At 38.1% G+C, this 72,089-nt stretch overlaps 1 protein-coding gene and 1 pseudogene across 1 annotated transcript; one reads left to right on the top strand and one right to left on the bottom strand.

Annotated features, from left to right (window-relative positions):
- Positions 1-35,220: 35,220 nt before the first annotated feature.
- LOC119506924 (nuclear fragile X mental retardation-interacting protein 1-like) lies at positions 35,221-48,331 on the bottom strand. Its single transcript, XM_037799931.1, has 4 exons — positions 47,860-48,331; positions 44,277-44,373; positions 42,141-42,217; positions 35,221-35,326 (listed from the first exon to the last, which is right to left on the bottom strand). Exons 1-2 carry the CDS (start codon positions 48,329-48,331, stop codon positions 44,339-44,341), a joined length of 507 nt encoding a protein of 168 aa, XP_037655859.1. The 3' UTR covers positions 35,221-35,326; positions 42,141-42,217; positions 44,277-44,338.
- A 63-nt stretch (positions 48,332-48,394) lies between these two features.
- On the top strand, positions 48,395-68,924 carry LOC119507267 (annotated as a pseudogene).
- Positions 68,925-72,089: the final 3,165 nt, after the last annotated feature.

The raw sequence follows: 72,089 nt of genomic DNA, 5'->3' as shown, positions 1-72,089 counted from the left end.
GTTTTCATTGTTCTGAAGAGACTAACAGATGGACACACCCACACCAAAGAGAAAACCCAATTTACCCCGAGTATCAGTGTGGTACTAGTGTGCTACTCCTTGTTTAATATGGTCCATAGCATGCAGTCAATAGTTTTTCCCATACACCACTCTATTATTAACTCTTCATACCAAGTGTCATACCTTTGAAGTAGTTCATGCAAGTACTTATTTATTTTTGTAGTGCTAATCGGTGAGAAATGTGGCTTTAAACAACCCCTTTCAAACGTACTCACCTTCAGTGTGGCACTATTACCTGTAATCCGACTAAAGAACCGCCATCACGTCTATTCATTCGCATACATTTGCTTTCAACCTCATTAACAACTCTGAACCTATTAGGTGACTGCTCCCCCTTATCTAGCTTTTATCTCTGGGTCCCCTATATGCTTCATTTTAAGACTCTGTGTTTACATTTTTTAGGGGGTTCATATTAGTTTTGTGTAAGTAATATGACCACTCTATTTTACAATCTAGAATTAACACTTAAAAACTACATTTTTGGGGGGTTCATATTACTTTTCTGCCTGGCTTATTTCACTTAACATTTTGTCCTCAAATTTCATCTGTGTTCTGACATGCTTCAGGGCCTCATTCCTTCTTACTGATGGATAATATTCCTTTGTATGTATAGACCACATTTTGTTTATCCGCTTGTCTGTTGATGGACACTTAGATTGTTTCCATCTTTCGGCAGTTGTGATTCTACCGCTATGAACACCAGTGTGCAAATACATGTTCATGTCACTTTTTTAAGTTCTTCTGTGTGTATACTGAGTAGTGGAATTGCCAGGTCATAGGGCAACTTGGTAATTAATTTTCTGAGGAATCACCAAAAGGTCTTCCACACTAGCTGTATCATCGTACATTCCCACCAGCAGTGAATAAGTGTCCCACTTCCTCCACATCCTCTTCAACGTTTGTAGTTTCCTGCTTGTATAATGGCAGCCCTTCTTATGAGTGTGAGATGATATCTTATTGTGTTGTTGATTTGCATTTCCCTAATAGTTAATGAAGGTGAACATCTTTTCATGTGCATTTTAGCCATTTGTCTTTTATCTTTGGAAAAATGTCGATCCATATCTTTTGTCCATTTTATAACTGGGTTGTTTGTTCTTTTGTTGTTGAGTTGAAGGTTTTCTTTATATATACTGGATATAAAAGCATTATCAAATATATGGTTTCCAAATATTTTCTCCCATTGTACTGGCTGCCTGTTCACATTCACCTTTTGACTAATTCCTTTGAGGCAGAGAAACATTTTATTTTGAGGGGTTGCCATTTATCTATTTTTTCTTTCATCTATCTATTTTTTTTATCTATTTCATTTATCTATTTTTTCTTTCATTGCTTGTGTTTTGGGTCTAAGATTTAAGGTATCTCCTATTACTAGGTCTTGAAGATGTTTCCCTATATTTCCCTATATTGTCTTCTAGGAGTTTTATTGTAATGCCCCTGATCAAGTCTTTTTTTTTTTTTTAAATCATTTTTATTGAGATATATTCAGATACCTTGCAGTCATACAAAACAAAGCATATATTCAATTGTTTACAGTACCATTATATAGTTGAGCATTCATCACCAAAATTAATTTTTGACATTTTCATTACCACACACCCGAAAATAGTAGAAATAAAAATTAAAGTGAAAAAGAACAATTAAAGCAAAAAAGAACACTTGGTGCCTTTTTATTTTCTTCCCCCATTTTTCTACTCATCCCTCCATAAATTGTACAAAGGGGAGTGTGGTCCATATGGCTTACCCAATCCCATTGTCACCCCTCATAAGCTACACTTTTATGCAGTCATGTTCAGGATTCATGGGTTCTGGGTTGTAGTTTGATAGTTGCAGGTATTTACTGCTAGCTATTCCAATTCATTAGAACCTAAAATGCGTTGTCTGTATTGTGCATTAACAGTGCCCACCAGAGTCACCTCTCGGCTCCTTTTGCAATCTCTCTGCCACTGAAGCTTATTTCATTTCCTTTCACATCCCCCTTTTGGTCAAGAAGATGTTCTCCATCCTACAATGCTGGGTCTAGTTTCCTACCCAGGAGTCATATCCCACATTGCCAGGGAGATTTACTCCCCTGGGTGTCATATCCATGTAGCAGGGAGAGCAGTGATTTCACCTGCCAAGTTGGCTTAGCTAGAGAGAGAGGGCCACATCTGAGCAACAAAGAGGCATTCGGGAGGAGGCTCTTGGGCACAGTTACAGGCAGACCTAGCCTCTCCTTTGCAGCAACAATCTTACCAAGGGAAAGTCCCCTGGTAGAGGGCTTGGCCCATCAAACCAAGTCCCCTGTGTCCAGACCAAGTCTTTGATTGATGTTAACTTTTTTGGGGGTTGTGAAGTAGGAGTCCTCTTTCATTCTTTTGGTATGGATATCTGTTTCTCCCAACTCTTGTTGAAAAGACTGTTCTGTTCCAGTTCAGTGGATTAGGGGGTCTTGCGAAGAATCAATTAACTGTAGATCTGGGGACTATTTCTAAACTCTCAACTAAATTTCATTAATCAATATGTCTATCTTGTGCCAATACTATGCTGTTTTGACCACTGTGGCTTTATGAGAATCTTTAAAGACAGGAAGCATAACTCCTCCCACTTTGTTCTTCTTTTTCAGGATGTTTTTGTCAATTCAAGGCCCTTTACCCTTCCAAATAAATGTAATAACCAGCTTTTCCAAGTTTGCGAAGTAGGTTGTTGGAACTTTGGTATTGCATTGAATTTGTAGATCAATTTGGATGAATTAACAGCTTAATGACATTTAGCTTTCCTGTCCAGGAACACGAAAAATCTTTCCACTTATTTACGTCTTTGCTTTCTTTTAGCAAGGCTTTGTAGTTTTCTGTGTAGATATCCTGTACATCCTTGGTTTATTGGCTGAATTAGCTTTTACTGGCTGAATTAGCTTTCTCATAGATATCTTGGTTTATTGGCTGAATTAGCTTTTATTGGCTGAATTAGCTTTCTCATAGATATCTCAGACTTTCTAAATGTAGGATTATGTCATCTGCAAAATAATGAAAGTTTTATTTCTTTTTTCTTTATTAATCCAATTTTGAGATATGTTCACGTAGCAGATAATCAGCCAAAGTATACAATCAGTGGTTCATGGTATCATCATATAGTTGTGCATTCATCACCACAATCAGTTTGTGTACATGTTCATTACACCTGAAAAAAATAAAAATAAAAATAAAAATATAAAAGGACATCCAAAACATTGCACATTCCTTATCCCTCTATTATTTTTTTGCCTTTGTTATCTTACTCATCTGTCCATGCACTGTATAAAGGGAAAGTCAGTCATAAGGTTTTCATAATTACACAGTCTCACCATAAAAGCCAAATAGTTATACAATCATCCTCAGAAATCAGGGCTACTGGATTGCAGTTCAGCTGTTTCAGGTATTTCCTTCTAGCTGTTCTAGTACACTAAAAACTAAAACGGGTATCTGTATAATTCATAAGAATAACCTCCAGAATGGCCTCTCAACTCTACTTGAAATCTCTCAGCCACTGAGATTTATTTTGTTTCATTTCTCTTCCTGCGTTTGGTCCAAGACGGCTTTCTCAATCCCATGATGACAGGGTCATGCTCATGCCTAGGGTTTATGCCCCATGTAGGGGAGAGGGCAATGAGTTTACCAGAAGAGTGGGCTTAGAGAGAGAGGCCACATCTGAGCAATGGAAGAGATTCTCTGGGGATGACTCAAAGGCATAATCTTAAGTATGTTTAGCTTCTGCTTTGCAGGAATAGGTTTCATAAGGGCAAGCCCCAAGATCAAGTGCTTAGCCTATTAACTTGGTAGTCCCCAATGCTTGTGAGAATATCAGGAATTCCCCCACTAGGGAAATTTAATATTTCCACATTTCTTCCCAGTACCTCAAGGGGTTTTTCACATGTTTTTTATTCATTCTCCAAATTACTCTGATGTATTCCGTTATCACACTATCCCGTACAAACCAACAAGATCTCACTCCATATTCAGTGTAATTCAGTGCAGTTAAAACAAGCAAGTTAAATTAGATAGTGTGCTACAGAAAATGTAAATTTTGCACCAAATAAACATCTCTTCCTTTGGTCTCACACAGTAAGTGAAGTTGTAAAACACTGTCCATATCATCCTTAACCCTTTAGTCTGATTTGCTTTAGTCCTACACAGATCAGCTTCATTCATATCTCTAATCGAAGTCTGATCTCTTTCTCAGCTTGTTCAACAGTTGCTGTGTGAGGTGGTGATGGCATTCATAGCTGCAGAACCCTAGCTATGAGTCTCAGGTGCCACACCGATACCTGAAGATCCAGGGAACGACCAGGTTATACACAAAGAGCTGAGCGTCTCCAAATTTAGAAATAACCATAGCAAGTTAGGAATAGATGTGACTGATGTATCACTTTCACTCTTGAATAATACTTTGAGCACAGAATTCATAGTTGACCATTGTTTTCTCTTAACACTGATGATAGTATTCCATTGTCTATGACTGCCTTGTTGTGGCTGAGCAGTCAGCTGTAGCTATTACTGTGGACCTACATAGGGAATCTGCCTTTTCTCTCTGACTGCTATTATCAGGGTTATTCAGTTTAACTACCACATGTCTAGTTGTGGAATTATTTTTATTCCTCCTTCTCAGAGCTTGTTGGGCTAGATAAATCTTATAATTTGTGTCTCACAAAAATTGCAAATTCTCAACCATTAGCTCCTTGATACTGTCTCTTGTCCGTCCTCCTGTCTCTTTCTGGGCCTCCTATATTATTTAAATGTACCTGTTCTGATATTTAAATGAATGAAGTCATTCAATATAAATACTTGTGCAACTTTCTTTTTTCACTCAATGTTTCTGTAGTTCAGCCATGTTGATGCACGTGGCCATAATTCATTCATTTGTGTGCTGTATACCATTCCAGTGATCGAATATACCAGCCTTTGTTCTCCCCACTGTTCTGTGAACATTAGAGCTGTTTCTGGTTTCTGGCTCTCATGAATAACGGATCTGTTAATGTATTTTGCATTTCCCCTCCTGCACATGTGCAAGCATCTCTTTTGGAAATAAAGTTGTTGGGTTATAGGCTTCAGTTTTGAATAACATGCTAAATTATCTTCCAGAGGAGGAATGCATGAGAGTTCCTGTTGACCCACATTCTGTCTGACACTTGTTAAATTTCTTAAGTTTGCCAATTTGGTGAGTTTAAAAAAAGGTATCTCCAAGTGGCCTTTTTTTTTTCTTTTTTCTTTTTTTTTTTTTTTATCTTCATTTTATTGAGATATATTCACATACCACGCAGTTATACAAAACAAATCGTACATTCGATTGTTCACAGTACCATTACATAGTTGTACATTCATCACCTAAATCAATCCCTGACACCTTCATTAGCACATACACAAAAATAATAAGAATAATAATTAAAGTGAAAAAGAGCAATTGAAGTAAAAAAGAACACTGGGTACCTTTGTCTGTTTGTTTGTTTGTTTCCTTCCCCTATTTTTCTACTCATCCATCCATAAACTAGACAAAGTGGAGTGTGGTCCTTATGGTTTTCCCAATCCCATTGTCACACCTCATATGCTACATTTTTATACAATTGTCTTCGAGATTCATGGGTTCCGGGTTGTAGTTTGATAGTTTCAGGTATCCACCACCAGCTACCACAATTCTTTAGAACCTAAAAAGGGTTGTCTAAATTGTGCGTAAGAGTGTCCACCAGAGTGACCTCTCGGCTCCTTTTGGAATCTCTCTGCCACTGAAGCTTATTTCATTTCCTTTCACATCCCCCTTTTGGTCAAGAAGATGTTCTCCGTCCCACGATGCCAGGTCTACATTCCTCCCCGGGAGTCACATTCCACGTTGCCAGGGAGATTCACTCCCCTGGGTGTCTGATCCCACGTAGAGGGGAGGGCAGTGATTTCACCTTTCAAGTTGGCTTAGCTAGAGAGAGAGGGCCACATCTGAGCAACAAAGAGGCATTCGGGAGGAGGCTCTTAGGCACAACCGTAGGGAGGCCTATCCTCTCCATTGCAGCAACTGTCTTCCCAAGGGTAAAACCTACGGTAGAGGGCTCAACCCATCAAACCACCAGTCCCTATGTCTGTGGTCATGTTAGCAACCATGGAGGTGGGGTAGGCCAATACCCTGCATTCTCCACAGGCTCCTCAAGGGGGCACAACATATTTTTTTCCTGGTTTTTTTTTTTAACCTGTTCTTCCTTTTTAAATCAACTGTATGGAAAAAAAAAAAATAAAAACAAAAAACAAAAAAAAAAACAAAAAACAAAAACATACAATAAAAGAACATTTCAAAGAGACCATAACAAGGGAGTAAGAAAAAGACAACTAACCCAAGATAACTGCTTTACTTCCAACCTGTTCCTACTTTACCCCAAGGAAGTTACATAATATAGCAACATTTCTGTGAACTTGCTCCTACTATATCCATCAGAAATTAACAGACCATAGTCATTCCTGCGCATCCCCAGAACATTAAATAGCATATATCTGTTCTTCTTGGATTACTGTTCCCCCTTCCTTAATTGCTCTCTATTGCTAGTTCCCCTACATTCTACATTATAAACCATTCGTTTTACATTTTTCAAAGTTCACATTAGTGGTAGCATGTAATATTTCTCTTTCTGTGCCTGGCTTATTTCGCTCAGCATTATGTCTTCAAGGTTCATCCATGTTGTCATATGTTTCACGAGGTCGTTCCTTCTTACTGCCGCGTAGTATTCCATCGTGTGTATATACCACGTTTTATTTATCCACTCATCTGTTGAAGGACATTTGGGTTGTTTCCCTCTCTTGGCAATTGTGAATAACGCTGCTATGAACATTGGCGTGCAGATATCTGTTCGTGTCACTGCTTTCCGATCTTCCGGGTATATACCGAGAAGTGCAATCGCTGGATCGAGTGGTAACTCTATATCTAGTTTTCTAAGGAACTGCCAGACCGACTTCCAGAGTGGCTGAACCATTATACAGTCCCACCAACAATGAATAAGAGTTCCAGTTTCTCCACATCCCCTCCAGCATTTGTAGTTTCCTGTTTGTTTAATGGCAGCCACTCTAATAGGTGTTAGATGGTATCTCATTGTGGTCTTAATTTGCATCTCTCTAATAGCTAGTGAAGCTGAACATTTTTTCATGTGTTTCTTGGCCATTTGTATTTGCTCTTCAGAGAACTGTCTTTTCATATCTTTTGCCCATTTTATAATTGGGCTGTCTGTACTACTGTCATTGAGTTGTAGGATTTCTTTATATATGCAAGATATCAGTCTTTTGTCAGATACATGGTTTCCAAAAATTTCTTCCCATTGAGTTGGCTGCCTCTTCAACTTTTTGAGAAATTCCTTTGAGGTGCAGAAACTTCTAAGCTTGAGGAGTTCCCATTTATCTGTTTTTTCTTTTGTTGCTTGTGCTTTGGGTGTAAAGTCTAGGAAGTGTCCACCTAATACAAGGTCTTGAAGATGTTTTCCTACATTATCTTCTAGGACTTTTATGGTACTTTCTTTTATATTGAGATCTTTGGTCCATTTTGAGTTAATTTTTGTGTAGGGTGTGAGGTAGGGGTCCTCTTCCATTCTTTTGGATATGGATAGCCAACTCTCCCAGCCCCATTTGTTGAATAGACCATTATGACTCAGTTCAGTGACTTTGGGGGCCTTATCAAAGATCAGTCGGCCATGGATCTGAGGGTCTATCTCTGAATTCTCAATTCGATTCCATTGATCTATATGTCTATCTTTGTGCCAGTACCATGCTGTTTTGACAACTGTGGCTTTATAATAAGCTTCAAACTCAGGGAGTGTAAGTCCTCCCACTTCATTTTTCTTTTTTAGAGTGTCTTTAGCAATTCGAGGCATCTTTCCTTTCGAAATAAATTTGATAACTACCTTTTCCAAGTCTGCAAAGTAGGTTGTTGGAATTTTGATTGGGATTGCATTGAATCTGTAGATGAGTTTGGGTAGAATTGACATCTTAATGACATTTAGCCTTCCTAACCATGAACATGGAATATTTTTCCATCTTTTAAGGTCCCCTTCTATTTCTTTTAGTAGAGTTATAGTAGTTTTCTTTGTATAGGTCTTTTACATCTTTGGTTAAGTTTATTCCTAGGTACTTGATTTTTTTAGTTGCTATTGAAAATGGTATCTTTTTCTTGAGTATCTCTTCAGTTTGTTCATTTCTAGCATATAGAAACATTACTGACTTATGTGCATTAATCTTGTATCCCGCTACTTTGCTAAATTTGTTTATTAGCTCTAGTAGCTGTATCGTCGATTTCTCAGGGTTTTCCAGATATGAGATCATATCATCTGCAAACAAGGACAGTTTTACTTCTTTTCCAATTTGGATGCCTTTTATTTCTTTGTCTTGCCGGATTGCCCTGGCTAGCACTTCCAGCACAATGTTGAATAACAGTGGTGACAGCGGGCATCCTTGTCTTGTTCCTGATCTTAGAGGGAAGGCTTTCAGTCTCTCACCATTGAGTACTATGCTGGCTGTGGGTTTTTCATATATGCTCTTTATCATGTTGAGGAAGTTTCCTTCAATTCCTACCTTTTGAAGTGTTTTTATCAAAAAGGGATGTTGGATTTTGTCAAATGCTTTTTCAGCATCTATTGAGATGATCATTTGATTTTTCCCTTTTGAATTTTTAATGTGTTGTAATACGTTGATTGATTTTCTTATGTTGAACCATCCTTGCATGCCTGGAATGAACCCCACTTGGTCATGGTGTATGATTTTTTTAATGTGTCTTTGGATTCGATTTGCAAGTATTTTGTTGAGGATTTTTGCATCTATATTCATTAGGGAGATTGGCCGGTAGTTTTCCTTTTTTGTAGCATCTTTGCCTGGTTTTGGTATTAGATTGATGTTAGCTTCATAAAATGAGTTAGATAGTGTTCCATTTTCTTCAATGTTTTGAAAGAGTTTGAGTAAGACTGGTGTCAGTTCTTTCTGGAAAGTTTGGTAGAATTCCCCTGTGAAGCCATCTGGCCCTCGGCATTTGTTTGTGGGAAGATTTTTGATGACTGATTGGATCTCTTTGCTTGTGATGGGTTGATTGAGGTCTCCTATTTCTTCTCTGGTCAGTCTAGGTTGTTCATATGTTTCCAGGAAATTCTCCATTTCCTCTACATTATCCAGTTTGTTGCCATACAGTTGTTCATAGTATCCTCTTATAATTTTTTTAATTTCTTCAGGATCTGCAGTTATGTCACCTTTTTCATTCATTATTTTGTTTATATGGGTCTTTCTCTCTTTTGATTTTGTCAGTCTAGCTAGGGGCTTGTCAATCTTGTTGATCTTCTCAAAGAACCAACTTTTGGTGATATTTATCCTCTCTATTGTTTTTTTGTTCTCTATGTCATTTATTTCTGCTTTAATCCTTGTTATTTCTTTTCTTCTACTTGGTTTAGGATTGGTTTGCTGTTCATTTTCTAGCTTCTTCTGTTGATCCATTAGTTCCTTGATTTTGGCTCTTTCTTCCTTTTTAATATATGCGTTTAGTGCTATAAATTTCCCCCTCAGCACTACTTTTGCTGCATCCCATAAGTTTTGGTATGTTGTGTTCTCATTTTCATTCGTCTCTATATATATTTAGCAATTTCTCTTGCTATTTCTTCTTCAACCCACTGATTGTTTAGGAGTGTGTTGTTTAACCTCCAGGTATTTGTGAATTTTCTAAGTCTCTGGTGGTTATTGACTTCTAATTGTATTCCATTGTGATCAGAGAATGTGCTTTGAATAATTTCAATCTTTTTAAATTTACTGAGGATTGTTTTATGTCCCAGCATATGATCTATTCTGGAGAAAGTTCCGTGAGCACTAGAAAAGTATGTGTATCCTGGTGATTTGGGATGTAATGTTCTGTATATGTCTGTTAAATCTAATTCATTTATCAGATTGTTTAGGTTTTCAATTTCCTTATTGGTCCTCTGTCTGGTTGATCTATCTATAGGAGAGAGTGATGTGTTGAAGTCTCCCACAATTATTGTGGAAACATCAATTGCTTCCTTTAGTTTTGCCAGTGTTTCTCTCATGTATTTTGTGGCACCTTGATTGGGTGCATAGAGATTTACGATTGTTATTTCTTCTTGTTGAATTGCCCCTTTTATTAGTATGTAGTGGCCTTCTTTGTCTCTCAAAACATCCCTGCATTTGAAGTCTATTTTATCTGAGATTAATATTGCTACACCTGCTTTCTTTTGGCTGTAGCTTGCATGAAATATTTTTTTCCATCCTTTCACTTTCAATTTCTTTGTGTCCCTGTGTCTAAGATGATGCTCTTGTATGCAACATATTGATGGTTCATTTTTTTTGATCCATTCTGCGAATCTATATCTTTTAATTGGGGAGTTTAATCCATTTACATTCAACGTTATAACCGTGAAGGCATTTCTTGAATCAGCCATCTTATCATTTGGTTTATGTTTGTCATATATATTTTTCCCCTCTCTCTATTAATATCCTTTATTGTACCCATACTGAATCTCTTTAGTACTGAACCTTTCTCCAAGGCTCTCTGTCCTTTCTTTGTTTCTCTGTCTGTAGGGCTCCCTTTAGTATCTCCAGTAGGGCAGGTCTCTTGTTAGCAAATTCTCTCAGCATTTGTTTGTCTGTGAAAAATTTAAGCTCTCCCTCAAATTTGAAGGAGAGCTTTGCTGGATAAAGTATTCTTGGTTGGAAATTTTTCTCACTCAGAATGTTAAATATATCGTGCCACTGCCTTCTCGCCTCCATGGTGGCTGCTGAGTAGTCACTACTTAATCTTATGCTGTTTCCTTTGTATGTGGTGGATTGCTTTTCTCTTGCTGCTTTCAGAACTTGCTCCTTCTCTTCCGTGTTTGACAGTGTGATCAGAATATGTCTCGGAGTGGGTTTATTTGGATTTATTCTATTTGGAGTTCGCTGAGCATTTATGATTTGTGTATTTATGTTGTTTAGAAGATTTGGGAAGTTTTCCCCAACAATTTCTTTGAATACTCTTCCTAGACCTTTACCCTTTTCTTCCCCTTCTGGAACACCAATGAGTCTTATATTAGGACGTTTTATATTATCTATCATATCCCTGAGGTCCGTTTCGATTTTTTCAATTTTTTTTCCCCATTCTTTCTTTTATGCTTTCATTTTCCATTCTGTCATCTTCCAGGTCACTAATTCGTTGTTCAGCTTCCTCTAGTCTTGTACTGTGAGTGTCCAGAATCTTTTTAATTTGGTCAACAGTTTCTTTAATTTCCATAAGATCATCTATTTTTTTATTTAGTCTTGCAGTGTCTTCTTTATGCTCTTCTAAGGTCTTCTTGATATCCTTTGTATTCTGTACTATGGTCTCATTGTTCATCTTTAGTTCTTTGAGTAGCTGATCCAGGTGCTGTGTCTCTTCTGATCTTTTGATTTGGGTGCTTGGGCTTGGGTTATCCATATCGTCTGGTTTTTTCATATGCTTTATAATTTTCTGTTGTTTTTGGCCTCTTGGCATTTGCTGAACTTGATAGGGTTCTTTTAGGATGTGTAGACCAATTGAAGTCCTTATCTCTAATTTATCAGATGTATAGCTTCGTGGAGTACACTTTCTCTAACTAACCAGCAGGTGGCGTCCACGAGCCACCTGTTCTCCACAAGCCAGTTCTCCCCTGCATTGCCTTTGTGGTGAGTGGGGGAGTGAGTCTTGTGGGGTCCAATAGGTGTACCAAGCTTGCGTGTGTAGTTGGTATTGCCCGCCCTGTATATGGGGCGTGTTTCTGGGCAGTCAGGGAGGGGGGGTGGCTCTAACAATCAAATCTCCCTGGGGATCCTGGAGTTTTCAAGCTGCTGCAATAGTCTAATCCTTCAGTTCAGTCCTGCCACAGTTTGTCTCTGCCACTGACCCACAAGTCCTTGGTATTGGCGTATGGCTCCTGAGACTTGTGGGTGGGTCCGTCTTCCAGGCCGTGCACCCTCTGGTCCTCTGTTGAGGGATGACTGTGCTATGTCACAGGTGAGTGCCGTCCCCCCAGGGCAGTTCTGGGCTGCTGGGCTGTGTAGGGAGGCTCCCAGTCTGCTGAAATGATGGCTGAATGAGGCTTTGTTAATTCACACTGCTCTACCTTCCTAACTCTGGGACAATCAGCTGAGGTTGCAGGGAAGGCTAATGTCCACGCCCAGTTTTGTGGTGTGTGCCTGTTATTGGAAGCACTTCCATCACACTGGGTTGTCTGGGGCAGCTCTGGGCTATGGGGCTGGCGATGGGCAGGAGTGTTTCCTGTCTACCAGGATGATGGCTGTGAGCAGACACCCCCCTTTTCTTGGGAAGTTGTGGTGTTTAGTGAAATTTCTCAGCCACTGAATTGTTGCCTTTTGTCTCAGAGCTCTCTTAGTTCTGCTCTTGTCTTCACCTGCCCAAATTGCAAGTCTTTGAAGCTTTCTGTATTGGGCTTCTTAGAGTAATTGTTTTAGAAAAAGAAAAAAGGATTTAGAAAAAAAAAGGGGGGGGGCTCTCCTCACAGATCTAATGGGTTATTGAAATGCTAAGAGACAAAGCGATTAGGGCCATTAAGGAAAGGTCCACAGGGCAGAGAGATCAGCTTTTCTTCGGGATTTGCATATGAGCCTGAGGGCCTGAGCTCTGCCCTTCCCCTTTCTATGTTCACCAGAACTCCAAAAATCCTCCGCTTTCATTTTTTGGAGTTTTTCGTGGTGTTTTTTTCTATGTTTGTCTCCTCTCTGCTGGGCTGGCTGCTCTCAGATTCTCTGGTGTCTGGTCTCAGTCTATCTATGGTTGGAGTTTGGATCAGTAGAATGAGTTTCCGATAAGGGCTGCCACTGCAGTTCTCCCTTCTCCTTCCCGGAGCTGACAGCCCCTCCTCCCACGGGACCGAGCCTGGCAGGGAGGGGCGTGGGTCCCCTGGCCGCAAAAACTTACAGATTTCGCTGATCTCAGCAGTTCGACGTTTTCATGAGTGTTGTATGAAGTATGCCCAAAGTCAGATTGCTCTGTGGTGTCCAGTCCACGCAGTTCCTGGCTTTCTACCTACTTTCCTGGGAGGAGTAACTAAAACATACAGCTCACCAGTCCACCATCTTGCCCCCTCCAAGTGGCCTTAATCTGTAATTTTCTAATTATTAATGAGACTTGGTACCTTTATCATATGTATATTAGCATCTGTGTCTCCTATTTTGTAAAATACAAGTTTATATTTTTTGGCCATTTTTCTACTGTTATTAACACATCTTCTGATCCACATATTTTTCTTTCAGGGGTTGCTTTTTTTTCTGTAAGGGACAGACTGTAAATGTTAGGCTTTGTAGGCCACATATGATTTCTATCACATCTTCTTCTTCTTTAAATATGTAAAAATCATTCTTAGCTTTAGAGTGAAACAGACATGGGTCTCTAGATATGCCTACGCTGTTACTTACTAAACATAATGCTCCAGCTCAAACAGATAAAATATTTGTACTATACAATGGAGTAGATGGTAAAGGTTGTTCACTCCTGGAGGTAGCTAGCCTGAACTTCAGCTATCCCAAGCCCTACCCCCAAAATTAAGGCATTATTCTAGCATCTTCTTTTGTACACATTTTTGTTTTCCCTACAGTTAAGAACCCTCTTGGTTTTCGTGTGTGTGTGGTTTTTTTTGTTCTGCTTTTTGCTTTTTATTTGAATGTTTTTATCATAAATTCAACCCTATGCCTTTTTCCAGTTATCTAAAACTTTTCTAAAGATAACTAATTGTATTAGGTTTCCTCGATCTCATTTTCCTGAAGAAGGCCCTTCTAGTCTGAACTGCTTGCTCTCTATACCTATCTCTTCATTGTCATACTGGAGATTCCTTTGCCTTTGTCCTTTGTTGAATTTCCTATTTCCTGTAATCCATTTCTTTCTTTTATTTGGCTGACTTTCTCATTTCAATGGATCACATACTCCAACAGATTCCTGAGAAAAGAAGGTAGGCAAAGTTTTTGAGAAATTATTTGTCTTAAAACATCATGATTTTATTCTTATATTTGATCAGTAGTTTAAATGCATGTGGAATTCTAGGACTGAAAGTAGTCTCCTTCAGAATTTGGTAGTGCTCCATTTCCCATTCAGTTTCTAATGCTACCACTGAGGAGTTAAAAAAACAATTGATTCCTGTTACTTTATATATTACAAGTCTTTTCCCTCTCTGGAAGCATGAAAGATTTTCTGTTGATTTGAAATTTCACCACAATGTGTCTTCATTTATATGTAGATTACGAGCAGTGACAGTGTGATAGTGAAAACCTTGTGGATCATACTCCCTTTATCCAGTGTATGGATGGATGACTAGAAAAATGGGGACAAAAACCAAATGAAAAATAGGGTGGGATGGGGGGATGATTTGGGTGTTCTTTTGTGATTTTTTTTAATTCTTATTCTGTTTCTTTCTGTTGTAAGGAAAATGTTCAGAAATACAGTGGGGTGATGAATGCACAACTATATGATGGTACTGTGAATAGTTGATTGCACACCATGGATGATTGTATGGTATGTGACTATGTCTCAATAAAACTGAAAAAAATGCCACAAACTGACTATAGAAATTATATAGTTTAGAAAATACAGATCCCGCACCAAATAAACATCTCTTCCCTTGGTATCACATGGAAGTTGACGTTTTAACACACAGTTAGTTTCAACCTTTACCCTTTGGCATGATTTGCCCTATTCTTATCCAGATCTGCTTCATTCATATCTCTAATTGAAGTCTGGATGCTGCTTCAGCTTTTTTTTAACCAGTTACTCTATGTACTAATATTGACGTTCGTCTCTGCTGAACTCTAGCACTGAGTTTCAGGTGTCACGCAGATACCCACTGTTCCGGAGATCAATCAGATTATACACAAGGGATTAGCATCTCAGAGTTTGGAGATAGCCATTACGATTCAGGAATAGATTTGACTGCTGTAAGAGCTTACAATCTAGGGACCATTAAAAGAATTGTTTCCCTGTTAGGCTGTGCTCTAAGTTTCAATTCTGAATGTACACATTGTAGTTAGTCCATATTGGTGAGGCATTACAGTGTTTGCCTTTGTCTGTGGTATACTTCACTCAAAATGCTGCCTACAGGATCCATTCACCTCGATGCATGTCTCACAGCATCAGTTTCTCATTGTTGCTCCATATTCCATTGTATGCACACACCACAGTTCACTATTCTGTTCCTCAGTTGATGCACCCTCAGGACCCCTCCACCCATTGCAAATCATGAATACTGCCTCCATAAACACCAGGGTGCAAATGTCCATTCATGATCTCTGCTCTCAGATCTTCCACGTACACACTCCATAATGAGGTTGCAGGACCTTACGGCCCCCACATACTTATCTTCCTGTGGAACCACCACACTGGCTTCCAGAAAGGTTACACCATTCTGCCTCCTCATCAATAGTAACTAGGTACATCCCTCACTCCATGTTTTCTCCAGAACTTTTACCCCATTTATATTTTTCCTACAGTTTTATAGAGATATATTCATATACCATACAGTTATCCACAGTGCACAATCAGTTGTTCACTGTATCATCATATAGTTGTACATTTATCACCCAGTCAGCCCTTGAACATATTGATTACTAGGAAAAAGTTTTTCTTTAGAAAATACACCACAGTTCTGCATTCTGTTCATCAGTTGATGTAGCCTTAGGCCACCTCCATCCATTGCAAATCATGGATTTGCATTTCCCTGATAGCTAGTGAAGTTGAGCATCTTTTCATTTGTTTTTGAGCCATTTCTATTTCCTCTTTGGAAAGTGGCTATCCATGTCTTGCCCATTTTTAAATTGGGTTGTTTGTCTTTCTCTTGTTGAGTTGTAGGTTTTTTTATATATCTGGATATTAAACCCTTATCTGATATGTGGTTTCCAAATATTGTATCCGATTGCATAGGCTGCCTTTTTACTGTCGTGACAAGGTTCTTTGATGTACAAGGTTTTGTGTTTAATTTTGAGGAGATCTCATTTATCTGTTCTTTGATTGCTGATGCTTTGGGTGTAAAGTCTAGGAAACCACCTCTTTTCACAAGAGTTTTAAGACATTTCGCCACATTTTCTTCTGAAATTCTTATGATCTTAGTGCTAAGATTTAGGTCCTTGATCCATTTCGAGTTAATTTTGTATAAGGTGTGAGACAGGAGTCCTCTTTCATTTTTTGTTTAAAGAATACTATTCAATAATGTTTAATAGCCTCACATATAATAGAACAAGGTATTCCAAATCAGTTTTCTTAATTCAATTTTATTGAGACATATTCACATACCATACAGTCATCCAAAGTGTACAATCAATTTTTCATAGCACCATCATACAGCTGTTTGCCCATCACCACAATCCATTTTTTAAATCAATTTTATTGAGATTTTTCACATACCATATCATCATCCAATGTGCACAACTGCCCACAGTACCATCATACCCTCTGTGCATCCATTATTCTGGAAAAGAAATAAAAAACAATAAAGAAAACTCAAACCCTCTCATACCCCTAAATCCACCCCTTTGTTACTGACTCATGGTATTTGTACAGTATGTTTCTTACTGTTGGTGAAAGTATATTAAAATGCTACCAACTGTAGTACATAATTTGCAATATGTATATTTTTCCCTATATGCCCCTTTATTATTAACTTCTAGTTATAGTGTCATACATTTGTTCTACTTCATGAAAGAGATTTCTAATATTTGTACAGTTAATCATGGACCTTGGCTATCAGAAGATTCACTGTTTTATGCATTCCAATATTTTAACCTCCAACTTTCTTTCTAGTGACATACGTGACTCTAAGCTTCCCCTTTCCACCACATTCACACCACCATTCAGCACTGTTATTCTCACAATAACATGCTGCGATTACCTCTGTCCGTTTCGAGACACTTAAGTTCAACCTAGTTAAACATTCTGTCCACAATATGCAACTGCTCCCCATTCTTTAGCCTTGTTCCATACCTGGTAACTTATATAACATGTCTGTGAGTTTACATATTATAATTAGTTCATATCAGTGAGACCATACAATATTTTTCCTTCTGTGCCTGACTTATTTCACTCAATACAGTGCCCTCAAGGTTTCTTCATCATCCAGTTTTTTGTTTTTGTTTTCTTTAAAGATGGTTTTGTTCACCCACCACACATTCCGTACTTAGTAAGCCATCAATGGTTCCCTGTATAATCACGTATTTATGGATTCACCACCATTTTATAAAGACATCTACATTTCTCTCACAAAGGAGGAAGAGTCAAAGAAGATCAAGAGACAAACGAGAAAGAAAAAGAAAGATTAAAAAATGACAGCTAAAAAGCAATAGGAAAGATAGAATTAAACTAAAGTACAATAAAAGTTAGACAGCATCACCAATGCCAAGAGTTCATACCCCTCCCTTATATTCCCATCTTATAGGCATTTAGCTTTGGTATATTGCCTTTACATTAAAGGAAGCATAGTACAATGTTTCTGTTAACTATAGACTCGTTTGCATTGATTGTATTTTTCCCCAATACCACACCATTTTTAACAGCTTTCAAGGTTGACATTCACTTATTCTCCCTCTTGTAAAAACATATTTCTACATTTTATCACAACTGTTGAGCACTCTAGGTTTCACTGAGTTTATACAGTCCCAGTCTTTATCTTTCCTCTTTCCTTCTGGTGTCCCACATATTCCTAACCTTCCCCTTTCAACCATACTCATAATCATCTTCGTTCAGTGTACTTACATTGTTGTGCTAACATCACCCTAAATTGTGTTCCAGACCTCTCACTCCCGTCTTTTCCTGTCTGTAGTGTTCCCTGTAGTATTTCCTGTAGAGCAGGTATCTTGTTCACAAACTCTCTCATTGTCTGTTTGTCAGAGTATATTTTAAACTCTCCCTCATATTTGAAGGACACTTTTCCCAGATATGGGATTCTTGCTTGGTGGTTTTTCTCGTTCAGTATCTTAAATATATCACACCACTTCCTTCTTGCCTCCATGGTTTCTGTTGAGAAATCACCACATAGTCTTATCAGGTTTCCTTTGTATGTGATTGATCACTTTTGCTGCTTTCAGGAATCTCTCTTTGTGATATTTGATAATCTGATTATTAGGTGTCTTGGGGTAAGTCTATTCAGATCTGTTTTGTTTGGGATATGCCGTGCTTCTTGGATCTGTAATTTTATGTCTTTCATAAGAGATGGGAAATTTTCATGATTATTCCCTCCATTAGTGCCTCTGACCCTCTTCCCTTCTCTTCTCCTTCTGGGACACCCATGACACATGCATTCATACACTCCATGGTTGTCATTCAGTTCCCTGAGATGTTGCTCATATTTTTCCATTCTTTTTCCTATCTGTTCTTTTTTATGTGTAGAATTTCAGGTGTCTTGTTCTCCAGTTCCTGAGTGTTTTCTTCTGCCTCTTGAACTCTGCTGTTGTATGTCTGCATTGTGTTTTCATCTCTTGTGTTGTGCCTTTCATTTCCATACATTCTGCCAGTAGTTTTTTCAAAGTTTCAATTTCTACCTTGTTTGCTCAGTGTTTTCTTAATATCCTTCATCTCTTTTGCCATATCATTTCTGAAGTCATTGATATGGTTTTTTATTTTATTTGGCACATTTCTTTGCAAATCTTTAATTGACTTTTTCATTAAAGTGAAACAATGTCTCAACTGTATCTTGATTGACATGTAAGTTTGTTCCTTTGAATGGAGCCTATCTGTGCCCTTCCCAGTGTAGTTTGTAGTCCTGTGTTGTCTAGGCATCTGGCTTCCCCCATTACCCCAATCAGATTTTCTGAGACAAGAATGGGTTCAGGTCTCAGAATGGGGTGATATTCAGTTTCAGGTCTCCCTGAGGGTGTGTCTTAGAAACTGACAGACTTTCCTGTGAGGTCTCTAGCCACTGTGCTCTTCCTAACCTGCCTAGCAGGTGATGCCTGTCAGCCTGTTGCCCTTGACTGGTGTAAAGAGGTGTGGCCCCTTTAATTTTTAACTGAGGTTGTTTCTGTTTTGACTGTTTTACCACTGGCTCTGTGGCTTGAGTTCTGGGGGCGAGGGCAGGCCCTTGAGCTGGCCCAACCTCCTTCCTCACAGGGAAAATACACCCCCTAGGGAGCTCTCTCCTGCATTTCAATAGTTTCTTTGTCTCCCTGACTCTGTCAACTCCACCCCTGTCAGAGCACTGTGAACTGAAATGGCTGAGTCTCCAGTGAGCCGTTCAGGTTGAGAGAGAGAACAAGGGAAAGAAAGCCTCCCTTCAGACAGTCCACAGCCCCCCCAATTTTACCTGTTGGTCTGACAGAGTACCTGGTTTTCTGGTCTCTGCCTTCTGGGGCACAGACATTTTCTGGCTCTCTAAGATTGGTCTCTTAAAGGCTCTGTGTAAGTATTTTTTTTTTTCTTTTTTTAATTAACTATTTTCCTCTCTGTTAGCTCCACCTCCTCTCCACTGGGAGTGGCCTCAGGGTGCTTTGCTGCTTGTCTGTGTTTGTAGCTTGTATTCAGCAGTCAACACCCATCAATTAAAACCCCAGTTGGAGCCATTTGTCTTTCCTCCTCAGAAAAGTGTCTGTCCATGTGTTTTGCCCATTTTTTAATTGGGTTGTCTTTCTGTTGTTGAGTTGTAGGATTGGTTTATATATTCAGGATATTAAACCCATATCTGATATGTGGTTTCCAAATATTGTCTCCCATTGTGTACACTGCCTTTTTACTTTTCTAACAAAGTCCTTTGATGTACAAAAGTCTTTGATTTTGAGAAGATCCCATTTGTCTAGGGATCCCGTAGGTCTAGGAAAACACCTCCTATCACAAGATCTTTAAGAAATTGTGCTACATTTTCTTCTAAGAGTCTTATGGTCTGAATGCTAATGTTTAGGTCTTTGATCCATTTCAAGTTAATTTTTGTATAAGGTGCCTCAAAAACATATGAAAAAATGCCCAACTTCACTATTAGGGAAATGCAAATCAAAATGACAAGATATCATCTCACACCTACTAGAATGGCCACATCCAAAAAACAGAAAATTAGAAGCGCTGGAGAGGATGTGCAGAAAGAGGCATACTTATTCATGGCTGGTGGGAATGTAGAATGGTGCAACCACTCTGGAAGACAGTGTTAGGTTTCCTCAGGAAGTTATGTATAGATTTGCCATATGACCCAGCTATTGTATTACTAGGTATTTACTCGAAGGACCTGAAAGTTAAGACACAAATGGACATTTGTAAACTGATGTTTATTGTGGTAATATTCATGATTGCCAAGAGACGGAAACAGACAAAATGCCCACCAATGGATGAGATGATAAACTGTGGTATATGCATATGATGGAATATTATTTAGCTGTAAGCCAGAACAAAGACATGGAACATATAAAAACTTGGATGAAACTTGAGGACATTATGTTGACTGAAGTTAGCCAGAAACAAAAACACAAACACTGTATAGTCTCACTAAGATGAGCTACCAGTAATGAGCAAACTTTGAGAGTTAAAAGCTGATAACACAGTCTACAAGGAGATAGAAAGAAGGCAACTGTGGTGTATGCATAAAATAAAATATTGAGCAGCTACAAGAAAGAATGAAGGTGTGAGACACCCACTAGGTGAATGGATCTTGAGGACAGCGTTTTGAGTGAAGTGCACCAGAAATGAAAAGACAAGCATTATATTGGTCCACTAATATGGACTAACTATAACGTGCAAACTTGGAGAACTGAATCTTAGAGCACAGCTTAACAGGGGAATGCTCATTGTAATGGTCCCTAGATTGCACGCTATTGCAGCAGTTACATCTCTTCCAGAGTTGCAATGGTTTTCTCCAGAGTCTGTGATACTGAGCTCTTTTTGTATAACCTGGCTGGTCTCTGGAACTCTGGGTATCTGTGTGACACCTGAAACTCAGAGCAGAGCTTGGCAGCTATGAATGTATTACCCATCCAGCAAATTTTCAAAAAGCTGAAAAGGAGTTCAAATTTCAACTAGAGATATGAATGAGGCAGATCTAGTTAGGACTAATGCAAATCAGGCCAAAGTGTATAGGATGATAACTGATTGTGTTTTAAAACTTCAACTTCTGTGTGAGAACAAGGGAGGAGATGTTAATTTAGTGCAGTATCTATATTTTCTGCAGCATACTAATTTAACTTGTACAATCAGCTTATTCAAACACCATAATTACATGGAACTTTGAATAGGAAGTGAGATCTGGTGGGTTTTACAGGTTAGTAAGAAATAGGGACACATTCCAAAGTGTTTAGGCAGAGAAAAAAAGTATATATGCAGGGTCCCCTTGAGGAGCTGGGGGAGAAATGTGGAAATGTTGGACTTCCCCACCTGGGTTATTACTGATATTCTCACAAACATTGAGGACTAAAAATTTAGAAGGCTGAGCCCTCAATCATGGGGCTTACCCTTATGAAGCCTGTTACTGAAAAGGAGGGGCTAAGCCTACTTATAATTGTGCCTAAGGGTTTCTACCAGAGAACCTCTTTGTTGTTCATATGTGGTCTCACTCTCTCAGCCCACTCAGCAGATGAACTCACTGCCCTACCCCCTATGTGGGACATGACTCCCAGGGGTGTAAATCTCCCTGGTAACATGGGACATGACTCTTCGGGTGAGCCTGGACCGGGAATTGTGTGATTGTGAAAAATCTTCTTGACCAAATGGGAGGAGAAAAATGAAACAAAATAAAGTTTCAGTGGCTGAGATGTCTCAGATAGAGTTGAAAAGTCACTCTGGAGGGCATTCTTACATGCTATATAGATATCCCGGTTTAGTTTTTAGTGTATTGGAATAGCTAGAAGGAAATACCTGAAACTGTCAAACTGCAACCCAGTAGCCTTGATTCTTGAAGATGATTGCATAACTTATGTAGTTTACATGGTGCGGATGTGTATTTGTGAAACATTTTGGCTCACACTCCCTTTCTCCAGTGTTTGTAAAGGTAAGTAGAAAAATGGGGACAGAAACTAAGCAAAAAAGTAGGGTGGGATGGGGGGATGAATGCTTTGGGTGTTCTTTTTTACTTTTATTTTCATTCTTCTTGGAGTAAGGAAAATGTTCAAAAATAGATTGGGGTTACGAATATACAAGTATATGACGGTACTGTGAACAGTTGATTACATACCATGGATGACTGTATTGTATATGAATAAATCTCAATAAAACTGAATTTTTATTTTAAAAAACAGCATTAGGAAACTAAAAAAAAGACATGAATTCAAAAATATGTTAGATATCCTGTGTGCCAGTTTGAATATATTGTGCTCCCCAAACGCCATTATCGTCTATGTAATCTTGTGTGGGCAGACGTTATCAGTGTTGATTAGACTGTAATTCTTTGAGTGTTTCTTTGGAATGCGCCCCACCCAGCTGTGGGTGATGACTCTGATGGGATAATTTCCATGGAGGTGTTGCTCCGCCCATTCAGGGTGGGTCTAAGTTGATCAGTGGAGCCATATAAACGAGCTGACATAACAGAAGGAGTTGAGTGCAGCTGAGAGTGAACTTTTGAAGAGGAGCTACAGCCAAGAGGGACGCTCTGAAGAAAGCACAGGAGCTGCAGATGAGGGACAGTTTGAAGACAGCTGTTGAAAGCAGACTCTTGCTCTGGAGAAGCTGAGAGAGGACAAATACCCCAAGTGCAAGTAAGAGTGACATTTTTGAGGAACTGTAGCCTAGAGAGGGACGTCCTGGGAGAAAGCCATTTTGAAACAGAACTTTGAAGCAGACGCCAGGCACGTGCCTTCCCAGCTAACAGAGGTTTTCCGGACACCACTGGCCATCCTCCAGTGAAGGTACCTGATTGCTGATGTGTTACCTTGGATACTTTATGGCCTTAAGACTGAACTGTGTGACCAAATAAGCCACCTTTTATAAAAGCCAATCCATGTCTGGTGTTTTGCATTCCAGCAGCATTAGCAAACTAGAACATGCTGTATCAGTTTGTATGAATTTTCTTCTATTCCTAGTTTACTGTGATTTCATTTATTTTAATAATGAATGTTTTTTCAATTGTATTGAAGTATTAAATCATCTTCCATATATGTGGTAGATAAAGTAATATGTTGGTTTATATGTGTGGGTCTGTAAGAGAGAGAGAGAGAGAGAGAGTGATTACATGTTTGCATATATATATTTTTTGAAATAAATTCAAAGTTACAGGAACAGTTGCAAAAACAATACAAACCCCATACACAGCATACCCTGACCCTCCTCCCCGGATACCCCAATCCACCAACTTGAACATGCTGTCACACCGCCATTTCTTTCTTTCCCTCCTTCCCTCCCTATCATCCATCATCTGTTGCCCTGTCTTCTGAACACATGAGAGCCAGCTGCACACATCCTTGAACAAACAATATAATTCACAAGTATAGTTCCCATGAACAAGAACATTCTTTTATGCAATCCCATTAAGCGCAGCTAAGAAATTCAAGAAATTCAACAGAAATTCGGTTCAAGAAATTCGGTTTGAGTGTATTGTGTCCCCAAAGTGCCATTATCTTTGTGGTCTTGTGTGGGGCAGACTTTTTGGTGCTGGTTAGATTTGCTTGGAATGTGCCCCACTCAGCTGTGGGTAATGATCATTTTGATGAGATGTTCCCATGGAGGCGTGGCCCCACCCATTTGGGGTGGGCCTTGATCAGTGGAGCTATATAAATGAGCTGACTCAAAGAGAGGAAACGGAGTGCAGCTGTGAGTGGCGTTTTGAGGAGTAGCAAGCTTGGTAGAGAGGAATGCCCTGGGAGAAAGCCGTTTTGAGGCCGGAGCTTTGGATCAGATGCCAGCTGCCTTCCTAACTAACAGAGGTTTTCCGGAGGCCATTGGCCATCCTCCGGTGAGGGTACCCGATTGCTGATGTGTTACGTTGGACGCTTTGTGGCCTTAAGACTGTAATTGTGTAGTGAAATAAACCCCCATTTTATAAAAGCCTATCCATCTCTAGTGTTTTGCATTCTGCAGCATTAGCAAACTAGGACAGATACAAAGCTTACATTCTATATTACTTTTTTTTTTCTTATGTCCCAACTGTGTCCCTTTGAGCCTCCTCTCCTCCATCGTCAGATCCCATCCAGGATCATCCTTGGCATTCAATTGTCATCTATTTAGACTGTCTTTTTTTTTCCAATTGTGGAAACATATATACACCCTAAATCTTCCGATTCCACCCCCTCCCTAGCATTTCATTAGTGGGATTAATCACATTTAGAATGTTGTAATGTGATGACCTTCCCACCTTCCATTACTAGAAATTTCCCCTCACCTCAAACAGAAACCCTACACTCATTATTAACTACCCATTGCCCCCCCCCCCCCCACTTCTCATAACCCATACTCTACTTTTCATCTCTATGGTCATATTCTCTGATAATTTCTTTTGTTTACTGTGGGGCTAAAATTTAACCTCTTAAGTCTAACAATCTTTGTCTTCTTTGATACCAGCTTAACTTCAATAGGACACGTAAACTATGTTCGTATACTCCTCCATTCCCCTGCCTTTATATAGTTCTTGTCAAAAATTACATATTTTACATTGAGTCCAAAACCACTGATTTATCATTAGAGTTTATGTATTTTATATCCTGTAGGAAGTAAATAGTGGAGTTACAAATCAAAAATTATTGACTTCTATTTGTATTCCATTGTGGTCAGAGAATGTGCTTAAATATATTCAATTTTTTTTTTTTAATTTGTTGAGGCTTGTTTTATGTCCCAGCAGATGGTCCATTCCGGAGAAAGATCCATGACCACTAGAGAAAAATGTGTGTCCTGGTGATTTGGGATGTAAGGTTCTATATATGTCTGTTAAAATTCTATATATCTCTCTCTCCTTTCTTTGTTTCTCTGTCTGTAGGGCTTCCTTTAGTATCTCAAGTAGGGCAGGTCTTTTATTGGCAAAATCTCTCAGCATTTGTTTGTCTGTGAAAAATTTAAGCTGTCCCTCAAATTTGAAGGAGAGTTTTGCTGGATAAAGTATTCTTCGTTGGAAATTTTTCTCTCTCAGAATTTTAAATACGTCATGCCACTGCCTTCTAGCCTCCATGGTGGCTGCTGAGTAGTCACTACTTAGGCGTATGTTGTTTCCTTTGTATGTGGTGAATTGCTTTTCTCTTGCTGCTTTCAGAACTTGCTCCTTCTCTTCAGTATTTGACAGTCTGATCAGAATATGTCTTGGAGTGGGTTTATTTGGATTTATTTTATTTGGAGTTCACTGGGCATTTATGCTTTGTTGTATTTATATTGTGCAGAAGGTTGGGGAAGTTTTCCGCAAGAATTTCTTTGAATACTGTTTCTAGACCTTTACCCTTCTCTTCCCCTTCTGGGACACCAATGAGTCTTAAGTTTGGACGTTTTATTTTATCTATCGTATCCCTGAGATCCATTTTGATTTTTTTTTATTTTTTTCTCCATTCTTTCTTTTGTTCTTTCATTTTCTGTTCTGTGGGCTTCTAGGACACTGAGATGTTGTTTGGCTTCCTCTAATCTTGTATTATGAGGTACCTGGGGTACGAGGGAAGAACACAGAAGGTACTTCTAGAGGGGCTGAGGCCAGAACTTCATCTTTAATGTGCTAAAGGGAAAAACTGGCAACCTGCAATTCTATATCCAGTGAAATATCATTTAAAAATATGTTGTGCCCCCTTGAGGAGCCTGTGGAGAATGCAGGGGTATTGGCCTACCCCACCTCAATGGTTGCTAACATGACCACAGACATAGGGAACTGGTGGTTTGATGCGTTGAGCCCTCTACCGTAGGTTTTACCCTTGGGAAGACGGTTGCTGCAAAGAAGAGGCTAGGCCTCCCTATGGTTGTGCCTAAGAGCCTCCTCCCGAATGCCTCTTTGTTGCTCAGATGTGGCCCTCTCTCCCTACCTAAGCCAACTTGAAAGGTGAAATCACTGCCCTCCCCCCTATGTGGGATCAGACACCCAGGGGAGTGAATCTCCCTGGCAACGTGGAATATGACTCCCGGGAAGGAATGTAGACCCGGCATCGTGGGACGGAGAACATCTTCTTGACCAAAAGGGGGATGTGAAAGGAAATGAAATAAGCTTCAGTGGCAGAGAGATTCCAAAAGGAGCCAAGAGGTCACTCTGGTGGGCACTCTTATGCACACTTTAGACAACCCTTTTTAGGTTCTAAAGAATTGGGGTAGCTGGTGGTGGATACCTGAAACTATCAAACTACAACCCAGAACCCATGAATCTCGAAGACAGTTGTATAAAAATGTAGCTTATGAGGCGTGACAATGGGATTGGGAAAGCCATAAGGACCACACTCCACTTTGTCTAGTTTATGGATGGATGAGTAGAAAAATAGGGGAAGGAAACAAACAGACAAAGGTACCCAGTGTTCTTTTTTACTTCAATTGCTCTTTTTCACTCTAATTATTATTCTTGTTATTTTTGTGTGTGCGCTAATGAAGGTGTCAGGGATTGATTTAGGTGATGAATGTACAACTATGTAATGGTACTGTAAACAATCGAAAGTACGATTTGTTTTGTATGACTGCGTGGTATGTGAATATATCTCAATAAAATGAAGATTAAAAAAAATACTATGATGGAATTTATAATATACGCAGATAGAATATTCACGATAACAAAGGCAAAAAGGATGAGAATGTGATGAGATGGAACTATACTATTACAAAGTTCTTACATTTTATACAAAATGACATAATATAAATTTAAGATAGACTGTGATAAATTAAGAATGCATATTGTAATCCCTAGAGCCACCACTTCAAAAAATATGTAGTGGTAAAACTAAAAAGCCAATAGAGGATTTCAAATAGAATACTAAAAAATACTCAGGTAACCCAAAAGAAAGCTGAAAAAGAAAGAATAAAGAATTAAAACAGATAAAATAAAAAGAAAACAAATAGCAAAAGTATAGATTTTAATCCAGTCATATCAACACATACATTAAATGCACATGGACTAAAGAATCCAGTTAAGAGAAAAAGATATTTCCTAATGATAAATGGTCAATTAATCAGGCAGACAGAATAATAATAATTATGTGTCCGATAACAGAATTTTAAAACATATAAATCAAAAAGTTATAGAACTAAGGAGAAAAAAATAGAAAAACACACAATCGTAGTTGTACATTTCAACACCCTTTTCTCTATTATAGAATACGTAGAAAACTAAAAATCAAGAAAAATATGGAATATCTGAACAACACTATCAACCAACTTGACCCAATGAATACTGATACAACAGCACACCCAACAACCTCAGAATATATACTCTTCTTAAGTTCACATAGAATGTTTCCCAAGAGAGACATAATGCTGGGTCATTAAAAGGTCTTGAGAAATTTGAGAATTTTGAAATCTTACATTACATATTCTCTGACCACAATACAATTAAATTAGAAATCAATGACAATGATTGCTAGAAGATAGGAAAGAGAATGACAAAGAAGGAAGGAGGAAGACTGGCTTGTACCCTGGGGTGTTGGTTAAGAAAGGGAAATATCAGTAGGAATTTTAATATGTATAGAGATATATTTAATATGTACACAGAAATGTACACTTACATGAATATCTGTGTGTGTGCATCCTAGTTTAGTGTCCTGAGAAGTTCCAGAGGCAGTGACTTCCCAGAAGCAATGAGCACTTGTTTTGGATGTTATGTGATGGGTGATGAGGTGCAAACACAGGCAGACAGACAGTGGAGAAAGCGTGAAAGGACAGCTTTGTTAGATCAAAGGCCCCAGGTGGGGAGAAGGGAGAATGAGGGGGCAGAAAGGCCTCCTGGGCTTCCCCAACCTAGACCCCTGCAAGGGTCCACTGAGGGCAGAGCATGTGGGTCCCAGAATCTTGTCTTTATTGTGACTCAGAGGGGAGGGTATGTTTTTACATTAACTCAAAATGGATCAAAGATCTAAACATAACAACCAAAAATATTAAAAAAAAAAACCTAACAGAAAATGTAGGGAAGCATCTTCAGTATCTCATGTTAAGCAAGGGTTTCTTAAGAAACCATTTACACCAAAAGCATGAGCAACAAAAGAAAAAAAAGAAAAAATAGGACAATCAAAATTAAAAACTTCTGTCCATCAAAGGACATTATTGGGAATGTAAAAAGACAACCTACTGAATGGGAGGAAATACTTGGAATCCACATAGCCAATTAAGTTGTAATATCCAGAATATTGAAAGAACTCAATAACTAAAAGACAAACAGCCCAATTTAAAAACGTCAAAGAGACTTCAATAGACATTTCTCCAAAGAAGATATACAAATGGCCAATAAATACATGAAAAGATGCTCAAGCCATTATTCATGAAGGAAATACAAACCAAAACCACAAATGAGACACCATCTCATACCCATTAGAATGGCTAGTATCTTTAAAAAGAGAAAATAACAAGTGTTAGAGAGGATACAGAGAAATAGGAACAGTTGTTGTTTGTTTGTAGGAATGTAAAATAGTTCAGCCACTGCAGAAACAGTTTGCCAATTCCTCAGATAGTTAAATATGTATAGAATTAACATATGCCCCAGCTATCCCACTTCTAGGTATATAACCAAAAGAAATGAAAATAACTCAAACAGACATTTTGAACCCAAAAACAGATATTTGCACACCAATGTTCATAGCAACATTATTCACAATTGCCAAAGGGTAAAAGCAATCCAAGTGTACATCAACAGATGAATGGAGAGACAAAATACGGTGTGTGTGCATATACGGAGTGTGCATATATATGTGGAATATTATTCATCCGTAAAAAGGGATGAAGTTCTGATGCATGCTACAACATGGACAGACTTCAAAGACCCATATCAAGTGAAATAAGCCAGACACCAAAGGACAAATGGTATATAATCTAACTTACATGAAATAAGCAGTATATGCAAGTTCACAAAGTCAAAATTAGAATACAATCGGGCAGGGTGGGGGAGGTGAACGGGGAGTTAAATGTTTAATTTGGAACAGAGTTTCTATTTGGGAAGATGGAAAAGTTTTGGCAACAGATGATGGTGATGGTACAACTTTGTAAATGTGATTAATACCAAGGATTTGTATATTAGAAAAGGGACAAAAAGGGAAATTTTAGAGTGTATATAAGTTACCACACATACACACGCAATCCACAGAACTATACAACATGAAGAGTGAACCCTAATATAAACTGTGGGCAAAAGTTAACAGCATAATTATAATATCGTTTCATCAATTGTTAACAAAAATACCATACTAACACAAAATGCTAACAAAAGGGAAAACTGTGGGGGTGGGGTGGTATATGGGGATTCTGCACTTGCTACTTGATTCTTCTATAAACCTACAACTGCTCTAATTTTTAACAAAGGAAAAAGAAAACAAACACAGAAAGGTAAGACTGACAGAGGCTCTATACCACTCAGCCTGGATGCTCATCGGAGTAAATCCAGAGAAACATCAACAAATTATGTTCTGCCAATGTTTCTGGGACACTCTCCTACATTTTTTTTTTTTTTTTTTGAATATTTGCATCACTGCCTTGAATGGCACAGATAATATGAAGCCTATTGGTGCACGGAATGGAAGCGACATGGAATAAGTGGTGAACTGATCCATACAAAGGAAAATGAATCTCAGTGAGGACAGTGCAAAGAAATATATCCAGCTAAGAAAAATAAATTCCACAAACAAAAGATGATGAATGTACATGCTATAAATAAACATAAGAGGAAAAGATTAAGGTCACAGAAGATAAAAACCTGACAGTCAGTCACAACATATGACTATACCTCGGAAAACCAAACACACTCTAAAGTTATATGAAATGGACTCTGGCACTTGTATGAGTGTGCAGTGTTCCTCTCACTATACTCAAAAGTGGTCAGATACTCTCAGAACAAGGCGTCCAGTTTCGTACTTCTAAACTAAAAAGGAATGTTGAGGGAAAATAAAACAGCAAGAGATTCAGGAGAGATACAAAGATGACTGGCAGGATGGAAAAACCTCTGAAGATAGGTTAAAGAGAACTGGAATAATGTGCAGCCTCTAAAAGAGGATGAGAGGTGACAATAAAAGTCTTGCAGAGAGAATCCTGCCCGTGGTTCTCAATATGGAGACAGAACATGCAGAAGGGAAATGACGGGAGAAGAGGTGATGCCTTTCACAGGCCCCACAGTGTTCAGGCACGAAACTCACAGCTACTGAACGCCCTCTGCAACTTCCAAATTCAATTCTTCTTACAACTTGTGCTTCATCAACATATTTGCTCCAAATACTGCAGACCCTCAAAATGTTGGGACATACAATGAAGGATAAAAACCGTTGGTACTACAGAGTACTACCTACGAGCAGATGCTAAGAAAGTGCTTTTCAGTGGTAAAAACGTCAACATCTGTTACAGCAGGAGGGTTTTAGGTGGGATATAAGAAAGAATTCCCTAAATGAGGCAGCAAGGATGTTGTGAAAACTCCTTCAGAGGAAGCCTTTTATAATAGCTAACTTTCCCTTTCTGGCAGATTCAAGTAACACTTTCCTAAAGATCAGAGATCTTCCAATATTCCTTCTAAAGCTATTTAGTGCCAAAACTAATGAGACCCTCTCCAAAATTTTTTTTTATTTTGAAATAAATTCAAAGTTATAGGAACAGTTGCAAAAACAATACTAACCCCATACACAGAACTCCATCATACCCTGACCCCCTCCCCCGATAGCCCAATCCACCAACTTAAGCATGCTGTCACACTGCTATTTCTTTCCCTCCCTCCCTCCCTCCCTATCATCCATCATCGATTGCTCTGTCTACTGAACATATGCGAGCAAGCTGCACACATCCTTGAACAAACACTGTAATTCACGTATACCCTTCCCATGAATAAGAACATTCTTTTATACAATCCCATTAAGCACAGCTAAGAAGTACAAGAGAGTCAACAATGATACGAAGCTTACATTCTATATTTCCTTTTCCTTATGTCTCAACTGTGTCTCTTTGAGCCACCTGTCCTCTATCCTCCAATCCCATCCAAGTTCATCCTTAGCATTCAATTGTCATCTAGTTAGACTGTCTTTTCTTTTTTCAGTTGTGGAAACATATATACAGCCTAAATCTTCCCATTCCACCCCCTCCCTAGCATTCCATTAGTGGGATTAATCACATTTAGAATGTTGTAATGCTTTTTCCCACCACCCATTACTAGAAATTTCCCTTCACCTCAAACAGCAACTCTACAATCATTTCTTAACTCCCCATTGCCCCTTTCCCCATTTCTCTTAACCCAAATTCTACTTTTCATCTCTACGGTTATATTCTCTGATAATTTCTTTGTGTTTACTGTGGGGCTTAAAATTAACCTCTTAAATCCATATCAATCTTGTTTTTCTTTGATACCACCTTCACTTCAATAGGACACATAAACTATGTTACTATACTCCTCCATTCCCCCACCTTTACATAGGTGTCTAAAATTACATATTTTAAATTGAGTTCAAAACCACTGAGTTGTCCTTAGAGTTTGTGTATTTTATATCATGTAGGAAGTAAATAGTGGAGTAAGAATTCAAAAATTATTGACTTCTATTTGTATTCCATTGTGGTTGGAGAATGTGCTTTGAGTATATTCAATTTTTTTTTAATTTATTGAGGCTTGTTTCATGTCCCAGCTTATGGTCCCTTCTGGAGAAAGATCCATGATCACTAGAGAAAAATGAGTGTCCTGGTGATTTGGGATGTAAGGTTCTATATATGTCTGCTAAAATTCTCTATATGTCTCTCTCCTTTCCTTGTTTCTCTGTTGGTAGGGCTCCCTTTAGTATCTCAAGTAGGGCAGGTCTTTTATTGGCAAAGTCTCTCAGCATTTGTCTGTATGTGAAAAATTTAAGCTCACCCTCAACTTTGAAGGAGAGTTTTGCTGGATAAAGTATTCTTGGTTGGAAATTTTTCTCTTGCAGAATTTTAAATATGTCATGCCACTGCCTTCTCGCCTCCATGGTGGCTGCTGAGTAGTCACTACTTAGTCTTGTGTTGTTTCCTTTGTATGTGGTGAATTGCTTTTCTCTTGCTGCTTTCAGAATCTGCTCCTTCTCTTCAGTATTTGACAGTCTGATCAGAATATGTCTTGGAGTGGGTTTATTTGGATTTATTTTATTTGGAGTTCGCTGGGCATTTATGCTTTGTTGTATTTATATTGTGCAGAAGGTTGGGGAAGTTCTCCGCAAGAATTTCTTTGAATACTGTTTCTAGACCTTTAACCTTCTCTTCCCCTTCTGGGACACCAATGAGTCTTAAGTTTGGACTTTTTATTTTATCTATCATATCCCTGAGATCCATTTCGATTTTTTTCAATTTTTTTCTCCATTCTTTCTTTTGTTCTTTCATTTTCTGTTCTGTGGACTTCTAGGACACTGAGACGTTGTTCAACTTCCTCTAATCTTGTATTGTGAATATCCAGTCTTTTTAATTTGGCCAACAGTTTCTTTTATTTCATAAGATCTTCTATTTTTTTATTTACTCTTGCAATGTCTTCTTTATGCTCTTCTAAGGCCTTCTTTATGTCGCTTATATCCTGGGCCATGGTCTTCTTGATGTCCTTTAAATCCTTTGCCATGTTTTCGTTCCTCGATTGTAGTTCTTTGATTAATTGTGCCAGGAACTGTGTCTCTTCTGATATTTTGATTTGAGTGTTTGGAATTGGATTCTCCATATCGTCTGGTTTTATCTTACGCATTAAGATTTTCTGTTGTTTTTGGCCTCTTGGCATTTGCTTTGCTTGATAGAGTTCTTTCAGGTCGTAAAAAAAAGATACCAATCTAATTTTTCAGAAACACAGTTTGGTGGCGTACACTTTTTCTAACTAACCAACCAGCAGATGGCATCTGTGAGTCCCCTATACCCCTCAAGTCAGTTCTCAACCTTGTCCCCGCAGTGTGTGGGGAAATGATTCTTGTGGGGTTCAGTTGGAGAACTCAGTTTTGGTGTGCTGCTGGAGCCATCCGCCCTGAATGTGGTGCATGTGTCTGGGTGGCCAGGCAGGAAGGGCAGCTTTAATATTCAAATCCCCCAGGTTCCTGGAGATTCAAGGCCACCGCAAGAGTCTAAGCCTTCTTGTCAGTTCAGCCCGAGACCCTCTCTCTCGCTGTCTCACAAATCACCGGACTTGGGGTTGCGTCCCTGGGTTCTCCGAGCGGGTCCCTCCTTCCATCTGCGATCCTCCAGGAGCTCTGCCGAAGGAATGCCGTGCTATGTCACCAGTGCGCACCGTCCCTCAAGGGAAGCCCCGGGCCGCCCAGCCGTGCAGGGGCGCTCTCAGCCTGATGCAAAGATGGGCAAACGGGGCATCTCAACCCCCCCCTCCTCGTACTGTTCCTCCTTCCCAGCTCCAAGACAAGTGGCAGGGCTCTGGGCTGTGGGCATAGCCCTGGGCAGGGGTTTATCTAGCCCTCCGGGGAGCCAGCTGCGAGCCGCGGGGTTTCTTTCAGCTTCTGGCTCTCCCTGAGGTATCTGCAGCGGGCTATCCTCCAGGCCAGACACCGAGAGGCTGGCCCAGCCCCCTCTTGCTGTGTTTTACTGCGTGGTCCCCACTGTCAGAACTGCAGTCGCTCCTGGGTTTTTCCCTTTTTTTGTAGACCAGTCGGTCTCCAAACACCAAACCCTGGCTTCCCCAGACCGCTGCATGGCTGTGGGTCTTCCAGCCAGCTTACTCACTCATTTCAGAATGCAGACTCCCGGTTTCACCGAGTATACGGCCCCTGTGGTACTAGCAGACCTCGTCCAGCTGGCACATCGCTGTAACTGGTATTCTGGGTCACTTTCCGGTTTTTATCTAGTTTTTTTCACGGAGGTGTTTTTTTGCCCTGTCTCACCTAGCCGCCATCTTAGTTTCTCCCCTCTTCAAAATTTTATACTGTTCTTATTTACAAAGAACAGAGATCAAAAACTAGGGAAAATGAGAGTACTAGAGAGCAAATTATCCCAAAAAAGGGAAACCAGAGAAACAAGACCCAGTTCACATACATACAAAGAAACAGGGAGCCCCTTCCACCAAAATAAAACAATTAGTGCCTTTAACCCCATTCTCCAAGAAGCCTAATGTATAAGAATAAGAAAAAGTAAACTGCATCCTTTCACAAAGGATACAGTTCAGGTTCAGATTCCTCAAGTACACCTGAAGTAAACTCAAAGAAGACTATTGAAAAAAAAATGCAGTTATGTACAGATAAAACTTTAGGCTAACATCTCCTGTTAGAGAGAATGGAATAGGTGTTAGGAAGTTATAACACCGATAAGAGACATTTTAACAGTTGGTTTCTCTGTCAGTTTTATGTTCAAAAATCACTTTTCTCCTCATACTTTCATCTTTCCACAATACTCCTACAGGAACTGGCCCTGAAACCATATGCTCTTTTTCTTTCTCTCACTCACTTCTCCCTCTTTCATTTCTTACTGCCTATGCCTTAAACAGTCAGTGAAACCTTAAGCACCAGGCCAATGAATGGGCAAACCCCAGCACACATCATTCCAGTAATATGAGTGTCTCCAACCCTTTTCTTATCCTCCAGCCACTCCCATTTACTGACTTTCCCCTGAGCCTATGTTCTATAAAAGCACAATCCCTCTTTGCTCTCACTGAACCACATCTGTTTGGAAAAAAAGCTGTAGTTCTATAATTTTATTTCAAAGCCCTTCTGGCTTTTAAAAAGATGAAGCACTCTTTAGGAAAAGACCCCCTCTGGTGGAATCTGGAATGAATGCAAGACACAATAAAAGAGGATTTCCTTAGAGTCACAGTAACTATTGGAATAAAATCACAAAACTACTCCACCTAGTGGACCGCCGATCTGGTGTGAAGTAGGTGTCACAGCTTCTAAAATCAAGGTTTGAGGAACAAACCTCTACCACTCCTTTTCTCTAATGCCAAATCATACTGCATTAAGCAGGAATTAAGAATCACTTTTTTAATGAAGATTAAAAAAAAAAAAAAAAAGAAAAGAAATCAATTCAGGGAAGAAAAGTTACTGGCTAGGAATGAAAAGAGCACCTGACAATACACTTACAGGTTATTAGTGACAAGCCTTAAAGTTTTTAATCCAAGCACAGTGATCACCTCTGAGTTTGGCTCATCTGAGAAAAATAAAAATGAAGGAATAAAGACAATGATGTGCTCTCTTTAAAGGTACAGGAGCAACACCCCAAGAAAACCTTTGGAGTTTCGTCCAGCTCTAAAATACTTACTCTATGAAACTCTTTATACATTCTTCTAACACAGCAATTACGTATCTTTTATCTTTCCTGCACGTGAAAGAATACGGTGGCTTTCTCAGAAAGAATGTAGCTCTCACTAGAAAGAAAGCAAAAATAAGAAATAAGAACTATTCTGCCATATCAATGTGGAATTCGTTCTGTTTTAGGAGTTGAAATGACATTTTTTAAAAAATTGAGAATGACAAATTTAGAAAGTAAATATATTTTCATAATAGGTTTTAAGAACATTGCTGTTAGGGAGAATATTAGTTTATTTTTGAGAAATCTATCAGATGTACTAAAAGAAGAATAATGATCCCCATATTTTTTATTAATGAAGTATAACTATAGAAATAATGTATGAACACTTAGGCATATGTAAAGTAGAACAGCTAGAGAAATAAGATATGGAAGAAATGCAGATGAATTCAGCAAGTGCCAAAAAATAATCTCAGAACACTTATTAACAAGGAAACACCACAGGTACAAATAAACCTCATCCAAAACTGTCATCCTCACTTAAGTTCCTTATTACTTTTAAGCACTTTTAAATACCACAAATCTGAACCCTCATTTATTCACTCCATAGATTCTGCTCATTCCTTTCCCAAGGTGTTTCCATCCACTATCACAGCCATACCTTTAGTTTGTATTCTAGAAACCACAACTAGAGTCTATGCCTTCAGGGCCACCTATCTACATGAAAAGAGTCAAACAAACTGAAGTCAACTTTTTATTCAAAACAATAGAGCCGCTTCCCAATAGCACTAATAGTTTTGAAATTTGACAAGCTTCCAAGATTGCCACAAAGTACTGAGACACACACTGCTATCCACCCTTTCTCTCATTCTTCCTTAAAAGCTTTGTTTGATGAGGCTCTGCAGACTCCTCTGTAGTTAAAGGTGGCCACGTGATCCCCTTCTGGCCAAGCAGAGCTACATCAAAGTCTCCCAATTGGGGGCTAAAAATAAAGCTATTGCTTTTCCAACGCAAAGGGACAAATTCAGCTACCTGTACCTTTGGCCTTTTCCTCTCCTCCTACCTAGGATGTGGGCTAAACACTTGTTATGCAGGAGTCATCTGGAAGGTGAGAGGATTAAAAAAACCTACTACAGAGCAATGTGAGAGAGCTTATGCCCTAAGGCACTGTCCAGCAGCAACAGCAACTCTGGACTTTTTTTTACATGGGAAAACCAGACCTGTTTGTTTTCATCCATGGTAGTGAGGCGGCTGTTACATATCCTGGAGCCCAATCCTAACTGACTCAAGCACCAGTGCACCCAGCCAGAATAGAATAGAAGGCAACTTCCTCAACGTGATAAAGCGCATATATGAAAAACCCACAGCTAACATCATATTCAATGGTGAAAGACTGAAAACTTTCCCTCTAGGATCAGGAACAAGACAAGGATGTCCACTGTCACTGCTGTTATTCAACACTGTGCCAGAAGTTCTAATTACAGCAGTAAGGTAAAAAAATATATTAATAAATAAATAAAAGGTATCCAAATCAGAAAGGAAGAAGTAAAAATTTCACTATTTGCAGATGATATGAGCCTGTATCTCGGAAGTCCCAAAAAATCTACATCAAAGCTACTAGAGCTAATAAATGAGTTCAGCAAAATTGCAGGATACAAGTTCAACATGCAAAAAAAAAAATTAGTAGAAACACTAAATACATTAGTATTTAGCAAGGTGAGGAGGAAGTCAAGAAAAAATTCCATTTACAACAGCAAATAAAAGAATCAAATATCTAGGAATAAATTTAACCAAGGATGTAAAGGATCTATACACAGAAAACTACAAAACATTGCTAAAAGAAATCAAACAAGACCTAAATAAATGGAAGGCAATTCCACACTCATGGATTGGAAGACTAAGTGTTGTTATGATGTCAATACTACCCAAATTGATTTCCAGATTCAACACAATACCAATCAAAATGCCAATAGCCTACTTCACAGAAATGCAAAAGCCAATTATCAAATTTACTTGGAAAGGAAAGGGGCCCCAAATAGCCAAAAACATCTTGAAAAACAACAACAAAGTTGGAGGACTCACACTTTTTAAAGCATATACAAAGCTAGAGAGGTCAAAACAGCACAGTACCGGAAAAAGGACAGATATATTGATCAATGGAATTGAATTGAGAGTCCAAAACAGACCCCCACATCTATGGTCACATGATTTTTGACAAGGCTGCCACATCCACTCAAATGGGACAAAACAGTCTCTTCAACAAATGGTGCTGGGAGAACGGGATAGTCATATACAAAAGAATCAAAGACGACTCTATCTCATATCTTATACAAAAATTAACTCAGAATAGACCAAAGACCTAAATAGAAGAGTCAAGGCCATAAAATTCCTAGAAGAAAATGTAGAGAAGCATCTCCAAGATTTTGTGGAGGTGGTGGTTTCTTAAACTCTACACCCAAAGCATAAGCAACAAAAGAAAAAACAGATAAACGGGACCTCCTTAAAATCGAATACTTCTGTCAAAAGGTGAAAAGACAGCCTACTCAAAATGAGAAAATATTTGGCAACCACATATGTGTAAGAGTTTAATATCCACAATATATAAAGAAATCCTACAACTCAACAATAAAAAGACAAACATCCCAATTTAAAAATGGGCAAAAGACTTAAACAGACATTTTCCCAAAGAGGAAATACAGATGACTAAAAGGCACATAAAAAGATACTCAACATCGTGAGCTATCAGGGAAATGCAAATGAAAACCATGAGATTTCACACCTACTAGAATAGTCACTATCAAAAAAAAACAGAAAACTACGAGTGTTGGAGAGGATGTGGAGAAATGGGTACCCTTACACTGTTGGTGGGAATGTAAAATGTACAGCCACTGTGGAAGACAGTTTGGCAATTCCTCAGGAAGCCAAGTATAGATTTGCCATATGATCCAGCAATCTGGATACTAGGTATCTACTCAGAAGAACTGAAAGCAGGGACATCAACAGACATTTTCACACCAACATTCATCACAGCATTATTCATAATTGCCAAAAGATGCAACAACTCAAGTGTTCATCAACCAACGAACAGATACACAAAATTTGGTATATATACATTTGAATATTATTCAGCTCTAAAAAGAAATGAAGTCCTGATGCATGTGACAACATCGATGAACCTTGAGGACATTATGCTGAGTGAAATAAACCAGGTACAAAAGGACAAATACTGTATGATCTCACTGATATGAACTAATTGTAACAAGCAAACTCATAGAATTAGAATCTAGAATATAGGTTACCAGGATATAGATTGGGCAGAGAATGGGGAGCTGAGGCTTAATTTGTACAGAATTTCTATTTGCTTGTAAGTGTCTGGAAATGGATGGTGGTGATGGTAGCACATTACAGTAACTGCAATTAGCAGCACTGAATTATGTTTGTGAATGTGGATGAAAGGGAAAGTTTTAGGTCATGTATGTTACTAGAATGAAAGTTGGAAGATAAAACATGGGACTGTGTAACACAGTGAACCCTGCTGGGGACGACGGATGGGGGTTACTAGTACAAGCATAAGAAGGTTCTTTCATGAATTATAACAAATGTACGACACTAATACAATAATAGGGTGGTACAGAGGAACAAATACACCTAATGTAAACTATGGACTATAGTTAATAGTACCATTTTAATCACCAGTTGTAACAAAGGTACCACACTAATGCAAAGTGTCAACAAGAGGGAGTATATGGGAACATGGTATTTTTTACATGACTTTTTTGTAAACCTACAACTTCTCTAATTAAAAAATAATTTAAAAAAACATTATGCTAAGTGAAAGAAACCAGACGCAACGTACTACATATTGTATGAATCCATTTATATAAAATGTAAACATAAATAAATCTATAGAGACAGAAATAGAAGAGTAGTTATGTAGGGATGGGGAAAGATAGAGGGATTGAGGAGTGATTGCTAAGGAGTATGGAGTTTTTCTTTTTGGAGTAATGAAAACATCCTAACAATTACTGTGGGGATGAATGCCCAACTCTGTGACGATACTAAAAGCCATTGATTGTACACTTTGTGGATGGATTAAATGGTATGTGAACATACCTCAATAAAACCGCTTTTAAAAAAAAAAAAAAAGAAGAAAGAAACCATCATTGAGGATCAGACTTGGGACAAACCAGAAAAAGACTTAATGATGGTCAAAGTGCTGAAGAAAAACATGGACAAAAAAACTACAGGAAATCAGGAAAATGATGGATGAACACAAAGAAATATCATAGAGAGATGGAAATTAGGAAAAGGAACCAAAAGCACTGAAGCCCACAATAAGAAATTAAAAATTCCCTAGAAGGATTCAATAACAGATTGGAGCTGGCAGAAAAAAGAATCAGTGAACCTGAAGATAAGGCAATTGATATCATCCAGTCTAAGAAGGAGAGGAAGAAAGACTAAAGAAAGGTGAACAAAGCCTCAGCAACCTGTGGGACGCCATGAAGCACATCAACAAATGCATTGTGGGAATCTCAGAAGGAGAAGACAGAAAGGGGTTGAGAAAATAGTGGAAGAATTAATAACTGAAAACTTCCCACATTTAACAAAAGACATGAATATCCACATCCAAGACACCTGACAAACTCCAAACAGGATAAATCCAAATAAATCCACACCTTGCCATAAATCCATCCAACTGTCGATTGACAAAAAGAGAGAATTTGGAAAGCCAAAGAGAGGGGCAACATGTCATGAACAAGGGAGCCTCAATGAGATTCAGTTCCGATTTCTCATTGGAAACCACAAAGGCAAGAAGGCAGCAGGAGGATAAATTTAAAGTGCTGAAAACAAAAAATTTCCAACCAAGAACTCCATATCCACAAAAACCGTCTTTCAAAAATGAGGGAGAAAATAACACATTCCCAGATTAACAAAGCTGAGGGAGTCCATCAGCACTAGGCTGGCCCTAGGCAAGATGCTAAAGAGAGTTCTACAGATTGAAAGGAAAGGACAATAGACAATATATCAAAGACAAATGAAGAAATGAAGATCTTCAATAAGGGTGACCACATTTACAATATAAATTATAATGACATTTAAAATATAAATGCCAGTACTATAGTATTTTTCATTTGTAACTCTACTTTCTACTTTCTACAGGATCTAAAAGGCAAAAGCATAAAATGTAATGAGAAATCAGTGGTTTTGAAATCATAATATGTGAACATATAATTTGTGACAAGAAATTCATAAAAGTTGGGGAATGGAAAGGTATAGGAACATTATGTGTATAAACTATTATAGGAACATAGTTTGTGTATACTACTGAAGTTAAGCTGGCATCAAAGTAAATGAGATTATTATAGATTTAGGATGTTAAATTTAAGCTCTATGGTAACTACAAAGAAAATATTAGAGAACATGCAAGGTCAGAGAGAAATAGAGTCCAGGTTGCCAGTGGAAGGGGCCAAGGGGACTAGTGAGTTAATGCAAAACAGGTGTAGGATTTCTGTTTAGGGAGATGGGAAAGTTTTAGTAATGAAAAGTGGTGAGGGTACTGCAACATTGTGAATATGATTAATTCCACTGAATGGTATGCTCGGAGTGGATGAGACAGGAAAATTTAGGTTGTGTATTATGTTCCCACAATAACAATGAAAAAGAAAGTGCAACTAAAGAGACAATGACAACTAAATGCATACATGATCTGGATGAGGTCTAATATGGGAGGAGAAAAGGCTCTGTCCTGGTTTGAATGTATTTTGCCCCCCAGAAAAAGCCACATTCTTTGATGCAATCTTGTGGGGCAGACATATTAGTGGGGATTAAGTTGGAACATTTGGATTAGGTTGTTTGCGTGGAAATGTGCCCCACCCAACTGTAGGTGATAACTCTGATGAGATAATTTCCATAGAAACATGGCCCCACCCATTCAGGGTGGGCTTTGATCACTGGAGCCATATAAATGAGCTGACAAACAGAAGGAGCTGAGTGCAGCTGAGTGACATTTTGAAGAGAAGCTACAGTCAAGAGGGACATTTTGAAGAAAGCACAGGAGCTGCAGATGAGAGACAGTTTGAAGATGGCCGTTGAATGTAGACTCTTGCTCTGGAGAAGCTAAGAGAGGACAAATACCCCAAGTGCAACTAAGAGTGACATTTTTGAGGAACTGCAGCCTAGAGAGGAACGTCCTGGGAGAAAGCCATTTTGAAATCAGAACTTTGGAGCAGACGCCAGCCACGTGCCTTCCCAGCTAACAGAGGTTTTCTGGATACCACTGGCCATCCTCAGCGAAGGTACCGATCGCTGATGTGTTACCTAGGACACTTCATGGCGTTAAGACTGTAACTGTGTAACCAAATAAACCCCTTTTATAAAAGCCAACCCATCTCTGGTGTTTTGCATTCCAGCAGCATTAGCAAACTAGAACAGGCTCAAAGGGACACTACTGGGGCATACGAAAAAATTGGAATAGAGACTGTAAACCTAACACCAATGTAAATTTCTTGAACTTGGTAACTGCACTTGAGGAAGACACATAGGTGAACACGCTCGTTCTTCACAAATGTACGTGGCAGTACTAAGTATTCACGGAGAATGATGTATACAACTTACACACAAGTGCAGGAAATGGATTGATAAACAGGCAGACAGACAGAAAGATGGATGGATAACTAGATGGATTGATGGATAGGATGATACAACAAAAATACACAAAATGTTAGAAGAGGTGGGTCTGGGTATCTGGGGGCAGAGGGGCCTGCTGGAGTTTTCTATGGGGGTGGTGGTGCTATTTTTGAAACTGTCCCATAAGTTTGAAAGTATTTCAAAATAAAAGTTTAATATTAAAAAAAAAAACCTACATTATTTTGAAACACTGAGACTTACAACAGTAAAAGAAAGTTATTTCACTAGTCCTTAACTTTACTCACTTTCTTCTTTCTTCCCTCCACCCTGCAATCTCCTCTGGAGCATCAACCTTCATCTTCTTCATACCAGGAGCATACGTCTAGGGGAAAAAGCCTGCTGAACATCAGGATGCATAAACTAGGCTTGTGACTAAATCTCAAGTATTATGGGAGATAACGGAGACTTTGTACCTAATAGGACATTCAGTAACAGAGACAATTTTAAAACAAAGTTAGGAATTTTATCGATTCTTACTATGACTTTCCCTTTTTTTTTTAAATTAAATTCAGTTTTATTGAAATATATTCACATACCATACAATCATCCATGGTGTACAATCAACTGTTCACACTATTATCATATACTCATGCATTCATCACCCCAATCTATTTTTGAACATTTTCCTTACATCAGAAAGAATCAGAATAAGAATAAAAAATAAAAGTAAAAAAGAACACCCAAACCAACTCCCCATCCCATCCTATTTTTCATTAATTTTTTTTTAAAATAATTCAATTTATTGAGATATAGTCACATACCAAGCAGTCATACAAAGCGTACATTCAGTTGTTCACAGTACCACTATATAGTTGGGCGTTCATCACCAAAATTAATTTTTGACATTTTCATTATCGCACACACAAAAGTAATAAGAATAAAAATTAAAGTGAAAAAGAACAATTAAAGTAAAAAAGATCACTGGGTGCCTTTTTTTTTTTTTGTCCCCGTTTTTCTACTCATTCATCCATACACTGGACAAAGGGGATTGTGGTCCATGTGGCTTTCCCAATCACACTGTATGACTTTCCCTTTAAAGAACAATTTTCTCATGTAGATTAGGGCTACTTGATGGAAAAAAAAGGAGTAAAATAATTTTGGTTACAAAGTAGATATATTACTCATTTTCTCAACTGATAGTAAATACCCAAATGAATGACCTATCAACCAAAACTGAGGCAGCCAAAGAAACAGTGAGTACACATAACTATTTGCCACAGCATGGTGTTGTAAAATAAGCACATGGTTTGGTGTCAAGAAAGTCAAACTGAAGAATCAATTCTGAGACCTTAGGCAAATGTATTTTTAATCTGTTAAATGGAATCAGTGTTTATATATTCCACATAGCTGTTTGTGAAGATGAAGCTAAATAAGAGACGTGAAAGTCCCTTAAAAAGTGAAAAGGACTCCACAAATGTTACTTATTATTAGGCTATGTACATGAAGAGCTGAGAAATTAATACATGAATGGAATAAAAAGAACATGTATCAAAAAGACATAGGGTAAAGAAAGACACAAAAACAAGAACTTACATTTCTCCAGTGAAATTGGACAATCTGCTTCAGGACACTAAAAGAGTTTTTTTTTTTTAAAAAAAGACTATTCAAAATTGCTCACACATTAAATTTACCCTCCTACTTCAAGCACAGATGTATTTTGGACATATTTACAAAGTTACTCCATCTGTGTGGTATCATCACTGCATGTTTATGTAAATACCAAAGCAAACATCACTCCAAAATGGAGTTGCATTTAAAAAGGAATGACTTTCTCAAAGTATATAGTACAGTAATACATATCATTTATTTCTCTATTTGACTGAAAGCATGACACCACAATTTTGTAAAATGTCCTTCATTCCTAAAGTCAAAAGGCATTTCTGTAAGCTGAAAGAAAACCTCTCCACACCAAGGCTTTTAAATTTTTTTACTTATCAAACATTCTGTTTCAAATTTTTTTAAAAAAGTGCTTAATAAGATTAGGACCATACTTAGAGGGTGACAGGCCAAGGAAAAATATACACTGATATCTGGTTAAATGGTCAAGAGCAGCCTTAAAGGGAAAAGAACTCACAGAGGCGCCAGGGCAACTGGAGGGGGGGGCCCAGCCCTGTTACAAAGTGGAGGCACACACATGCAAAAGCAGCTGCCAGACCGCCCTTGCTCTTTACTGACGTTTCACTTCTTCCTGAAGCAGAGAACTCCCCATCCTCAAATTGCAAATCCCAGGGTCACTGACCAAATTTGTCAAGCCATCAAACATTTCTATGAAAACCATAAACTTTTAAAGAAATAAGCCTCAGAATTTCTACCAAACGCACAACTAGACAGCAATTCTACTAAATGAATTTCAGCACAAACAAACAAAAAAGAATACCTACTTTTGTATGTTCAGACGTGTTTATCATACTTTTCTTGATTTTTAAAGCCACGATCACAGGTATCACAAAAATAGTGAAAAACTGGTTCCTTTCTTTTCTGCAAACAAAAATGAAGAGGCATTAGGCTTTTAGTGAAAATCTTTAATCAATAACAAAAATATAATTCTTTCTTTTAAAAAATATTTTGACTTTTCATCCTCATATGTGGGAAAAATTTCTGAACATATTTCTAATGTTTCTTTTTCTTTCCTTTTTAGCAAATCTATTAGGGAAAAAACAGACATGAAAAATTTTAAATGTGAGTCATCTAATGAAGACTTAGAACAGTATATGTCAAAATGCTCTAAAAATAAATAGTCAGGGTAAACTGCACTTTGACTCTTAGGAAAAATAACTATAATTTTTTAAAAAAAAAAGAAAGGGGAAAAATGGATCACTTAGGTAAAGTTAGTTATTTTATGCTTGAACATAAAACAAAAATGTTTATTACAAAGACAGCCTATATAGGAAATGGTGTATAACTGTTGACTGTCAGGATTATGCAGACAAATACATTGCACTCGCAGAACATTTTGTTAATGTTAATTATATGGTTTTTATGCCAAAATGAAGGCTATTATTTCATGTTGTAGACAGTGCTCAACATATTCTAAACAAATGGCATTATTTATTCACCTTAAAATTTAAAAACCAGATTTGCAAGCCCTATCCGAATAAAGGAAGCCTATTTTAAGATTTGGTTTCTAAAATATAACCAAGAATTGATTTTCCTTTTCCTCATTAAAAATGAGAAATATCTACCACTGAAAAACACTGAAGCTTTACAATGAATTAAGGTAAACAACAAATAAGATAACAAAAATGACACACAAAAAATCCTGCCACTCTCAATCATTTCAGACATTATACAGAGATGATGATTATATACAAACCATTTTAAATTTAAAACATTAACTTTAAATTTAATACAAGAAAAAGAAACTTAAGGAATTGTTTTTCTAGCACAGAAATATGGATTCCTAAAAGATCCTCTTTGTTAAAAAGAAAAAAAAATTTGAAAAACAAAAAGTTTGTGTCATAATTTGTTCTTAATACCATGTTTTCAATTTGTAAAAGAAAAACATTTGCACTTCTAAATACTTCCTAAATTCCCCCTCTTCTGCTAGTAATATTATTTCATACTACATCAGGTTTAATAAAATTTGTACTAAAATAATTTTCAGTTATTTTTACTCTTGATTCTATATTGAAACGAATACAATTCTGTTAGTCCTTTTTGTACAATTTTTCCATTTACTTCTCCAAAAGATTTTGTTTGAAGCTTTTCCTTCTAGATAAGATTCTCAAAGATACAGAGTCAATAAGGGACACAAAACACTGAGACAGTTACGACAGAAATGCAAGATATGAAAAAGTGACATAGGGACGTTCAAGGACATCCCCCAAACACCTTTTTTTTCTGTTTTCTATTGGGAGGGTAGTTGAAATCAGTGAAGTCTGCATCATATTTTCTTGGATAATAAGAACATTTAGCTAAAAAACAAAAAAGAGATCAGTATTTGCAAATAGACAATTATTTAAATTTTATTTGCTATAGCATGTTACTTGAGTAAAAACGCTGCTAAATTAGCCATTCTAAGAATAGTAGTTGAAAGTCAAATAAATCATAATAAAGATTAAGACTAGTCTACCAATAAGTATTTTCAATGACTAAATACTGCTAAGATTACAGGTCCATAGATGTTTTAGGTGTCTGGGCACAGGAATGGACAATAACCTAATGAAAATTCCTTGCAGTTATTTTCAATATTATAAATTTAAACAGTAAAATCTCTGATATAGCCCTGCCAGCAACACTCTAACACAAGGAAAACAAAACCTTGTTAAGTACATCTTCCTTCAAATTCTATTGCCCCTTTCCATTCTTACTGCCATTACCCAACTCAGAAACCCTGATCTTTCACGTAGATTACTGCGATGTACTCCTAGACTGTCTTCCGGTTCCTAAGCCCTCTCCTCTCCAAATGATCCCACACAATAACACCAAAAATATACCCTGCTCAAAAATCAGCAAATGGCTCCTAGAGTGCTTTGATGAGATTCCAGTTCATTTTTTTCACCCTACGCTTCCTCTGTACCCTCCATTCCTAAACCCCTGTACTGACATCTCGTTGCCTCTACCTAGAAAGCACTTTTCCCCAAATCCTACACCTTCACAAGACACTTCATCCAAAAGCTGTTCCCAGTTTCTTCTGCATTCTGAATCACTTTTATACACCTTTATCACCAGCCATACTAGTATTATAATTTACATACACACACATATACATATACATATGAACCTATCTTGCCCGACTTAGGACAGTCTTAGTCACACTTGTATTTCCACTGACAACCAGCATTCACTAGGTAGTTGGATTGCACAGCATTCACTGAGTATTTGGATTCAATTTAACCGAAACTGAATTTTGTGCAGTGCTGGAGAATGGTTTTATGTGAACAAGCTCATCATCTATATGCTCATGATGCCCAAGTTAATAGCTCCAGCCATGCATTTGTCCTCAGAGTACAGTCTCATAGCTGACAGCCATTCAATTATCTCTACTTGACATGTACATATCCAAACCCAACTCTTGTTCTTCCCTTCTAAATGTTTCATCCAGTCTTCCCCATCTCAGTTCCAGCAGTTTGTCAAAAACCTTAAGTCATCTTCGTCTCCTCATCTCACATCCCACATCCAATTCTTCAGCAAGCATGCTGGTCTTATCTTCAAAATATATCTAGAATCCATCTACCTCCCATCATCCAGCTCCAACCTAACCCAAGTCCCCCAAATCTTTCCTTAGGATAACTGCAATGGCCTCCAAACTGACCACCCTTTCAATTCCCATCACAGCAGCCAGATTAATCTTTTAAAACTTCTGAACAACACCGGTCAATGGCTACGCATTGTAAAAGTCAAGGTCACAGTTCCATTAATGATCGACAAGTCACATCTTCTACTACTCTACTCCAGGCCCAGTCCTCTCTAGCCACGATGGACTCCATTCTGTTCCACAGCTCCTGCGTCAAGGCCTTTGCATGTGCAGTTCCCTCTACCTATATCCCTTTCCCCCGATACATCCATAACTCTGATCCCTCAACTCCCTGAAGTGTTTGCTCAAATGTCACCTTCCTTATGAAACCTTCCCTGACCATTGTATTTAAAACTGCACTACCTATCATTCTGCTTTCTATATATACATTACATTCATTACCTTCAAACACACAACCTAAGTATTTTGTTTATTGTCTGTCCACACTACGATGTTAAGATCCATAAAGAAAAGGATTTCTCCATGTTTTGCTGGTTGCTATATTTCCAGTATCTAGTATATAGTTGAAACTCAATAAATAACTGCTAAAATGAATGAACAGGAGGAGAAAACATTCCAGTTGGACATATTGTGGGACATCAATGACCAGATTCCAAGACTTCAGGGCAGAATCAGAAATGCAGAAAGTGCGTGAAAGGAGAAATGGAAGGGAAGGAGAGGGAACGGTGACAGGTAAAGGGGTGCTATTATGAGGAAAAACTGCCTACCGTGAGGATTGTGGGTCTTCTGAAGCTGAGGAAATGTTTCAGGAGACTGTCTCCAGTACCATGACGTCGAAGCCTGGAAATTCCACGACGGCTGGAAGTTGAGCTGAGGCTGAGAATCAACGGGGGACTGGGCATCGAAAGGGGACTGCGCCCCGGGAAGAAGCTGGATGTCGAAGGGGGGCGGCACCCCGGAGAGAGGCTGGGCCGCGAGGTGGGGATGCGTGTCCGAGGAAGGCTCTGACCCGACCGTGGAAGGCGACGACGAAGGCGGGGGCGGCGGCGGCGGCACTGCCCAGAGCATCCAGTTCTCCCGCCGCGTTGCAGTGTCGTTCAGCGACCCCAACGCGGAGTTCAGCTCGGGGGGGGGTGGAAACCGCCCGGGAGGAGCCACGAAACCACGGGCCGGCTCAGCCACGCCGCCTGTCAGGCCGGGAACCTCGTCTGCGAATGTGGAACAAGCCTTAGACGTCATATCCGTTAGCGAGAATTACCCGACGCAGCCAATCACAGGCCCAGACGTCATTGGTCCGCGCCGGAAAAACTTCCAGTTTTCGCGGCGTATCGCGGGCTGCCTTGAGGATAGATTTGGTCCTGCGCGAAGATTTGTGTGTGTCAGATGGCGAGGGATGTGATCGGGCCGGCGCTGCCACCTGGCTTCAGTGCTGAAGGGAGGGCGGAGGACGAGGAGCGGGACCCGAGCCCGGGTAAGCGCAGGCCCCCCCCTTGGTGGTCCGGCCCAGCTCTCTGAGGGGAACCCCTGAGGCACGCGAGGGCGGAGGAGCGGGGAGTGGGCGCGGCCCGGCGCGAGCTAATACCCTCCACACCCCTCCCCAAGCTGCAGTAGCGAGAAGGTGGCGGTGGGGTGTTCCTCAGAAAATTGGGTGCGTTGCGTGAGCCTGGTAATCATTATGATGTTGATATATTCTAATTTAGCTCTTAATATGAGCCGGACGCTGTGTTAAGCGGTTGATACATGTTCAATCATTTAATCCTCTCAGGAATTATGTGTTGAAGACTTTCTATTCCCATGTCACAAACTGGAAACCGAGGCTCAGATAGGTGCCGGGATCACGTCGTTTGTATGTGGTGGAGCCCGAATTAGAACAATGGAGCCCGCGCTCCTTACCTCTGTGCGGTATCGTTTTCAGATGTAGGAGACCTTGGCTCTCAGCAGAAAACTCTTTGTTCTTTAGCCCTGGACCTGCCTCCCTAGCCTTTCTTCTGTCGTTGTGTGTGTGACACGCACAATGCTCAAATCAGACCGAATTTCTGTACGGCTATCAATATTCTAGGCTCAGGCCTCGCTCTTTTTTCAGTTCTTGACACATCTGACAAACTCCTATCCATCCTTCAAGATCCAACTTAAATGTCACCCTGTTGTAGTCATTCCAAACTATCCCAAACATTGTCACACCTTCCTCTTTCTCCATCTTCTAAATATAGATATTTAACACACTATATTTAAATTGTTTGTCCTCATCAATGCAAAATGGTCTTCTAGTCTTAACACATAGTAGGCACTTTGTCTTTGCCAAATAAATGCTTCTTAGACTCCTCCATGCATATCTTATCTCCTTAATGTTTAACTAATAGACTGGAACTGACACTATAGTTAGAGAAAAATAAAGCTGAAAGAGTAAATCTCTCATTTCTGGGTCTAATTTTTGTTGGTTGACTGCCCCAAGGCCGTATTAATACCCAAAGATTTTCCTTACAAATCTCATTTCTATTATGGCCACTAAAAGTCATCCTTTTATTGTAGCAAGTAAGGTTCTTTTCAACTAAGGTTGAAGAAGAGAATGGAACCAGGTTATCTAGTTGCGTTCGTATATGCATGTTGTTTCTGATTCACTATATTCCTGGATTTTAAACTAAGGCAGGATTTGCTCCCCAAAGTGCTACTGACAGAACAACTGAAATTTTTTAAATTTAAGATGTGAAGGACAAAACTTTTGACTTTTTCCCCCAATCCTCTCTCCTCTGGTCTTCCTCATGTTGGAGGAAGGCATTACCACCCACCTGGCTAGCCAATCGAGCTCAAACCCTGAGGCTTCTCACTTCTTTTTGCCCTCTCTCCGCATCCAAACCATTAGCAAGTGCTCTTTGCTTTTTTTTTTTTTTCCAAAGTATGTTGCATATTTAATCATTTCTTAATTAGCTTTTTTTCCCTAATTCATCTTTCCTCTTTCTGATCCCCTTTTGGCTGTTGTTCCCAAATTCAGGTCAAGTCTTTCCGAACTTAAAACCTCCTTACTCTATGCTTTATCCTGTGCTGAGTGCTTTGCATACATTAACTAATGCATTCTTCACAATAATCCTTTGAATTTGCATCTATTGTTAACCTCATTTACAGAGGAAGAAAAATAATTCAGGAAGGTTATATGACTTATTCAGTTAACCCAACAAGTAAGTGGCCAAGCTGCAATTCCAATCTGGGTTGTCTGGCTTGAAAGTACTTGATCTGGCCCCTTTGTACCATCCACTTTCTTCTGTCATTTTGCTTACTTTGCTTTAACCACACTGTCCTTTTTGTCCTCGAGCACATCTAGCTTATTCCCTCTGTAGGACTTTTCAAAAGCTGCTCCCCTGTCTGGATGCTCTCCCTTCAGCTTGGTACATGCCCACTGTCCTCTCATTGTTGAAGCCTCCACCCCAGTCCTGCCCTCAATTATCTATGTAAAATTATCCTCCCACATATGTACTCACCTTTTCCCTGTTCTCCTATTTGCATAACAGCAATTTAACCAGGCGCATTGATATTTCTTTTTGTTTCTCTAGAAGTATTTACCCAGAAAGTGTTTGTTGGAGGATGGATAATGAATACTGAATGTTGGATAGGATAGTGGTGAAGTGGGCCCCCTCTCCTTAATCTGTAACAAGAGTCCCCTTCCCCCTCAACCGGTAGTGACTACAAAGTAAACATTAAGCCCTGAGAAGAAGGGAGTGAAACTGTGCCGTTTTAGGGAGTGAGACTTGCGGATGTACGCATTAGCCAAGCGTAACCGTTTCAATAATTAATCATTGCACCGGCCTTGAGAAAATTTCTCAACCTTGCTAAAGATCTTAAGCACCCATTAATTAACCGCCAACTCTGCTTTTGTCGAAGTAGCTTGCTTGCATTTTCAGGATGTAGTTTCTGCCTATATAAGTCTCAGGCACTCTCAGGTCGGGACTGCTGCTTACTGAACTCCCTGCGTGGAGTGACAGACGGCAGTCGCTGGCCGGCTGATAAAGGCTCTTTAAATTCTGTTTGGCTGTCTCGTACTTTAACTCGCCGGCACCGTAACAGTGGTTAAGGGTGTAGTCTCTGAAACCAGACTCCTGGGTTCATATCTTGGCTCCTCTCTTTAGTTGGGTGAAGTCAGGCAAGTTACTTAACCTTTTTGTGCCTCAGTTTCCTAATCTGTAAAATAGAAATAATAGTGACATTTCCACAAGAACTTCTGATACCAACTGCAGTGCAATTCTGACTAATGACCTGGAGTTAGGCCAGACTCCACAGGTTGAGAGCAGAGTCCTCACAAAACCACCCTCACTTCAGATACCAGCGGCAAGTTTGGGGGTTTCCAAGGCTACCCTTACTTCTGAACAGCTGGCTACAAATTTGGGAGTTCCCACCACCCCCTCAGGTGCAAAATTAGTAACGTCTCCTAAAATTCAGAAAAGTACTATACTTAAAGTTACAGTTTTATTATCACAAAAAGGATACAAATCAGGACCAGCCAAAAGAAGATACGCATAGAGCAAGGTCTGGGAGGGCCTGAAAATGCAAAGCTCCCATGCCCCTCTCCCCATGGAGGCCAGACGCATCACTTTCCCAGCACGCTGATGTGTAGTACTGCTTGGGGAAGCTCATCCAAGCTTCAGTGTCCAGAGTTTTTATTGGGGTTTGTGACACAGGCATGATTGATTGAACCCATGCCCACATGATTGAATGTAATCTCCAGCTTTCACTTCTCCCCTGAGATCAGGTTGATACGGCATGGTCTGTCTGGGAAATTCCAGAAATTTAGAGGGTATCTTCCAAGAACCAGGGACAAAGGCCAGCCAAGTTCTTTATTATACAACACCTCCCTAATAGGGTTGTCAGTTAAATAGGTTAACGCATGTTAATCTCTTAAAACAGTGCATAACACGTAAGAACTCAAAACATGTTAATTTTCTTTTATTATTTTAAATTGTTATCATTAACATCGAACACATGGCATGTCTGGGAAGCTCTTTGAAAATCATATTTCCAGGCCTGACAGGCCAACTAAATCAGAATCTCTGGGGGAAAGACCCAGGAATCTTTTAAAAATAGATATTTTAGTGATTCTGATAAACATCCAGACTTGGAAATTATGACAATAGAATTTGTTTGTAAGTACCCATAAGTTTACCTTTATGGAGGTCTTTATTTCTTTATGCCACTTTGATCCACTTTGACAATAGACTTTTAGCGTCATTACTCTGGATCAACACAGAAGTTGTGTCTTTGTGACATGACAACATTATACGGTGACATCATATAATAATTTGTAATTTTGCTGAGCGGTAACATGAGAGCTTTGGTGAATGGGCCCAAGGGACCTTTACCATACTCCCCGGCATCCCACCCCAGTGTAACCTCTTGCTCTTTTGTGTATCTCTACTAGACAGCAGTAAATTTTAGAGGGATTCTGACTTTGTTTCTGCTTAAAAACTTATCTTGGAAAGAAAACCAACTGATAAATATGGTGATTTATTTTCAAGTTAGAAACCAGAATGGATATTTTGATTTTTAATAGATTAAAGTACGGAATGGCCAATTTGTTGTTTGGTTGGCTTTGTGACATAAATATGTATACCATATGCTGTCTTTAGGGGAAAAAGTCATTTAATTGTTTTGGCAAGTGCACCAAGCAACGCAAAAATTGCATGTTACTGGGGAAATTATATGCTATTGTTAAATTTATAATTTTAGGTATTAGCATTCTTGTGAATATCATAGTTATGCTATCCAATTCTTGATTTCTGCCCTTCTTAAGCTTACAGTATAATTGGAAAGGCTAAACCAGTATACACAAAACATTAGAAATTGATGTTAAAATCCATAACAAATGACAGACGGCTGGTCCAGTGAATTTCAGAAAGTGAAGAATGTCATTCAGTGGGTTCATTGAACCAGTTTTTGTTGGTTTTGACATACACAATATGTATATTTTCTTTAGTTGCAGGACCTGCTTTGCCCCCTAATTATAAAAGCAGTAGTTTGGATTCATCAGATAGTGATGAGGATAGTAGCTCTTGTATGAAGAAGGAAATTGGGAATCTGAAGAAGATCATGCTGGTCCAACTGCAAGGTCAGTCACTTACTTAAATTAAATGATAACACAAGCTTCAAATCCAGTATAAGTTGGCTGGAACAGATAGCTGGTCAGGGGATATCATATCTATATTTATACAGCAGAAGAAACCATTTCATATAGCATTTTATCATGAACTATGTCTTTTACAAAGAAATTTACGTGTAATGTACAACTGTGGAGAGCTCTAGAATTTCAGTAAATTTCTTATTTAAAAATTGTTCTGGAAGATATTATTGAAATGACTAAATATTCTAAATCATAGAATTTATTTTAAAGATTATATATGCAGTGAATGTTTATCTGGCCTTAGTATGAGTCCATGTAATTGAGAAGTTGAGTCTCTGTTTATTATTGGATAGCAAGGGTTTCTGATGCAATTTGAAGGCCATGAGATAGACTAGCAACTTAAAACCCTTCCTTAAACGAGATTAAAAGTCAAAGTTGCAAACTTTTTGCTCAAAAAACAACTAGTAAGTAGACTCTTCAGTACTTCATTAAATACAGGAAATTGATATATAAGTGCTATAAAGAAGTTGTTTCAATGTTTATCCAACTAGTTGAAGTTAATGCTTCCTTTAAAAATGAAAATTTCTCTTTGTGAAAAATTTTTTGACGTATACGCACAGATAAAGTTACATTATTCTGTTTTCAGAAAACAGTGGAGAAATCAGGATGACGACAATGATGATGGGTTTTTTGGACCAGCCCTTCCTCCTGGGTTTAGAAAGCAGGATGAGTCTCCTCCAAGGTGATAATATGTAATATTTCAGGCCAGTCCTCTCTAAATATTTCAACCAACGTGTATTAATTCATTAAAGAGTGGTCTGAAATTGTTTTCAATTTATATATCTATATAATATTTGAAATAAGTCAATCATAGTGAATGGTAATGTTTCATGGAATAAAAAGTTATGTACATTTTTCTAACACTTCATAGTTTACAAAAAAACTTCCATCTCTCTTCTGTGATACTAACAGTAGTAGAGTAGGTAGAAGGCCAGCCCTCTCCCGCTGTCTTTTTAAACAGCGAGGAAACAAGTCCAGTGACTTGCCTAAGGTTGTATCCATAGTACAGGGTAAAGCTGGGCTAGAATCCTGACAGTATACCGACTTCTAATTCAGGTACTTTCTTAATTGTTTATTGATAGAAGAAACAGATCCCTGTGGGCCAAATTAGACAATTTGACTAACTTCTCAGAACCTCAAATTTGGCATCTGTAAAATAGGATAACACTACCTGCCTTACAGAATTGTGATGATTGAGATTTTATATTTATTTTCATATGTGTGTTTCTTAATATGGTACCTGGAACAAAGTAAGCATATAATAATGATTTTTCTCTTCTCTGAAGTGTAAAAGGTTTTAATGCTGAATGTGAAATTTCACACTAATTTGTTTACCATTCATAGGCACTACACACCAATGTATATGAACAGGTAGAAAATACTGTTGTTCGTTTTCTATTCCAAGTTTATAACCACATTTGACAGCTTGTAGTTTCCATATATCTTTGGCCCTTGGGTTGCCTGTTCGTGTATGGCCCCCAAACTGAGAATGATTTTTACATTTAAAAAAGCAAAGACGTGTATGCCACAGAGACCCATATGTGGCCCTCAGAGCCTAAGATTTACTATCTGGCCTTTTACAGGAAGTTTGCTGATTCCTGGGATTTAACATGTCTTTTAAGAAAGTACTTTGCTTAGTTGTTTAGCAATTTCTTCCTTGATGATTATATTTTGGACAATAATAAAATGTGTGAAATAAATAGTTGGTAACATATACTGGGTTCAGAGGCCTTTATACAACCATAGTATGCCATGGTTGTTTTCCATTACTGTGTTTTAAGATGTAGCAGTAACTATCCCCACAAATTCCCTGAGGCTGGAGAAATGAGCTGTAATTTTATCTGTAGATTTGCTAAAAATTATACTCAGAAAAAAATAATGCTAGACTTCCCTATAGCACTTTATAGCTTAAGAATGTTACCCAATTTGATCTTTAACAATGCCAAACTTCCCCATTTTACATAAGCAGAGCTTTTCTGGCTCAAAGTGGTTTGATGAACCAAGACAAGAAATTATTAAATGACCAGTATCAGAACTGTTTTCCCATGCCAGGAAGCTTGTCTGTGACGTTGTAATTGAATACAGTGAAACCTGGAAAATTCAGCTTTGGCATCAGTGTCATCTTGGTTTGTAGCTCTGGCACAGTGACACGTTTGGGAAAAAAAACAGGTATGAGAGAAAAGATGAAGAAACTTTAAAAGTATGAAAAAGTAGCCAATACCATTTTTATTTTTTCCCTACATAAAGTAAGGTTTTTTTTGTTTTTAAGACCTAGAATTCAGGCTATTTTCCCTTTTGAACTGAGGGCAATTTCCTCGGAATGTGGCAACATGGCAGCTTGAAGGAAAATGAACTTTAGTGTCAAGTGTAAACCAAGGTTCAAACCCCTGCTCTGCCACTTACTATTTGTGTTGTCCATGGGCATTGTTTTCCCCATCTGGAAAACGGAGCCATTTATACCAGTCAGGGTTGTTTTCAGGAAACGAAAAGGAGCCCTGGTTGAAATGTGGTTGGCACAGCACCTTTTCCTTCTTCTGCAGGTCTCAGATGAGCTAGCTGCATTATTCTACTCTTCCACATCATTATTGGATTATTAGTAAGGGCAGTGTATAGTTTTTCATACCACCTTGGCACATGTATCACGGATTGCTGGCATCTGTTGTATTGCACATACTGCATATGCCCTTATCAGAGCTCAATTTATACTTTAATAGTTCTGACTATAATTGTCATGCTCCTAAGGTATTTTTCAGTAGATAATGAGTACCAAAACTGAAAACCAAGGCACAAAATAGAAAAAGACCTTTGCAGGCATCAGTCCATAATAAGAACTTTTTAAAAAACAGTATCATTTTAATTTAACATAGTTCTTTTAGGAAGCAGGGGGCATATCCCAGTGCCACAAGGATTGAGAACTATTAGTTTAGTCTCTAATTATCAGCTAACAAGTAGAAAGTTAAAATGTAAAAATCAGATTAAAAAAAAAAAAATACCTGGGGGAGAAAAACTAGGTAATACTAGTAAAAAAATAGGTAATAATAGTAAAATTTGTTAAATTCTCATTCTCAACATTTGTTGTTACCTGATTTTTATATTTGTGAACTTTTATTTTGAAAACTGCTTTTGAAGTCAGGGAGAATGATAAAAGTGAATTTTATTTTTCAGGCCTATAATAAGTCCTGCATTACCACCTGGTTTTATTAAATCTACGCAGAAAAGCGACAAAGGCAGAGGTGATCCAGGACAACAAGTATCATCATATTTCAATTCCAAGGTTTGGAAAATTTTAGTTTAAAGAATAAGAAAAAAAAAAAAACCTCAAAACTTTATGTAGTAATAACTACAGTTATTGAACTCAAATGTAATGATGACATGGTTGTATTCAGATTAATTTAAGATTATAACATGAAATCAAAAGTCTTCACAAACCTGAGATTCTGTTAGAAGAATAACAAAAATAGAATATTGAAAGGTGTTACCTATTCTTCTCATCTTTGAAGGGAGGCTTTAAAGTGTTAGAAAATAAAACGTGATGAAAAATTCAAGGAATGTTTGTGATTTGACCTGGAGGAGAGAAAGCTGAAGAGCTTTTCAATAATGGTCTTTATCCTGAAATTAACTACCTACCCAATTGTGGTACCTGTATATAATACATACACTGATGGGTGAGTGATTTTATAAAAAGGTACATCAAATAATTTTGGAGTACGGTATGAGGGCTGTTTTTCTGATTAGAAGCCCAGTGCTTAACAATAGTTGAGATTTGTAGCATGCTTTATAATTTGTAATGCTTTTTCCCATGCATGGATATTATTTTTATCTTCTCCACAGCCTCATAAAATAGACATTATCCACATCTTACAGATGCTAAAGACCAGAGAGATTGGGTAACTTACCCAAGATCACACAACTTGTATTTATCACAACCAAAGCTCACACCCAGTTCTTGACTTGGAATCACCTGTTCACTCTGTTATACTGCAGTGCCTTCTGTATATGAATTCATATCATATCGAGACTCCTGATCCTCTCCACCAAGAATTCAGTAGCGACACTCAGGTTGTTAATGAAGAGAAATAATAGTGCAGTGGTCAAGATGATGAACTTCAGAGTCCTTTATTCATTCTTCCAACAGATTTTTATAGAACACCTACTATGTGTCAGATACATAGTTGCAGAAATGAATCTATCAGCAAATTCTGTTGTCCCTACCTTCCAAAGACATCCAGAATCCAACCACTTCTGCTGTCACCCTGATGCATGTCACCCTCACATTTCACCTGTTTTATTGGTCTTATGCTTCTGCTCTTGTCCCTCTGCTACCTGTTCTCAACATAGCAGTTAGTGTGGTCCTGATAAAACTAAGTCAGATCGTGTCACTCTATACTCAGGACTACCAATTTGCTCCTCTCTCTGAGTAAAAGCCAAAGTCCTTAGAGTGGCCAGGAGTGCCTACTCAGCCTGATTTTTCTCTTTTTCTCTGATCTTTCCTCACTGGGCACCTTGCTGTTCCTCCTTAAATATAATAGGCAAACTCCCACTACCGGGCGTTTGTGTCTGCTGTCCATTCTGTCCAAGATACTCTTCTCGCAGATAGCTGTGTGATTTGCGTGTCAGACCTTTGTCACTCTATCTCAGGAATGTCACCTTCTCAATGAAATCATCTCTGATCTCGTTTGAAATTGGTAACCCCTCTTCCCTCTACTCCTGTCTCCTTCCCTTTTTAAATTTTCTTCATGGCATTTATCACCACCTAACCTGGTATTTATTTTACTACTTCTTTTTGTTTGTTGTGGACCTCTGCCCAGTATAATGTGAGTCCTTGAAGACAGAGATTTTGTTAGTCCCAGTGCCTGGTACATAGTGGACAGTCAAAAATATTTATCAGATGAAGGGATAAGTCAGACACACAGTTCCTACCCTCATCAAGCTTACAATGTAGTAGAGAATACAGACATAAGCAAATAATTCTAATGTGATAAGTGATACTAAAGGGAGATAAACCGTGACAGAGAAATCTAAACTAATCTGAAGAAATGAGAAAGACTTAGGTCTACTCTGAAGACTGATGAATTGGAGATAGTGCATCAAAGAGGATGGGGAAGATTGTTAAAGAGAGTGCAAATAGCTTATTTGAAGGCAGAGGAGAAGGTGGAGAGGAAGGAAGTTAGGGTTAAAGAAGGACAGAGAGGTAGGCAAGAGCCACACCAAACTTTGAGTCCTAGCACACATCGCCTCACCCTGACAGCTAAGTTTCATCAACCGTAACAGGCAGATTGTTATACTTACCTCACAGGGTCGTTGGAAGGATTAGATCAGAATAGTTAAGTGTTCAACTTATAACAGCTTCCACTATTATCATTGTTCTGATTACTGCCTCCACTGATTCAATGAAAGAAATAACAGTGAAGAATTGAGGTTCAGTATTAGAGATCCTTTCTGACAAGTTTGTTAAATACAAGAATACATGACTAAAGGAAGGCCTCCCAGCCATAAGGAAGACATGATCAGGCCAGGCTCTCCCTGCTGTCCCCCCCACACACAGAAGATGCAGGGGAAATAAAATAGCAACAAAGTTAGTGCACAGCTGAGCTCAAAAGGAAGGAAAACCTCAGATGCTACTGACATTGAGAGAATTCAAAGCCAGAGCAGTAGATATAAGATTACCCATCGGGACCACAGTGCTTTTAGAGAACCCAGCTGTAAGTCCTGAGCATTGGGGTGAGGGACAGGAGCTATAACTTAAGGCCCGATCATGCAGGGGAGAGCCAATGAACCCCTTGGCTAGAACTCACAGCCTCAAAGTACCACTCTGTAAGAGAGTACTAGAACAATGAACCTACTGTCCTAGCAGAGTAGCAAGGAAGCTTGCTGCAGTCCAGGGCCTTGTCATGCCATCTGCAACCTCCTTTCAAATGGTTCAGGAGAAAAATGTACGTGTGTGTGCATATGTGTACACACACAGAGAAGAAAGGAGAAAGATAAATGTGGTAAAATATTAACAATCGATGGGTTTGGGTAAGGGTATATGGGTGTTCTTTGTACCAATTTTGGCACATTTCTGTAGGTTTTAATTTTCTAAAATAAAAAGTTGAGAAAAATATTTTAAAGATGTAGCACGATTCAACTTCATTCATAGTTGGAACTTTGTCTTAAGCTACTTAATTAGCAAATGGATTATTTATATAATTCCCAGGGAATTATATGTTCTTTGTTCTCTAGCTTAGCAAAAAGTGGAGGTAAAGCTGGGGCAGGGATTACACTATGGTATACCTGTTTAAGGTACTCCTGGTTCTGAACTATTGGCTTCATGATTTCCCTTAATCCTTTTTCAAAAAACACTTCTATTTCTGTTTTCATGTTTTCTTGAGCTGGGGCATCTGTTAGTCTTTCATTCACAACATATACCCCCAAGTTAAGGCATTTGCAATAGTACTAATGGTTAACATGTGTTGAACACTCACCATAAGCTAGGCATCACAAAGCACATTACTTGCTTAAACTAATTTCATCCAAATGGTGATCAAATAACAAGATCCAGCTCAAAATGGAACTTTGTCTTGATCTACTTAGTTAACCAATGGATTGTTTATGTAATTCCCTGGGTAGTATATATTCTATAGTCTCAAAATAAGGAAAATATTTTCATACATAAAAAGAGGCCTGGAGGAAAGTTATTCCTGAGTCGGTTAATTCAGCACCCTAATGATATCCAGGGCTCGGGTTCTTTCCACCTTTCTGCTGTATCTATAGTAGGTTCATTTGTCCTTTTAAGGTGACTCCCATCATTATGCCAAAGATGTAGCCAGCATCCTAGGATTCACATGCAGATGCAGTGTCCAGACTCAGAAAGGGGATTGATCCCTATCCTGGGCTTCTTTTTTAGACTGAGGAAAATCTTTCCACAGTGTTTCCCGTAGACTACCCCTCACGTCTCTGACCAAAATTGAATCATATACCCACACCTAAACTTTATTTGGACAGGAGGAGTGAGACCAAAGTGATTGGCTTAGAATTATCAACATTATTTCCAGGAGTGAGAGAAGGGCCTAGTTTCTTGAGGCCATCATGGCTGCAAAAAGAATGAGCAAAATGTAGGGTTCTCTTAGGAATAGAGGAGCTACCACTTGGCACAGTTATAATCCTCATCTAAAAGACAAAGAAACAGACTCAAAGGTTAAATAACAAACCTCAGGTGCCACGGCTAATACAGGGACAAATCGGGGTATTGAAATTAGGTCTAATTCAGCAGCTTAAATTGTAATTCCATTGTATTTTGGGATACATGGTTCCGAATAAATAATTTTGGTTGCAGGATTTCCATTGTATTTTAGTATAAAATAGCTCATGTTTAAAAATAAAATAAAAAATAATAACTTGTCTAGGACTCTATAATAATTTAATGCCTAGATTGGGTGTGGGTTTATGATCTGGCTTCTCGTATTCAGTTTAGTGTGTTGGGCCTACTTTCCTGTTTGCTTCTCCATTTCATAGTTGTGTCTCCCAGTATCCTAAGTGATCTTTATTTCTAAAAACCTCGGACAGCCTCCCAAGGCATGCTGAAGGTCTACACTCATAAAAACATCTCATGTTAGATGAAAGTAAAAATGCCATTAGCTCACCCCATCATCTTAAACCTAGTACCATGTTGATACCATGTTTCTTCCTGTTTTGAAAGTTCATTTTATCTTTTTTATCTGCTCAGTTTATTTTACAAAGTATTCATGTGTATAAGAGGCTGTAAGTATGGTTTAAGATAATGTCTTTGACATCAAAGAGCTTACTGTATTGTTGTAGCAATAAGCTATAAATTAAAGTTCAATCCTTAACAATTAAAATAAAATAATATAGGGGCTGCTGTGTTATAAGTAGCAAGAATACTGTTTTTGATCTTAGAATATCTGAATCTCAGGTACTAGTTTTATAACCTCGGGCAAATTTTTAACCTTTCTAAATAAACTTCTAAGCTAGGTTTCCTCAAAAGGAAAACAGGAATAATACTGCCCATTTCACAGTTTTGTTGTGAGGCTCAAATGACACATTGTTTGCCAAAGTCCATAGTTATAAACATTTTTACATGTGTATGTGGTTTATAAGACACCACAAGACAATTTAAAATTGTCAAGTTATTTGGATTAATGAAAGCAGTGCAGATGAACTTCTGATCCTGGTAACTTGAAAGATAAGCAGCAGCCACCTGTCAGAGCTGGAAGACAAACATGTGATTGTTACTCTTCTATATCTTTTCCCTGAGGACAAGGACTGCCTTTAAATCTTAGTGTATATATAGCATCTAACAGAATCATACACGAATAGCGTAATAAGAACAAATTGAATTCAATTATTACAATACTATTACTTACATCTTTGGGGTGAGTGAGCTACTTTTGAAACCAAATTAACTCATTCGGGTCACCATTTCACTAACTCTTGCACACCATTTCTTTTTTGGTGGACTATACCGAGTAGTTAGGGCTAGTACAGCTCCCAAGAATGCCTTACTTGTGTGCATCGTATTCCAAAGAGCTTTATTTGTAACAGGAATGAAAAATAGTTTCCAACTTTGTCAACTCGGACTAATTGGTAGTAGTTACGTGGAATGCTCTGTTGAGAAGAATTGTGAGACCACTTGCGTGTATATCAAGAAGAGAACCAAAATAATGTATTGTCTCCATGAACACATGGTGAATAGGTGTTGACAGTCCATATGCCACGTATCTATTCAAGTAGTTTTTAAAATTGATTGTGCCTTTGTTGGCATACCTGAGGAAGCCAGGAAAAGGTTCTCATTGTTCACTGGTTAGCCAGCAATACAATGTTTGCTTTTTTGCTTGATTGTGGATAAGCAGTTTAAGTTAAATTTTAAGTAATTTAGGATCCTTTTCTGTAACCTATAACTCTGCTTAAAGGTAATGTCTTGTTTTAAAAGGAGACAGCAGTGAAGATGATGAGGACATAGTTGGTCCGATGCCTGTGACCAGACCGGTTAACTGTAATGTAATGGCAGAGTTTGAAAAAAGGGCCCAGAGAACGAAAGAGAAACTGACTAAGGGAGATGATGTAAGTTTTAAATACACTTTACCCTCGGAAATGACACTAGATGGATTAAAAATCCAAATTTTCAAAATAAAAATTTAAAATATACATATGTTAAAAGAAATTTAAGATCGAGAAAACCCAGAAGCTCCGAAGGAAATGACTGGTAAAATTCCCCACTTAAAAATTTCTGTATAACTAAAGATTATCTGAGGTCAAAAGAATCACTGGATGAAAGTATTAGTAATGTATATGTGAGAGGGCTGATAACCTTTAAAACAAAGAGCCCCTGCAAGGTGGTAAGGAAAAAAATCAATCCACTAGAAAAATGTGCAGGGGACATGAACAGGCTCTACTGAAAAGGAAATACAGATGGCTAATAAACATTTGAAAAGATGTTCAACCTCATTAGAATGGAAAATTCAACTTAAAACAGAAATGCAATTTTTTTTTTAATCATCAATTTGGCAAAAAACTTAAAAGGTAAGGTTCATTAGCAAGAATGTAAAAACATCAGTCCTTTCCATAATTTTCTGTTAAATAACTTTAAAACCTCAACTGAGAAAGTTACTTGTACAATAGTACGTACATAATTTCCATGCTTTTTTTTTTCTTTCAACTTTTTACTTCTCTTAAAGGATTCATCCAAAGCAATTACAAGGGAGTCTTGGATGACTGAGCTTCCTCCTGAAATGAAAGACTTTGGTCTTGGGCCAAGAGCTTTTAAGAGAAGATCCGATGACAAGTCTGGAGATCGATCGATTTGGACGGATACTCCAGCTGACAGAGAAAGGAGGGCTAAGGTGAGAGGTCTTGCTTGTTTGTTCATTTGCTTCTCTCCATGGTGGCTCTGTTTTGAAAAAAATAAAGAATATTATTTTTTGAATTATGATTTCAAAGGGAAAATCCAGATTTTTCCCCAAAGGGAAATTATGAGGAAAGAAGTGACATTAATTGCTTATTATTTGCCAATAAATTGTCTCATTTAAATCTCTAGAAAACCCTGAGATATAGGTTTATTGGGCCCATTTTATAGATGGAGAAACTAATCTCTATAAGGTCAACTTTTCTGGGATCACAGAGCTGGTAAGTGATGAACAAAAATTCCATTCTAGACTTTTTCTCTATCTCCAGATTCCCTTGTTTTTATGCAGTATCATACTGTCTCCATGAAAATGTGTCTTTTAAAATACCTCGATAGAACCAAAGCTGCAGAATAACCCAGCAAGTTAAATGATACATAGAGACTGTCTCTAATTGCTGTATCTCAGGTGTACCAAGTTTCATGTTATTGTTAATGCATCAAACTCAGGAACCTGCAAATCAACCAGATGTCAGTAAGCAAGGGGAATATCCTCTTTTATTATTTTTAGATTTTCTCCTCTTGAATCTTTCAGTTTATTATGAAATATTTTGCTGTAATCTAGGAATTGAACCAGTGCCCCAGCACTGCTCCTTAAGTTTACTCTATCCAGAGGTCTTTATCCCCTTAGTCCCTTTTCTTTTGAGTTTTTCAGCTAATTTCATGTCATAGTAGGAAATAAATCCTCCGTCTTCATCCTTTGCTCTCCCAGGAAGTCAGTGAACTGATTGTCTTTTTGGGCTTCCCCTCCAGTGGATTCCCTGCTGCACTGGAAGCCTCTGCACCTATCTCTTTTGCTTTGCTGCTGCTGTGTTTAGATGATTGGACGGATAATTTGTGCTATGCAGGATTTTTTTAAACCTGTAGATTAAAAAATCACTAATGAAACTATGTACATGCAACATAAAAATCCAGTAGCACCTAAGGAGCTTAAATCTTGGTTCCTATAAAACTGCCAATTGATGTGGTATTAAAAATAAAAACTAAAAAAAGTCATATGGCTTAAAATCACTTAAGTTCAAACTGCACTGCCTAGTTTGCACTTGTATTTTTCTGTGATATTTTCCTCTTAAGATGGGACATCTCCTTAAGATGTCCCAGTCAAGTCTTAAATGCTTGACTGATTTTCACCCTGTGATAGCAGCTTTATTGGTACTGATCTAAACAGTCCATACCGTAATTCATTGCCGTAACCCTGTTTATCCTGTCCACAAGTCTAGGATTATCAGGATTTCTATTTTCATTCTGTACCCCTAAATTAAATACCTACTCTGCCAAGCATTGTGCTTGGTTGTGAGTGGAGAACTGTTTGTAAATTGATGGCATTATTCTTAAAATGTACATAGTATGTTGAATTCTCCACATTGTAGTACCCTACCCACCCTACATATGTGGCAATTCATAAGTTCTCTTTTGTTCTGAAGATTGAAAGAAATCTGAGATTTGTACTAGAGGTGAACCAGTGCATTGGAGCAGGAGATTCAGAAAAGATGTGGGGTAGAACTGAGCCTCATGCCTTGAAAGTCTAGAGTTGGAATGCCTTTTGTCTACACTTCCTTAGCTGGTGTTTTATAAAAATAATATATTGGAAATTTTATAATTTAGCCTATAAAATTGTCTCCTTAGCCTATAAAATTGTCTCCATAAAAATAATGGTGATAATTCCCTTGCTTACATGGACTTTTTATTTGGCCTCCATTTATTTGTGCCTTTTTCTTTCCTGTCCCTGATTATATATGAATAGCTGTCTAGCCTAAGAGTGTTCTTCAGAGGAAAATACCACAGAAAAATGTAACAAGCACAAACTAGGCAGTATAGTTTGAACTTAGGTGGTTTTAAAGCCTTATGACTGATTCTTTAGACCTGGTCGTTCTTCTTTTCAATGCTGAAAAGGCTTTGTTCAGTATTTACAATAGACTAGTAAAGGAATTATTAATAGCCTTTACATTTTAAATGATACTGTATCATAGCCTATAGTATCACAGAAGTATATTTGTGTCATAATCCGTATGGTATCGCAGAGCTATTTGATTTCTGATGTCTTTGATCCCATGTAAAGTTCATGACTAATTTTTATAACAGATCTTAGCCAAATATCCTTCTTGATAAGTTCTTCATTCACTTTGGCTTTCTTTTTTATATGTGACTACCCAGCAAGAAGTAAGATTGCTCTTTAGAAAGAAATGGAAGTGCTCTACATAAATTAATTGAATGGGATCTGTTATTTCCTCACCTCCCAGTCTTGACTAGATCTACTGCATCTTAATATTAAATATTCTGGTATTTATTTCCATTTTACTATAATATCATTTTCCCCTTTATATTTTTGAGAAAAAGCATCTGTTTTCTGGGGACATTTCTAGGGAAAAATAAGAAGTGAGCTATTCCTACATTTTTAAGGAAGTTTATTAAATACAATGTTTTAGGCCATTATTCGGATAAAAATTATATGAGGGGCTCTGGTTTTCTAAGCAAATAGCAGTATAAAAATATGCTTTGTCTACTTGGAACCAGAACCCGGGAGCAAAGGACCAGCCGACACCAGCTATATGCCTTCCAAGCTGACAGGTGTTCCAGATGCCATCAGCCTTTCTTCAGTGAAGGTGTCCTCTTGTTGATGCCTTAGTTTGAACAATTTTATGGCCTTAGAACTGTAAATTTGAAACCTAATAAATCCCTTTTATATAAAAAAAAAAAGAATTACCATATAACCTAGCAATTAGACTTCTAGGTATAGACCCAAAAGAATTGATAGCCGGGACTCAATAGATATTTATACACCAATGTCCATAGCAGCGTTAACTACCCTTGCTAAAAAAGGCAACCCAAGTGTCCACCAACCAATGAATGGATAAACAAAGTGTGGTATATACACACGATGGAATATTATTCAGCTGTGAAAAGGAATGAAGTCCTGATACATGTGACAACATGGATGAATCTTGAAGACATTGTGTTGAAGGAAATAAGCCAGAGACAAAAGGACAAATATATGCTCTCACAGTTATGATATAATTAGAATGAGCAAATTCATACAGTCACAAAATAGAATACAGGTTACCAGGGGCCTGGGTGGGGTTAGGGAAGGGAGAGTTAGTGTTTAATTGATACAGAGTTCCTGTTTGGGGTGATGGGAAAGCTTTGGTAATGGATGGTGGTAACGACAGAACAGCATTGTGAATGTAATTAACACCACTGAATTTTATGATTGAATGTGATTAAAAGGAGAAATTTTAGGTTGTATGTATGTTACTAAAATAAAAATTAAAAGTAAAAAAGAAATATATGCTTTGAGAACAGTGGTTTGCAGCTGTTTTTATGTGGGCCATCCCAATTTCTGATGGGGACTATATTCTCTAAAATATTGTTGCAATGTTTTTTTTTAATTAAAATTCCTTGATTTATAGCTAATACTTCATTTTTGTGTGCATGCGATTGTAAATGGTATTGGGTTTTAAACTTCAAATTCCAATTATTCAAGTGGGCACACGGAAAACCAATTTCATATGTTGACCTTGAATCCTGCATCCTTGCTGTACTCATAGCTGATCAGTTCCGGGAACATTTTTGTAGTTTCTTTGGGGTTTTTGATACAGTCAATCATGTCATCTATGAACAAATATTATTTTTTTTCCAGTCTGCATACTTTTTATTTCTCTTGTCTCTAACTAAAATTTGTTTTTCCCCCTCAAGAGTGATATTGCCGTGCCTCGTATTTTATTATTTTTGAAAATAGCATAGAATTTTTTCAAGCCTTATTTTTTTTCTGCATTTCTTCAGTGTTTATCAAACTAAATAGATGTCTTTTAGTTAGTTGATTAGATAGGTTTTTGTTTTTGTTATTTTTTTCTTGCTTTCAGAAAAATCATTTAGTAGAATATTAATTTATCCCTTATCAAGTATATTAATATTTTTAATGGGAAGGAATTCAAGGAGCCTGGTCTAGTTTAATCTCTTGTTACTCAATCAAAATAAAAGTGTTATGTATTTCTTTCTTTCTTACTCTTAATTATATTGTTCAGTGATGTGTTATCTATGTTCATTCCTCAGGATATTTGTCCTCTCTCAGCTTCTCTGGAGCAAGAGTCTGCTTTCAACAGCTGTCTTCAAACTGTCTCTCATCTGCAGCTCCTGTGCTTTCTTCAAAGTGCCCCTCTTGGCTGTAGCTCCTCTTCAAAATGTCACTCACAACTGCAGCTGCACTGAGTTCCCTCTGTTTGTCAGCTCATTTATATGGCTCCACTGATCAAGGCCCACCCTGAATGGGCGGGGCCACACCTCCATGGAAATGCCTCATCAGAGTTATCACCTACAGTTGGGTGGGGCACATTTCCATGCAAACAACCTAATCCAAACGTTCCAACTTAATCCCCACTAATATGTCTGCCCCACAAGATTGCATCAAAGAAAATGGCTTTTTCAGGGGGACATAATACATTCAAACCAGCACAGATGTATAGTGATGTCTACAATTTACTTTTAAATGCATCACAAACTTTGGGCTCTAATCTTAAGCTAATTTGGTTACTTTTTATGAGATTAGGTTTTCAGAATACTAACATAAAGTTAAGACCCAAACACTCTATGACCTTTGGCTTTTGATAACTCAGACATTCTTTAAAATACTGCCATGAAGACAAAATAAAATCCAGTTAGCCAGAAACTTAGCATGAATCTTTAAAAGTTGCTAAAACCCATCCCATTCGAAATGAATTGCTCTAAATTGTATAAATTGTTTTAAAAATGGACCCATTTTTGGTAAGGAATTAAATTTGGTGTATCAGCTAACTTGCCGTTTAGCCAATTGATCTGTACATGAATTAGCTTTCAGTTTAATGATGTTTATCATTATAAATTTGAGCACTTGAATTGTTTGAGTGGAGTATAAATATTCCACTGGTTTAAAGCATTCCTCTCTTTATTATATTTAATTTATTAATACAAGGGATCAAAAAATTGAACCCTGTCGCCTTTTTCCTCTATTTTTGTTTGCTTTTCTTTTTCATTTTGTATTTTGTAGTTTTGCCTATTAATGTAAATCGTTTTCCTCCCTCATGGCTTCAGGTTATGTCGGGCCTGTAAACTCCTTTCTTCTCCCATCTCCATTCGTCTCTTTCAGACTGTGTCCTCTGTTTTCTCCGGCTTACTCCTGTATCTTTAGGCCTTCTCTTTCAACTCTAGTTAGCCTGTCAACCTTTATTATTACTGTCTCATTAATGAGTTATTATCCTCTCTGTAGGAAACTATGAGAAAGCGAGGGAAAGTACTGCTAAAAGATCGAGTTTTATTCCTTTCTTAGTATGGCTTTTTTATCTTTATATATCCATATACAGCTATATTTATACTGTATTTTAGTTTTCTGTCCTAAGTTAAAATTCATCCTATTCCACTTCATCTTCTTTGTTTTCTCTTTTGTTACCCAACTACTAGAAAGGATGATTACAGTAGACTCCACATTCGATGGATCACCTGCAGGAGGACCCAGGAGAGTTTTGAAAGCTCAGGTTTCTGAGACCAATGTTGGAAATTTGGATTCACAAAATCTATGACGGAGCTCAGATGTCTGGATTTCTCTTCATCCAGTCAGGGTCGGAGACCAGTGGTCTTCAAATATTTTTGCTTAGTGGCCCTGACGAGAAATTTGAAAAACTATGTTTCTGCTTACACAGTTTTAATTTGAGATCATAAGATGAAAAACCATCATAAGATGAAATTGCCAAAGATGAAATTTATATCATGTTACGTCACTCTATTAAATGTTTCAAATGGAACCTAAATAGCCATAGAAATTCTGTGTCTACTATTATTCATTAAAAATATATACATGAGCAAGCTCTTCTTTAACTGTTGGAAATTTTATTTCATCCTTTTCTTCTTGAATTCATCTATTCATTTCTGTTCTGCAGAATTATATCCTAATGGGATTCACTTGTATGCTTGAAAGTCTTTTATGATTATATTGATAAAGTATGCTTCACCGCAGTAAAAATATACATATGAATTTAAATTTCCTGATTAAATGTTAACACCTTTTTTTCCTTCTGGATTGAGTTGCAATTTCAGTTGATCAAAGCAATATAACTATACTACACATTTTGATAAATAACTATTAAATGTAAAAAGTAAAATGTAAATTTAATCTCTTAATGAGAGCTTTTTTTTTTTCCCCAATTAGGTCCTGATCTTTGGATAAATGTTACTTATTCCTAGAATGAGATGGATAGATTTCAGCATTGATTGCATTCTTTGTTTTTATAGTTCTAAGAGTTAAGAAACATTGTTTTCATGAACAAGTGGATGGGAATGGAGCACGTTTTGTTATAGCACTGTCATTCAGTTCTTTGAACAACTTCTGAGTTATTTTCTGAAACCTCATAGTGATCTAGTAACACAAATTATTGCTAGTGATCTCTCAGCTGTCTATTCATTAGGACCTCTCTGAAGTTTTTTTCCCCCCCACATTGGTCACATTAGTTTATCTTCTCAATCTTTCCTTCCAGACCTATATAAGGGAAATAATTACATTTAACTTACAGAGATTGTGAAGCTACAATATAATAAAAGTTCAATAAATCTGACACTTAGCATTTATTAAGTGATTCTTACATACTCAACACTGTGTAAATATTTGAATTCATTAGATCATTTAATTCCTCTCTTTATCCAAATATTTTGAAATTACTCCTATTATTGCCATCATTTTCCAGCTCTGAAAATGAGGCTTAAATTACTTTCTCAAGGTTGCCAAGACCAGCTCCTAACGATTCACACTGTATGTATTGAAGCCTTTTTTCCTTAGCAATCAATATTTGATTTTTTTTTAATCTCCTTCAATTTTGTTGAAAATAAAGAACTGTAAAGTGCTTGACTTGCAAATCAATTTGTTTCTAAAAGATTTCACCAAGATTTATAAAATGACCAAGAGGTACTTTGCTTAACCCAATATGTTGAGTAGGGATTGAAAGAATGGAGAGTGCTAGCTTAAATACTTATTTACTGATATCATAACTTTTGTACATTCTGTTAAAACTTGGAATTCCACATTGAATTCACTTTATGGAGAATATCTGCCACATAACCTAGCTGACAAAATCAGTTCTTGAATCAGCGAGGTCAGACTTACTTATGGCAGAAAGTCTAACTTGATTTTTCCATTCAAATAAATGTGTTAATGATCATTCCTATGAATGAATTCTAAAGTAGGTAAGTAGGGACCATGAGTTGTCTTCTGAGTAAAATAAGGTGCTGCTACCTTCAACATTTATCTTACCAGTTCCTTACTATTTTGCTTTCACTGAACTCTTTGACTTCTTTGCTTTCTAGATATTCTTTAACAGTGGTCAGGGAGTGGAAGAGACCTGGTTGTGAAGCAGAAGTTGTCCTTTCTTCCCTTGCCTCACTCTTCAGTACATCTGAATTCAGAACATTCCAGTAAGAGCCAAAATACCCATTTCTAAAGGGGCACTACACTCTGAAGAGAAATATGTTTAAGAGACAGAAGTACACACAGCCCTCCTGGTTTAGCATTCCTTGATTAAAGGAAGTTTCACTCATTTCAGTATTTCAAATTATCCCTCTGTTTGACACCTTGGAGGCTTTTATTCCCCTAGATGATATTCTGTATTAAGATTCCGAGTGGGGGAGTAGTGTGCCTCTCCTTTGTTAAGCAGGAAAAGGGCTGTCATGAAAGAGCAGGCAGCATCGTGAGATGCATTGCTAGGCAAAGTCAACTTTTAGAAAACCTACCCGTGCCTTCATGGACTCCACACTCTGACACTGGGGGGTAGATACATAGACCCAGTTTGGAGAGTGCTAGTCTGAACCACCTGCATCTACTCCAACCCCTCATGGCCTCTGCAGTCCAGTGCCATTGTGATTTTTCCCTTCAGCAGTACTGAAAGGTCTGTAATGAATCCCTAATTTATCAAACCTGTTGCCTTTGCTCAGGCCTCATTCTATTAGATACATCTGATAAGTTGAACACTTATACCCCAACTAAGAATGAAGAAAAGGAGAGAGGTAAGGGAAAAAGAGAAAGAAAAGAAAACTGAAAGGAACAAAAAGTCCCTTAGCTTATGAAATCTAAGCAGCATACACTGCACAGGCTTTGAATTTTGCCCCTTCCGTGCCCTTGTTTTTCGGTTTTGCCCAGATTATGCTTCAGCCTCACAGTCCCCTTTCCTTCCCATCCCATCCACCTGTGAGAATCCAGTTCCGGCTCCCAGGACCAGCCCATCCATGACACTCTCACCAGGCTCCCAAGTGAGAATGTAATTGCCCTTCTTTCCACGTTCATGTCTTGGTTCATGCTCTGATTCTGACATGTCACATGATGTTTTTCTTGCTGGTGATTTAAATGTTTCCTCTCCGTCTTGCTCTTGTTTCATTTCTTGGCATCTAGTTAGTTGGCATCTAGTTAGTAGACATCTTCATCCTGGTTGAACTGAATTTGCCTCTGATACGTATTTTCTTCATAGCTTCTGTCTTGGATTTGGAAAAATCTATTGGGGTTTATAAATAAGCCTCCTTAATGTGCACAGCTAGTACCTAATTATTTTGTTTCATGGTCATATTCTGTTAATGATCTGTAGAAACTAAGATTTGTATTTCTGCTCACCTGCTCTCTCCAGGACTCAAAAAGCTCAGAATCTCTTATGGACATACATCATAAAAAATTAAAGAATAAGACTGAAGATAAAAATAGACACTTACAGGGAGGCGGGGCAAGATGGCGGATTGGTGAGCTGTATGATTTTGTTGCTTCTCCAGGAAAGTAGGTAGAAAGCCAGGAACTGCGTGGACTGGACACCACAGAGCAATCTGACTTTGGGCATACTTCATACAACACTCATGAAAACGTGGAACTGCTGAGATCAGCGAAATCTGTAAGTTTTTGCAGCCAGGGGACCCACACCCCTCCCTGCCAGGCTCAGTCC

This window comes from Choloepus didactylus, chromosome 12 (assembly GCF_015220235.1).
Source record: "Choloepus didactylus isolate mChoDid1 chromosome 12, mChoDid1.pri, whole genome shotgun sequence".
Taxonomy (NCBI): Eukaryota; Metazoa; Chordata; class Mammalia; order Pilosa; family Megalonychidae; genus Choloepus; species Choloepus didactylus.
This window is presented reverse-complemented; position numbering and strand designations above follow the sequence as displayed.

Coding starts and splice junctions, on each gene's coding strand:
- LOC119506924 (XM_037799931.1), bottom strand. CDS start 48,331: ATGACGTCTAAGGCTTGTTCCACATTCGCAGACGAGGTTCCCGGCCTG. Junction 44,374..47,859: donor GAAGACCCACAATCCTCACG/GTAGGCAGTTTT, acceptor TTTTGTTTGCAG/AAAAGAAAGGAACCAGTTTT.